At 29.1% G+C, this 72089-nt stretch overlaps 2 protein-coding genes, 1 long non-coding RNA gene and 1 pseudogene across 6 annotated transcripts in view; 3 read left to right on the top strand and 1 right to left on the bottom strand.

The window, feature by feature from the left end:
• Positions 1–811, bottom strand: part of LOC109817920 (uncharacterized) — a 1352-nt gene extending 541 nt beyond the window's left edge. Inside the window, exon 1 of the long non-coding RNA XR_002241396.3 lies at positions 214–811. This is a non-coding gene — a long non-coding RNA (uncharacterized LOC109817920). The remainder of the gene's footprint in view (positions 1–213) is intronic.
• A 14441-nt stretch (positions 812–15252) lies between these two features.
• Positions 15253–28189, top strand: LOC109817909 (very-long-chain aldehyde decarbonylase CER1). Of its 2 annotated transcripts, none has more exons than XM_020383265.3 (10): positions 15253–15412; positions 15820–16043; positions 16582–16814; positions 18883–19102; positions 23721–24096; positions 24188–24295; positions 26311–26511; positions 26714–26812; positions 26980–27153; positions 27703–28189. In XM_020383265.3, the coding sequence occupies exons 1-10, from the start codon at positions 15353–15355 to the stop codon at positions 27883–27885; spliced, it is 1878 nt and encodes a 625-aa protein (XP_020238854.1). In that variant the 5' UTR covers positions 15253–15352; the 3' UTR covers positions 27886–28189. The 2 variants fall into 2 exon arrangements, with proteins under 2 accessions (XP_020238854.1, XP_082926965.1); XM_083070839.1 differs by having other exon boundaries at positions 24188–24299; positions 26315–26511.
• An 8680-nt stretch (positions 28190–36869) lies between these two features.
• Positions 36870–45384, top strand: LOC109817915 (very-long-chain aldehyde decarbonylase CER1). Of its 2 annotated transcripts, XM_020383271.2 has the most exons (9): positions 36870–37001; positions 38821–39044; positions 39147–39379; positions 41957–42176; positions 43242–43617; positions 43965–44273; positions 44371–44466; positions 44685–44858; positions 44981–45384. In XM_020383271.2, exons 1-9 carry the CDS (start codon positions 36942–36944, stop codon positions 45146–45148), a joined length of 1860 nt encoding a protein of 619 aa, XP_020238860.2. In that variant the 5' UTR covers positions 36870–36941; the 3' UTR covers positions 45149–45384. The 2 variants fall into 2 exon arrangements, with proteins under 2 accessions (XP_020238860.2, XP_082926964.1); XM_083070838.1 differs by lacking the exon at positions 44685–44858.
• Positions 45385–54591: 9207 nt separating this feature from the next.
• Positions 54592–63081, top strand: LOC114914948 (very-long-chain aldehyde decarbonylase CER1-like; annotated as a pseudogene). The gene is made up of 6 exons (XR_014432800.1): positions 54592–54846; positions 61211–61577; positions 61923–62217; positions 62323–62418; positions 62622–62796; positions 62915–63081. The product of XR_014432800.1 is annotated as a very-long-chain aldehyde decarbonylase CER1-like (transcript).
• Positions 63082–72089: the final 9008 nt, after the last annotated feature.

Here is a 72089-nt window from a genome sequence, read left to right as displayed (position 1 = left end):
TTCTATCTAATCTTGTTCTGTACGTGGTCATTTTCCCTTTTTTTTGAAATAACATGTATGCAAATCAATATTTAATGACATTGTAAAGCAATTCTTTCCCCCTTTTAAATCAACTGAAACCCTTAGCCAAAGGTTTTCTACCAAGCAAATAAAAACCTAGCCACAATAGGAAAAGTGACGAAAATAAAATAAAAAAGGCCAAGTGAACAGTACTAGGGGAATGTGGCGGTGGTTCCCATGAACCCCATCATGCGTCGCTGTCGGAGGCAATTTTTGGTAGCGGTATTGCTCACTTATTATTTTCCCTTGTACCCTTGTTATGGGTCACTATGACGAGTCACCAAGCCACCGTGAGTGTCGTCATGCACCACCATATGCTACTGTCAGAGGCGATTTTCGGTGATGACAACGTCGACCTTTAGCTTCTTCTGTGGACCCTTACCGTGCGCAGCCATGACGAACCATCATGCATTGTCGTCGAAGGGGATTTCCGGCGACAACTCTCTTCTTTCTTTCATCTCTTTCTTTAACAGGTTTCCTCTCCTATTCTCCACCCGGTTGATCACCTTGGCCACAGCTCCAATCTACCTCCACACACCACTATGCTGTTGACATCCATAGAGGGGGGTGACGCGCAAAACCCTAATAGAGCGCCTCCCCCACTCCTCTCAGATCCCTTTCTTTTCTATTTTTAGGTTTTGGTAAAATGGCTAAGTGCCATCTGATCTCTCTCTTTTCTTTCCATTTTGGGTCAAACATATGGGCTAAGCCCATTTATCAAATAATTATTTTTTTTAAGAAAGTAATTAGACCCTCATATCATATTTACTTTTTCTTGTTTTTTCTTTTCCTTTCTGGTAAGGATATATTTTACTGAAATAATATATTTTATGATTATAATTATAATTATATTTAAAAAAAAAAAGAAGAAGCAAGAGTTAGTATAAGTAATATAAAGTATATATATATATATATATATATATATATATATATATATTAGGTTCTTATGTAATGTTAGTATGTTTAGGTAATAATAATAATAATATGAATAATAATAATAACTATCAGATTCTTCATCAACATTTATATTAATAATATCTATCATTTTAAAAAAAGATTATTTAAATGTGACATTCTCTTGATTCTAGAATTTAAAGAGGCAAGTTATGACAATTTGTTATCTTAAAGTCCTTCTTATTTAAATTCAAAATATAATTAAAAATCAGAAAATATTATCACAATATTCAATATAAATATTTGAAGTCATTATATCGAAGATTTTATTTGAGTAATGATTAATTAGATGTGACATCTTTTTAGCCTTTGAATTTAAGATACAAGTTGTGACAAGTTGATATCTTTAATTTTTTTCTCCAAAATAAAAATATACAACCAAAAAATCTTTTAAGTATATACCATAGTAATAATAATATCGATAACAATAATTATAATCAAAATTAAATATTTTATTGAATTGGCTTTGGTATACACCTCAGTCAATTTTATATTTTAGGGTGAATGAGCTGAGACAGATCCATAATCCTAAATTTAATAAATATTAAAATTAAATTAAAAAAATATCAACACACAAATATTTTCTACAAAAGCTACATGACTCTGATTCTCTATTGCACATGGAGATACGTAGGAGAAGGAAATAAATCTTGTCGAGCCGAAAAAATAAAAAATAATATTATCTTTCTTTTTTATATAACAATAATGATAATTTTAATTTTTAAAAAAACACATTAGTGAAATAAAATACATTTCATCATTATAGTTAATTTTGATTAATTTAAGGTGAGATAAATATTTTATAAGTTATAAATAAATTTTTTAATTAATTAAAGGTAATCGTCTTAGAACGAACGTTATAAGGTGCTAATACCTTCCTTACACGTAATTGACTTTCGAACTCAAAAATCTGATTTTTGTAGACCATTTTCTATTTTGTGATTTTTCTAATGTTTTTCTATAAAAATAAACATTGGTGGCGACTTCATATTTTTATTTTATTTCGGTCGTCCTGTTATGATCTCGATTGCGACATTCATATGTGTATATTTTGAAACTATCACTACTATTTTGTAGTTCGAAGGCTTGATGCTTATATAGCAGCTTTGAGATGATTGTTACAACAACGTTGGATTTAAATGTTCAAATTTCTTCACAAGTTGCTTCATTTGTCTTCCTTGCTAATCCTAGAGATTACTGTTGATGCATTTAATGCAAGCATTAAATGTATTTTAGTTAAGTGTGTATCTCTTAATCTTAATGACTACTTATAATCATTTCCTTCTATTTTGAGCATAGCATAGTAGTTTTAGCATAGAGTAGTATTTTTGCAATACCTTTTTCAGAACATTTGAGATTTTCTCTTTCTTTCCTGACGCAATGATTTGACATTTCCTTTTGAAAGCTTTTGTTATCTTCGAGGAAGCTTTCTCATTTGATATGTTAAGGAATAAAGAGTTAATTCTTCTTAAAGACTATTATTTTATTTTTACGAAAAATAAATGTGGCATTAATCCAGATGATGCACTTTATCTGGTGCATTTTGTCTTACAGACGAAATATGACATTTTCTTCACCTGAAATAGTTTCCTGAGAAAATTTGTTTGTTATCATAAAAACTCATAGGTACTCAATGGATTCAAGATCGTATTTTGATTTTATAGACTTCCTTTTTGATCTTACAATCCCTAATCTCAAGACTCAAGCCATTGAGGAATCTTACTATGGTGGTTTGATCTATCTTCTTTCCTTATTTTTAAGGGTGTAATTGGATTAGGTTGAGCCAGGATTCACTACAAGAAAATTCGCTATTACAGACGGCCAGAATCCGTGGGAAATGCCAAAAATTCGTGGGTAATAGTGCATTTCCGACGGATTATCGACGGACACCAATCCATCGGTAAATTGCCTGTCTGAAATATTTACCGATGGATTTTCCCACGGATTTATCCGTGGGAAATTACGGAAATTATACTCTTTTTTTTAATTTTAATAAATTTATTAATGTAACAACTCTCATATTTGGCCTTTCAAGGGTTCTATTTCACGATATTTCACTGTTTAGCGTGTTTTATCCTTATTTGTGCAATTTCTGGGAAATTTCCCAGAAGGTCACCCATCCTTGTACTACTCCAGGTCAAGCACGCTTAACTGTGAAGTTCTGATGAGTAAGCTACCGAAATGTATATGTATGTTGTCAGTATAACTTGTACAAATTAATTAATTTAAGTCATCCTTAAATATACAATCTCATATTTGTACTATAATAATAATATATAATAATTTTATATTACAAATAATAATAATAATAATATATTTAATTATTATTTATTTATATGTACTTACTTTTATAATTAACATCTACTTATTTCTATTTAAAATTATAATTTAAATTATTTAATTTTATAATTTATAATAATAATATAATTTATAGAATTCTAAATATTTATTTATTACATACTTATAAATTAAATTTTAATATTTTAAATAAATTATTAATTAATTTAATATATTTATTTACCTTAAATCAAACATATAAAATTAAAAAATGTATTTATCCTTGTTTTTTTTCCTTCTAATTATCAACTATTAATAAAATACTAACTTAAAATCTTATCTAATTATATATAATATTCTCATATCAAATTTAAAACCAGATATTAGTTATACAAAAATATTAAGATCATATAGTAAATTGTCAATAAGATTTTAGTTAAATAATTTAAAATAATTAATGTTTCAATTATATTGTTAATTAGCAAATAATTTATTTCAAAACTAATTAATTTTTTATATTAATTATTAGTAAAATTTAATAACTTTTAATTTAACAATTAATTGGATCGATAAAATTCAACACACACCATGAGTTATTGAGCGGAATAACTTTACCAAGAGTTATTTTGTAAGTTATCTTAAATCAGACATATAAAATTCAAAAAAATGTATTTATCCTTGTTTTATTTTTTAATTATCAACCATTAATAAAATACTAACTTAAAATCTTATCTAATAATATCATAATATTTTCATATCAAATTTAAAACCAGTTCTTACATTTTTGACAAATATAAATTTGTCTGAAATATTTCATCAATAATATAGCTTTTCCTACAAAACTTTTCTCATCAAAAATATAAATTTTCTGACAGATTTAATTTTGTTTTATAAGAAATTATCTTCGATTATTATAACATTTTGTATATATGATTTAAGAGTTAAAGATTTTCAATTTAACGGTTGAATTTACAAAATTCACATTTAATATAAAGTTATTGAGAAATTACCCACGAACAAATCCGTGGGAAATTACCCACGGATTAGTCCGTGGAAAATTACCCACGGATAAACTCGTGGGAAATTACCCAGGAATTTATCCGTGGGAAATTACCCACAGACAAATTCGTGGGAAATTACCCGCGGATAAATCCGTGGGAAATCCATGGGAAATTCTGTGAGTATTAATTTTCTTATTTATTTAAGTGGCACATACAACTACTTATATAAGATAATACTATTTATATACTATTAAGAGAAAATAATTTATTAATACTAATATCAATAATTAAATGAGATTTGATATCTTATTTCATTATTTCAACTTTTTTGAAATTTATTTTAAATATCATGCACACTGTGATTTAAAAAATATATTAGATTTAAGTAATAATTTTAAAAATGAATTGAAAAAAATCTTATTTTCAAAATTGAAGATCAATGAAAGTTTTCATGAAAATGACATAGTATTGGATATAATTTAGAAATAAATGATAGATACATATATATGATTTGCAGAACATAATTTAACTTTTTTCCCCCTTATTTAATTAATAACGTTATTTTCAAAGATATAAGTAATTTTTAAAAATTAAAAAAAAAGATATGTTATTCTTAAATTTGGACGTCATGTGTTGGTATTTTTCAAGATAAGTAAAAAAAACACATTTACATTAATTAGTTTATAATTTATAATAACCTAAACATATAATTATATATAGGTAAGCCATACCTCACTCACTCTTATTTATATTTATCTTATTCATTACAATATATTTCTATTTTGAAAACACCCATATAATAATGAAAATATTATATAGTGCATTGTTGTGTGTATCGATGGGATTAGGATTGCTTGCATTTTAAAAATAATTGGCTTATATTTTATTTAATAATTTCAGACGGATTCAAATCCGCCGAAAATTTCAGACGGATTGAAATCCTGGGAAATTCTGTCAGAAATTTCAGACGGATTTAAATCCGTTAGAAATTTCGTCGAAAATTTTAGACGGATTTAAATTCGTCGAAAATTCCATCAGTTAAAATTTTGTTGAAAATTCCGTGGGAAATTTTCGACGGATCTAAATCTGTGGAAAATTTCCGACGGATTTTTGTCCGTGCGAAATTATCCGTCAGAAATTTAACTTTTTCTTGTAGTGATTGGATAGATTCGTTACCCGACCTAATCAAAACTCAAAAGGTTAGATGGTGTCTAAGGGTGAGAATAGCCTAGGTTAGACCAAACTTTGAATATATAGGTCAATCCTATTGTATAAAATTAAAGCCTAAGTCTGATTTATTATTTATTATATGCTTTTTTTATAGGTCTAGCCTGACCTTTTTAAAGTCTGGCATGAACTATTAGCCTATTTAAAAACCTATTTTGTAATTAGTCTATTTAAAAGTCTATTTTGCATTAACAACAATGTGGAGAAAAAATAAACATTAGAAGGGAGGTTGAATAAAGTGTATCAAAAGCCCACTCTTTTCATAGTGAAGTAGTAATACTAGTCAGATAGAATGCAAAGAGAAGTTAGATGGAACATTGAGTATTTTTATATTGGTTCGTCTATACCACTAAGATTATGTGTAGCTCACAATCCAATGAGATTAAGTTCTACTATCTTTCAACAAAAATACAAGTATTCTTTCAATAAGCCACTTTTGACTCAACCCTAATATTCTTTGACTTGTCTTTTCAAGAAACTACCCAAGTATTCTTTTTGAAACAAGCTTCTCCAAACTTAAAAACCAAATATTCTTTTTCAAACAAGTGTCTTCAAGTTCAACCAAGTATTGTTTTTTGAACAAGCCTTTTTAGGCTCAAAGAAGTATTATTTTACAAATAAGTATCTCTAAGTTAAACCTTATAACAATCATTATAAAGGTTACAAAGATGTTGTTTCGTCCCACTTAGATATTATACAACCAATATAGTGTAATATGTTTTGTCTAAGAAAGAATGAAGTTTATACACAAGTATAATTTACAAAGAGTGTTTCTTCATGTATATATCTTCTCTTGTTCTATTATTTCTAAACATCAAATCTTATTATATAGTAGCTTTGGAGAAGATGACCATTGCAACATTTTTAGTCTAGCTTACAAGTTTACCTTGTTTGTCTTCAACATTTTTTCTTGTGATGAGAGGTAACAATTGACTTATTTAGTGCAAGCATTAAATGTATTTCATTAAATGGTACCTCTTATCTGATCTAGAAAGATAGTACTCATCATCTTTCCATATCAAACGGACCTTGCAAAAGCAATGTCAATGCAAAGCATCATCAATAGAGTCTTTATTTGCTTTTCTATATAATTTTAGGTATCTTCGTCTTTGGTTCTGACAGATACTACAAGAAAAATGCAAATTACAGACGAATAATTTCTAATGGATACAAACCCGTCGGAAAATTTATTTTTGACGGATAAAAATTCGTCAAAAAATTTATATTTTCGACAGATATAACCGTTGGTAATTTCTGACAAATATATCCATCGGTATTTTTTGATGGATACAAATCCGTCAGAAAATTTATATTTCTGACGGATATATATCTGTCGATAATTTTCGACGGATACAAATCCGTCAGAAAATTTATATTTCAAATGAATAATTTCTGTCGAAAAACTTATATTTTCGACGGATATATCTATCGGTAATATAAATTAAAAGTTTCCTTCATCGATCCAATTATTAAATTAAAAGTTATTAAATTTTACTAATAATTAATATAGAAAAAATTGATTAGCTTTAGAATAAATTATTTACAAATAATATAGTTGAAAAATTAATTATTTTAAATTATTTAACCAGAATCTTATTGATAATTTACTATATGATCTTGATATTTTTGTATAACTAATATCTAGTTTTAAATTTGATATGCAAATATTATGATATAATTAGATAAGATTTTAAATTAGTATTTTATTAATAGTTGATAATTAGAAAATAAAACAAGAATAAATACATTTTTAAACTTTATATCTTAGATTTAAGATGAATAAATATATTAAGTTAATTAATAATTTATTTAAAATGTTAAAATTTAATTTATAAAAATAATATTTTAAAAGAGAGGGTTACAATAACACCGGTGTAACTTTTACTACGTATTACATCGCTCAATAATTTTATATTAAATGTGAATTTTATAAATTCAACCGTTAGATTGAAAGTTTTTTACTCTTAGATCATATATACAAAATTTTATATTAATTCAAGATGATTTTATACTTCATTCTTGTAATACAAAATTGACGTAATATATATATTTTAAAATATACTAAAATATGAACACTTTGATTACCTTCAAGTTGTTGTTCAATTTTAACAAAATTTGATATAAACATATAAAGTGATATGAACTTTCAATCTAACGGCTGAATTTACAAAATTCACATTTAATATAAAGTTATTGAGCAGTGTAATACTTAATAAAAGTTATACCGGTGTTATTATAACCCTTCTCATTTTAAAATATATAAATTATTATTTAAACTTTTAAATTTATAATAAATAATTTAAATTGTATCATAATATTAATTTTAAATAGAAATAAGTAGATTGTTAATTAGAGAAGTAAGTATATATATAAATAAAGAATAATTAAATATAATATAATTATTATTATTGGTAATATAACTATTATATATATTATATTTTTATAAGGGTTCGGATACACCGAAATGAGAGGGATCCAAAGATAGTATAAGTATGAGATTGTATAGTTGAGGATGACTTAAATAAATTAATTTGTACTACCTATACTGACAACATACATCTGTCTTTCTGTAGCTTATCTCATCAGACTTCCACAGTTAAGCATGCTTAACTTGGAGTAATATAGGGATGGGTGACCTTCTGGGAAGTTTCCCAGAAACTGTGCAGTAAGGGCAAAACACGCTGAAAAGTGAAGTGTTGTGAAATAGAATTAGGGGTGGGTATATGGACCGGTCCGGGCCGTTTAAGGTCCGGTCCGTAAAATAAATGGACTTATTTTTTAAGTCCGTATCCAGTCCGCCAAAATCTGCGGATAACGGACCGGTCCGCAGGCCTAAATAATGGTTCAAAAATATAAATTTTTAAAAAATAAAAATACATAAAATTAGAAGAAAAAAATATTTTTTTATTTATAAGCTAATTTTTATGAGACTAAAAATTATCAATAGTTAAAAGGTTTAAAATACTAAATATTAAAATAAAAATAATTACAAATATTTAAATAATAGTACCAAGCTTTCAATAATAAAAGCATCAAAATGTCATAAAAATAATTCAAATGACAAATACATACCAACTAAGCATAATTTTAAATGTCATAATAATTTAAAAAAATTAAATACACAACCTAATATTAAAATCGTAATATTTAAAAATATTAATTAGTGAAGTCCACAAACTAGCCCGCGAGCCTGCGGATTAAATCCGCCAAGTTCGCGGACTTAATGGGCTGGGCTTAAAAATTAAACATAGTCATAGAGATTTAAAAGAAATGGGTCCGTTATCCGCGAAATCCGTGGGCTTACGGATCGGTCCGCGGACCCGGGTCCATCTACCCACCCCTAAATAGAATCATTGAGAGGCCAAATATGAGGGTTGTTACATTAATAAATTTATTAAAATTAAACAAAAAAAAATTCGACGGATTTATCCGTCAGAATCATATAAAGATTTTCAAACAATTTCCGACGGATATATCCATCGGTAATTATCAATGGATGTATCCATCGGTAATTTTTTATAGAAATTTCTTATGAATGTATTTATCGAAAATTTCTAACGGATTAAATTTTTTCTGATGGATTTTTTTTTCTAACGCCCATTTTTCTGATGAATTTGCATCCGTTGGAAATCCGTCATAAATAGAGAATTTCTAACGAATTTTTGTTCTTTCCGACGGATTATGTTCTTCGAAAATTTTCATTTTTTTTATAGTGAGAAAACATGATCTTGTTCTCTTTAATAGATTTGTGATTTTCAAGATAACTTTCTAGTTCGATCTATTAAGAAATAAAATATTCAAATGTATTTTTTCATTAGTCTTAATAAATGATGAGTATTTAATGTATATGAGACAGACTATATTTTGTTTTATAGATGATATGCAACTTACACTTTGTTTAATAAACATTTTCAAAGACATTTTCTCTTATAAAAACGTTTCTTTTGTTAAAATTAAAATTTCAAATTGAGGGATTCAAGATCTTTTTTTGATTTAACAAATGTTAAATAGGCTAATACATTTAATTCAAGTAATTCAATAATTATATTTTTAAATACACTTACAAGTCTTTGTTTAATTTGCATAATAAGTATTTTTTAATTTGCATGATAAAAAATTGTTTACCTTCTTATTATTAAAATTTACAATTTAAAATTAAAAATAAAGAGCTAATTGAGGACCAGTTCATGCATGTTCATGTACACTAACCTATACTTACGCATAGGTTGTAATCAAGAAGACAATCTTATTAAAACAAACTTTCTAAATATTTCTTATATCACATTTGAAGTATTCTAAATAATCAAGTAATCAACCATGAAGATGAATGAAAAAAGTAGGCTAAGATGTAGCTACTAGAGTTTTTATTTTCGATATCTTAGATTTTGTACAAATTAAGGAATGTAAAACGTTTAAATGTAGTAGAAATGTAAAAAAATATTGATAATTTAAATTTTTGTATTAAAAATTATTTATTTAATTATATCTTTAACAATATTATATATATATATATATTATTTTTTATTTTATCATAGATAAATAGATTAGATTATCAGACCTAATAGACTTTTTTTTATAAGTTTACGCTCATTTTTTTAAATAAATATGTTTGTTTTAAAAGTCTAAGTCTATCTAACCTAACCCTTTTATTAAATAGGTCAAGTTAGGTTAGACTTTTAACAAATTAGGTCATAGGTCCCTATTTAATGTGTGATCTATTCTCATCTCGAGTTGACTTAGGTTTATGCATTTTTACTTTGAAACTCAACTCAATCCAATCCAACTCAATCACGAATGAGTTGGATTGTTTAGGTTAATCGGATCAACATAATTAATTAATTTATTTTTGAATATTTGATAATAAATATAAATTATTTAATATATTATTGCAAATGCAATATTATAACCCATAAAACAAATAGATACAAACTAAATTCTAAAATTTATTTGTTGATTTGTTACATATTGTTATCAGTTCAAACAACCAATATGAATTCAAAATAAAATTTAAAATAAATATGTTTTATTGTTACAATGCTATCTGTAACGACCCGTCATGGTCTCTACACTTAGTGGAATCGCATTACAACTAGTTAACTAAGAGAATATTAAACTGGATAACACATACATACAGACATAAATATAAGGATCAAAATAACTAAGTTTCTGTATACAAAATAAAACATCATATATGTACAGTCATCCCAAAATATTCCCTAGTGCTGGTCAAGCACAGACAAAATCGTTACCCAAAATGGTAACTCTAACACGAGGCTCAAACTCCCCGTCTCGCAGCGGTCACCTCTACTCTAAGCTATCCCTGACCTGCTCCCATACCAAGTATGATCATTGTAGTCCCACCACATGGAAACAGAATGGTAAGTTAGAGTTCAAAAAATCAATCATACAAGTACAAAATAAAATCTATACTACACATGCATCCCAATCAAGTACCAAAGGAACCTTCCATCTCAATCAATCATCCATTCATCAAACATGAAGTCAAACACCATACACTTCATCATCATGACAATCATGCAATACATGCAACTCATGACAGATATCAATGCATATCAATCATCTAATGCGTCGTCACGCATACACCTAGGAGATCTCCCTAACAATAGAGCTGTATAAGTGACATCCCATCCTACCGAAACCACCCCAACCATTTTCACGCCCAATGTGCCCGCTCGATCACAGCTAAACAGGATATAATCCTCACTCGGGTTTACTCGGATGATGTCACTTACACAATCAGAAGTCCAGATCCATCGTCAGGTATAGCACAGTTGGGTACGGGCTTACCACGACCTTGGCATGCATAACCAAGTCAATTGTGGAGTTCGCCCACCGACTATCCGCAAGGATATCCACGCACCTGCTTGAGTACTTGGTTAAGGGAATAACCCTCGACCTCATACCTCGCTCCAACACTAGCTAAGGACTTAGAGGAGACTCACCCAACCCAGTGGCCTACTTGAGCACCACTCCCAAATCTAGTGGCCTACCTGAGCACCACTCTCATATATCAGTGGCCTATCCAAGCACCACTCTCAAGAGACTCTATGTGAGCTCTTCCAGTTCGAAAATATTTTTCCTCTCCTCAAGTCCTAGGCTAGACTCATGCCATAAGGCATCACATGCAATTATGCATCACACATCATACATGGTCTGCCCACCATCATGATCAACAATCATACACATGTCATAAGACATCACATGCAATAATGCATCATACATCATACATGGTCTACCCACCATCATGATCAATAAACATACTCATGCTATAAAGCATCACATGCAATAATGCATCATACATCATACATCATACATACATGATCTAAAACTTCAACTTTAAACATGCATAAGGATCAATTTAAATCAATTATTTATAAACATATTCATGCACAGCGCAGTCAGCTCGCGCCTGGCCTAACAGCAACCCAAGAGCTCTAAGCTCTTCCACGCCCAGCGCGCTCAACCTGCGCCCAGTCTAATCCCAGTCAGAGAGTTTCAAAACTCTCATCCAAATCAACAAATCTAGCCACATGCAAACACAAAACACAATGTATAGGCTCCATACAACTCAAAATAAACTTAAATCTCACATGCATCCTACCTATGCATCAAAATCATCAAAATCCTTTTTTTTCTCAAAACCCCAAAAAATGAGATTTTCTTCAATCCATCTATGGATTCTCAACATTCATGCATCAATTGAGTTTCTAAACTCACATGCAACCTAAACAACAAATATTCTAGCTTCCCTCACCTGAAGATTGCTCAAAATAGCCAATAACTGAAAAGAAGTAGAATTCCCTTCCGAAGCTCAACCTGGAACTTCAATCCTCCCAAAGCAAGCTTTCTAGTCTAAATTTCAAGAAAAGACAGAATACATTAGTGCTCTAGAGGAGAAAAAGAATCATACAGAGAAATTTAGGAGAGAAAAGAGCTCACAGACCCAGAGTCCTTCTCTCTAAAAACTTCTCTCTAAAAACTTCTCTCTAAAAACTTCACTTTCTCCTCAAGTGGCAACCCCTATTTATAGAAGTTTCGAAGTGGCCAGAACGGCCTGTTCCGAATCCGGAACGGTCCGTTCTGCACCCCTTCCTCATGTGCAAAAATCACATGCAGAACGGCCCGTTCTGAAATCAGAACGACCTGTTCTGAGACTCATCTAGAACGGCCCGTTCTCCATCTAGAACGGCCTGTACTCCCTCCAAAACGACCCATTTTGGGGTTTGGAACGGCCCGTTCTCCCTCCAGAACGGCTCGTTCTCAACTACGATTTTCAAGTCAATTTAGTAGTTTGGAACGGCTCGTTCTAGGCTACTAAATCACCCATATTGGGCTTTTGGGCCTTCTGAAACAACTTACTACGTTACACTATCAACTCAAAAATACAAAATTCATTCCTAAATCCTGAACAAGAGTGACACAAAGAATTATCTTGAGCAAGTAATCATCAAAATACTAACTTATTATTATTATTATTATTATTATTATTATAACATTTATTTATTTATTAATTATATGTGACATGGTTAGGTTGGGTCATGTTGGATTAGGTCTGACATGAACACTAAAAGAATTTGATTCGAACTCATTAGATCAGTTTGGATTAGTTCGTGTTATCTGTATCAGCTTACACTTCTACATTATAATTTTATAATATAATTTTTAAAATATATGAAATTGAAATGATTTTGAAAATTTTATTTTCATTAATATCTTAATCTTTTAAAAATAATTATTTAAAAGAAATTCAATGGTAACGTTAACTATATATATATATATATATATATATATATATATATATATATATATATATATATAATTCAAATAAAAAATAATACTCAATTAATACTATAAAGTTTTAAAATATTAAAAAATACTAAAAAATACTACTACAATGATAATATATTAATAATTTTAAATAATATAAAGTGTAAGCTATAAAAAAATAGTAGAAAGTAATATAATATAAATAATAATAATAATAAATTTATACTTAATATACCAAGTATACTTGATAACATATATTTATATATTTATTCTATCTTTTTTTTAATTAAAATTTAATAAATTAAAATAATTTTAGTGATTACTACTTAATTAATATTTTGAAAAATTAAAAGTAAATAATTATTTAAAGAAAGTTCTGCTGCGGAAAAAAAAAATCTTATTTGGATTTAAAAAGAGAAAGAAAAAACATTTGAATAAAAAAGTAAAAATAAAATTTTAAAAATTATTAATAAAGAGTAAGGAGTTAATTGCAACATTAACAAATATATATTTAATGACATATTGAGTGATGTGTCAATTGAATACAAGTGTCTACCTATTATTGGACAATAATGTAGAACACACCAAAATATGTTAAGTAAAACATCTATTAAAGAATAATCATATGTAAAATAGATTTATAATTATCTATATTATATCTATAATAATACTTTTTTATATAAAATTCCATTTTTCTCATCTACAAGACTTACTCGGACCACAACTAATTAATTCCTTTTAACAATGTGTGATACCCAAGTGACCCAACTGCACGAGTGGTTACACTATTTATTTTCTTGCTCAGACCTGCTTCCATAAGTTATTTCCCTATGGAGATGAAATGTAGGTGAACAAAGACCGTTTTAACCATTACTAGAAAAGTGTCATTTTCTTGTAAATTTTTCTACAAAAAAATATTTGCAGAAATTTTTTGTGATTTTTCTTGCAAAAAAATATTTGCAAAATTTTTTTACGAATTTTCTTGCAAAAAAATATTTGCAGAAATTTTTTGCGAATTTATTTGCAAAAAATAATTTACAGATATTTCTTACAAATTTTGCTACAATTTTAATAATCATAGAAATTTTTTTCCATGGTAAAAATTTACAGAAAATATTGTAAGAATTTTATTTTGTTTCTTGCATATTTTCTTGCAAAAATAAATTCACGAGTAATGTTTACTAAATGGTAGAAAAATTTTGCAGGTAACTTTTCCTGCAAATTTTAATCCACAAGAAAAATAATAAAAAAATATTTAAATTTATAAATTTAATATTTTAAAAAAACTTCAAGTCCCACATCAATTGAAAATAAAGCAATTAAAAAGTATATAAGTTGGGGCAACACTTACCTTACAAGTTGATTTGTATGGTTGAGTGTTAGGTTTATAATCTACGATCTTAGAATTTAAAAGATTATGTATCACATGTTGGAGGCATAGAAACAAATGCTTCGGATGAATTCGTTGTGAGCATTTGAAAGTTAAAAAATTATTGATAGTTATTGATAGAATTTATAGTAATTTTTTTTTTAATTTTTTTCGTAAAAAATATTTCTGCAAATTTCTTGCAAAAAAATTTGCAGGAAACTTTCCTGCGAAATTTTTTTTTGCAGGAAACTTTCCTGCAAAATTTTTTTTGCAGGAAACTTTCGTGCGAATTTTTTTCTCAAGAAATTTCGCAGGAAAATTTCCTGCGAATTTTAAAATTCGCAAAAATATATTATCCACGAAGGTATTACTTACAGATAAAATTTCGCAAAAAAATTTACAAGAACAACATTTCCTACGAATTTTTATGAAAAATTCGCAAGAAAAGTCGCATGTAACAAAAGAAATTCTAGTAGTTCACAAGACAAAATTAATCAGACATTTTGATAAAAATGAAATATCTTAATTTGGTATATATACATCTACCCTTTGGCCCAGCTCATCAAAGATCATAAATATACCTTGCACCTTTCTCTGTTCTCTGCCACTATAAATATAGTTACCTTCTCCATTATCCAATACTCAAATCTTCTCTTATCCTAGGTTAGTGAAAGATATGGCGTCCAAACCTGGATTACTGACTAATTGGCCATGGAAGCCTCTTGGGAATTTCAAGGTTACATTCTTATTTTTAACTATATATAGTTTATCAAAGTTTATTCTAACCTGTTTAATGTTTCATCCCTTTGTTGTTTCACTCATCATTTTTTCTTTCACTATTTATGCAATAGCAGCAATGGCAAGTTTTAAATTGTAGCTATTACAGTTGTGGTTTTTGAGGGTTATGAAAGTCTAATATTTTTGAAAAATTATTAGCCAATGTTATATATAAGATGCTGCCACAATTGCATATGATCATGAGATATGGTTGTAAAGTTAACACAATGCAATATTTGCTAATTAATCATCATCATCATCATCTTTTCTAGGATAATCATGTGTTATTTCCTATTAAATAATTCACTGTGGCTGATTTTTTTTCTTCTTTTTTTGTCATATGGTGTATGTATGAAATGGATGAAGTGGGTGATTTTGACACCATGGATAGCACACAGCACTTACTCTTTCATAGTGAATGATCCTAAGGACAAGGACCTTGGTTACTTCCTCATCTTCCCATATATGATGCTGAGGATGCTTCATGACCAAATTTGGATCACTCTTTCTCGCCATCGAACTGCTAAAGGAAAAAGCAGAATCGTTGATAAGACCATTGAGTTCGAACAAGTTGATCGTGAAAGCAATTGGTTAGTGTTTAAAATCTCAATCATTTCACCATACTTTCATGTATTAATTCGAGCCTTCTATATGTAATGAATGTCGAATAGTGTTAATACTCTCATTAACTGAGTTTTAATCACTATTTAATAGTTGTGTAAAATGGTTTTACATTATCAACTATTTATAAACTATGGTTAGTATGATTTTTAAGATATTTATTATAATAATTAACAAATTATCATACACAGTGATAACTATTTTACATGATTAGTATACAGTCTGATTTCTTTTCTTTTCTTTTAATATAATTTTAATTTTCATTTTGAAATTTATTTGAAAAACATGAGAAGTCAAAAAAGAGACTCTTTGGATAAAAGGTGAGACCCACAATTTTTTTTTTATATATAATTTTTTAATAAATTTCAGATAATAATAAGGAGTATATTTAAAAGAATATATTATATATGTTGTCAGAATTTCTCATGAAATTAACTATCAATTTTCAATTTTTATTGCATTGATGATCTTATGTAAGTAATTGATTAAATGGAGGAACATTTGCAGGGATGACCAGATCTTGTTCAATGGGATATTGTTTTATATAGGTCAGATGTTAATTCCAGAGGCCACTCAATTGCCCTTGTGGAGAACAAATGGTGTGATTATCACTGCTCTTTTACATATTGGACCAGTGGAGTTTCTTTATTATTGGTTACACAGAGCACTTCATCATCACTTCCTCTACTCTCGATATCATTCTCACCATCATTCTTCCATTGTCACAGAACCCATTACTTGTATGTTTTCCTTTTTATTGTAATATATATTCACTTGTTTTAGTCACCAACACATTAAGAGTAATGCTACATAAATAACATAATTGTTCAAATATGTGTATAACATCATTTTTATACCTATATATCTCTCTATCACTTATTTATTTATTGTGAAGGGAAATATTTATTAACAATGGAATGTGATAGATATAAAAATGATGTTATACAAGTCGTACAATTTTATTATATATGTATCATTATTCGTACATTAAAAATAGAAGCAAGTTTAATTAAAAAAGAAAATTATTTATTATAAAAAGTACAAAACTTATACTACAAAAAATTATTATACAGTGATACAATACTTGTCATTAAAAATTAATTTTAGCTATATTATATATATAATATATGTTAATATGTTGTTAAAAAGTGTAAATATAAACTATAAAGACATAAATGTATTATTGAATCTTATTTTAAATTAACACTAAAATTGTATGTAAGTATATATTAAATAAATTTATACATATTATATATAGTAGCACATTTTATATATGTAACATTTTTTTAGTGTTATTATCTTTTAAGATAATTTAAAGTATTTAGTAAAAGGTATTTAACTAATGTTTTCACATCACGTCTCTAGAAACACAATAGAAAATGACTTCTGCTAATTTATTTCACGCTGAACAACTAGTCGCATGCATGGTTTTGTTTAGTAGCAGAAATAGTTTAAGAAACCTTTCAAAAAATGTTAATGAGTGTTTTTCTTAGTATTGATTAAGAAATAAATATAAAAAAATTACGAAAAAATATTAGCATTACACTACTGTAATTTTCAACGGATTATATTATGATGTTGAATAAAAAAAATTAATATATCATTAAGACCTTACACTTTTTATAAATTTTTAATTAGATTTCAAAACTAAAAAAAATGAAATTGGATCTTAATTTTTTATATATATTTTTTTTGTAATTGAAATATTTCTAATAGATGATGACTTAGCAACTGCTACAAAATAATATTTTATGATAGTTTTACTAATTCTTGTAACCTAATTAGTAAGATTGTAGAAGATTATAATACTCGATATTATTATTTTTTTTAAGTTAATAGACTTGACTGGTGTATTAGATTAACTAAAAAAAATATTGAATGATTTTTAAACTAATGTCCTCGAAAATTAGTCACTGTTATTAGCAGTGGGATGAACTAAAAAAAAATAATGTCCCCGAGATACGTAGTTGTAACCGAGACTCAATTTTATTTTCTATCATTTATTATCACTAAAGAAAAAATGTAAGTACGTATGGAAATTTAATTGGATATATAAGATATTAGTCCAAAATAACTTGTCATAAACACTTCTAAAAGAATAAAATAAAATAATAAAATAATTTTATCAAAAAATTAAAATTAACTTATGATTCTATGAATAAGGTATTTTCTAGAAACTCTCTTCTATCGATTTTTTCATGATCTTATTTTTAATTCATATTTAAATTAGTTTTAATTTATTGAGAAATTTATTGTAATTTTTCTTTTATAAATATTTTTAAAGAAATTTATTCAAACAGTTTTTTTGTTGTCTAAACGAGAAACGAAATGTTAATAATTTTGTTTTATAATGAGAAAAATAATGGTATAATAAAAGGTTAAGAGTAAAAGATGTACTCAGAGCCATAAAAACAGGTCCATAGACAAACCAATGAAACAAAAGCCTCGATCATATAAGAAACCAGAGTGATTTATCCCTTTCTCATTAAATAATTTCAGCTACTTTTTATACATTCAGGAATAAAATTCATTTCATGTATATCTTAAAAAAAAAAAATTATGCCAGTGAGTGTGTATTTTCTTTTTCCAACATATATACATACTGTCGTAGACATTTTATTAATGACATGGACCACATGATCTTTTTTAAAACATTGCCTATTCAACTGGACATGTGACTTTAATTAGTGAGAGAAAAATTTGGACAAAACTATAGTTATCCCACACCTCAAATTATTACAAATAAAAAAAATGAAAAATGTTTGAACGACCCAATATTGCATTTAATTGAGTTCTTGAATTTTGCAGCTGTGATCCATCCATTTGCAGAACACATAGCCTACTTTGTGCTATTTGCAATTCCACTGTATACAACTGTGATTACCAGAACAGCTTCTATAGCATCCTATGCTGGTTATCTTGCATACATTGATTTCATGAACAATTTGGGTCATTGCAATTTTGAGTGTGTTCCAAAGGCTATCTTCTCCATCTTCCCCTTCCTAAAGTATCTCATGTATACTCCATCGTAAGTTTCTGCTCTTAACTCCTCTTTCACACTTTAACCTAAGTATGTTATCTAACAATAGTTTAAAATAGTTTTACACTGTGATCTAATTATAAATTATTATGTATGGTGAATTTGTTGAATTTTATAATAATTATTTTAAAAATCATACCAACTGTGATATTTTTAATGATTGATAGATTATTCTTTTTTATATTAATTACTATATAGTACATGACCATAAAACTCATAGAATCATTGAGAAAATAAATGATACATTAATTGTGTAAAATAATTTTAAACTGTCATCTAATCATAAACTGTCATCTAGTCATAAATTATTATTTATAATAAATTGATGTTAATTTTTATAATAAATAAGTAAGAAAATAATACTAATAGAGATATCCAATTAATTAACATGTGTAAAGCTATTTTATACGGTTAGTGTGTGATTATCAATCTAAAAAATTGTATAATATTAAAGATTCTAACTTAAGTATGATAGAAAAATTGTATCCTTAATTCCTTGCATATCTTATATAAATGTTGCATCTTATATACATACAGGACGAATGCATGCTTATCAGAGCGGGGCAACTTTACTCTTTTGTATATATATATATATATATATATATATATATATATATATATATATATATATATATATATATATATATATATATATATATATATATATATATATATATAAATTATATTTTAATTTATTATAAAAAAATTGTTAAATAATGATACAAATTTTATAGAGATATAATACTTGTCACTAAAAACTATTTTTATATATATTATAGATATAATATATGTTAATATATTATTAAAATATGTAAATATAAATTATAATAACACTTTTTGTATGTGATTATATGTAATATTTTTTGTAATGATTGTTTTTTATATATCTAATATGTTAAAATATATTAATATTTATTTATTTTATTCTATTGTGTAATTTCTTTCATTTTATGATAAAATTATCTTAATTTTTTATTCTTATAATATACTTTATTTTTTGACTGATAAATTTATTATTTCTTTATTTATTAAAGATGTCATAATTTAATTTACAAATATATGTTGTTTTCCAATTTTTATTTTAGTTTATAACCATTTTGATCTTGTATATGTACATTATGGTAAGAGAGGATCCAAATTAAGAGGAATAATAGTAATTGTCACACAAAATTTTTATTTATTTTTACTTGAACATATTTAATAAAAAAATTACTCTTATAAAAAAAATAAGCATTGTTCTCATAAAATATTATTGTTTTGATTGAACATAGAAATTTAGAAGAAATACAAGAGAAAACAAATAGTAATTATATTATCTTTATCTTAATAACTTATTCTATTTTTTTTCTAAAATTAAACAAATCACTAAAAAATTATAACATCACATTTAAATATAATATTAAATAGAAAAGAAAAAGAAGAATTTATCATTCTATTTATGAGAATATTTTAATTTATAAAAAAATAAATATATTAAATTTTTTATCATAAAAATATACTTTTTTAAAAAATTATTATATTTATAATAAAAATTATTATAAAATATTTTATTACCTCTACTTAACAATTTTTTTTTAAAATCCGTCACTGTATACATATACTTAAATTATATGGACGAGCCAGTACTAACATTAATATATTGTGCTAATTAAAACATGTCATATTTCATAACATTTTGTATATATTCAAAGTTAACTAGTAAGACCATTTAATATTGGTTGTAAGAATTAGTATCTTAAACTGAAGGTCATCAAGATCTTAAGATTAACGTGGGGAAAACTGTGCCATGCACCTATTATTAGTATAATATATTTACTTGCAAAATTTAATGCGTGAAATGTATATTGATAAAGTAGTTGAGCACTAAGTATATAGCAAATATCCATTCAAAGCCCAACAGTTTAATGTATAACTGAAAAGTTTAGGTGGGTGTTGCTTTCAAATTTACATTTATAGATGATGTGCTGTCGATTACAAATACTCCTACTTTATACTGTATATCATTATTGTTGACACTTGACACCTTAATCATTAATTCAAACTTTGGTATCTTTTTTTTTTAAAATTACTTTTAGAAAGAAAAAGCCTGAGAAAAAAATTAGATTAGTTTTTATATAAGATAAAACTAATTTATATATAAGTTTAATTATATAAATTTTTAAATAAATTCTATGAATTTTTTTTACGGTTTAACTTATACATAAATTAATTTTAATTTATAAAAAAGTATATATCATTTTTATGTATATATTTTTTTTTTCATAAGAGTTTTTTGGGAAAATTTATTCAAACAAATCTTAATACTACTATCCTATTTTATTGAGTTGTTGATAAAATATTAAGTTGTATGTATTTTTTAGTGAATGAAGCGATATTTTAGATTATTTCAATAAACTTTACTATAAATACTTTTTAGAAGAGAAAGTAGAAAAAAAAATGAAATAATTTTTTATAAATTAAAATTAGTTTAAACATAAATTAATTTTATCGATATTATCTTTATTTTTTTTTAAATTATATTTTTAACTTTACAATTTTTTTAAAAGTGTTTATAGAAAAATTTAACTAACATAAAGTATATTTAACATTCTGTGACAGGTGGCTCCAAAGTGTTGGCAACACATTAATGGATGATTAGTCTAATTTTTATTTTTTTTTATGATATGATGATTAGTCTAATGATTGCATATAACTAAGCATATGGACAAACGATATTAATTAGGTTGAAAATTATGGAACTAATTTAATGCAATCCTTGTACTACTAACTAACCGATTTCAAAATGTTGTCACCTAATGACTAAACCATCTTCTCCAATATTGATATCTTTTTCAAACCTTTTCCTTTGAGAGTAAAGTATTTTTAATAATTATTTTAAAATAAATACCGTAGGCTGTTAATATATATTTTCTCATGCAAAGTTGATTTTTGAACTTACAATCAAAGATTATTTTTTTTAAAAATATTTTTTTTTATGTTTTCACAAATAAAATTTGTTAATTAACGATTTTTATTTGTTTTTTAAAATTCATATTTCGATTTTTATTTTTGTTTCGGTGGCTACACTGTATATATGTCCTTTATATGTGCATCATTTGTTTATTACATGAGCTTTAAATTAGATTGGTACAAATTGCATTACAATATTTCTGCTACCTGCAACCTAATATTTCTATTAATTATTTCATTAATGTGTTACCAATGCATTGAAGCCACATATGCAAGAGACTGAGACAACCCACTATGCACTGTCACAGTTTCATGTGATGTCACCATCTCTTAATTAAAACTTATTATTGCATATCGCATATTTTGATTTGTGCAGTTGTGGACCTTTTACGAAAGAAATGGACTAATATCTTTCTTTCTAATATTAGATATTTTCAAGATCAATAGTTGAAAATGAAATATATGCGGCTTTTATGATAAATTAAAGAAGAAAACAGTTCTTCGTTAACTGTTACTTAAAAGCATTAATTTAATGAGTATCAAAATTAAAACGTGAATATTAAAATAATTTATGTTAACAGTGTATTAAAATTAAAGCTTTTATTTATACGTCGTACTTTTTTCAATGTATATACTTTTAAACTTTATTTACATCTACAACGTCAACTTTTTAATAATATGATCAATTATCCATTTCTTTCAAACAGTTTAGAAAAGGTTTAATTATATTTTTACCCTTAGAATTATATAAATTTTACTTTTAGTTTTTACTGTTAAAATATTTTATTTTATACGAATTAAAAGACAGAGTTCATAAAGCTATAGAGATTAAAAGAACATAATATCAAAACCATACTTCAAAAAAAAATTATTCGACTTTGTCCACCGATATCTCTTATCAGAGATCACACATTAATTACTATAATTAATAGGTGTCAACTCTTACTTTATAATATTCTTTTACAACATTTAGAAATATATCTCTTATACCGGTAATGATTTTCTTGACCACCATCATTAATTAAGTCATAAATTATTGAATTGAAAACTACATTCTATAACAAAATGTTTAAACTTTTTATTTTTCAATTGACTTTCATCATTTTTAAAAATTGTATCCAACTGATCACAAAAGGAAATTAATTAAAATGTGTTATAGTGTAATTTCTTTTTACATTATTGTTAGTTAATTATAACTTATATATATATATATATATATATATATAAATGATTTTTTCTTCTTCTAATAATTATTTCAAAATAATCCCATCTAAAACATATTACGTAACTTATTTTTTCTAAATTATCATTCCTTTGAATTTGATATTAAAAGTAAAAAAAACATTGAAATATAATATCTCAATTAAATGAAGAAATATTTTAGAGACGATAATATTAAATAGAATAAAATTAATTAAAATTTATTTATATTTTAAACCAATAAATATGAGATTTTTTTTACTTATATTTAAAATTAGAGGAAATATTTTTTATTATTAAACACATGTTAACAGATGAAAAATGAAATTGTTAAAGATTTCAATTCAACTAATACTATAACTTAATAATGTATACAAGTCCAAAACGATCTTGTTTCATAATCCACCATTATTTTAAGACAAACAAAGGATATTTAACTAAATTTGGTTTGTGACAGGTTCCATTCCCTGCATCATACCCAATTTCGGACAAATTACTCACTCTTCATGCCCATTTATGATTACATTTATGGTACTATGGACAAAACTACAGACACCACATATAATATATCATTGAAAAGAGAAGAAACTTCACCAGATGTGGTACATCTAACACACCTTACAACCCCAGAGTCTATCTATCATCTAAGGTTGGGGTTTGCTTCCTTGGCCTCCAAACCCCAATCTTCTGAATGGTACCTCTATTTGATGTGGCCTTTCACTCTTTGGTCTGTTCTTGTGACTTGGTTTTATGGCCAAACGTTTGTCTTAGAGAGGAATGCTTTCAAAACACTCAATTTGCAATCATGGGTTATACCAAGGTTCCATGTACAAGTAAGACTTGGGTATATAATATAATTTTTCATTTCTAAGGAGGAAAATATTTCTTATAAATAATATTTGTTTTTGTTTCACAATTTTACAGTATCTTTTCAAATGGCAAAGGGAAACATTGAACAAACTTATAGAAGAAGCAATACTTCAGGCTGAGTTGAGCAAAGTTAAGGTTTTAAGTCTAGGTCTTTCAAATCAGGCAAGTCCTTTTTATTTATTTATTTATTTTTTATTTTTATTATTATTATTATTATTATTATTATTATTAGTATTATTATTATTATTATTATTATTATTTACATTATATCATCTCTTTCTTTTTGATACTGAAAAATAATATACGTTATATTATTTTTTTTATTCAATCAGATTTAGGTCTTAAGATGCTAAATAAATTATTTGCATCTCATATCACTAGATCAATTTTAATGATTTTATATTCGGTATATATATACCGATGTAAGTTATTGTTAGAAAACTAAAAAATACTAAGATCTATTATTAAAGAAAGTATAAGGAAGATAAAATATATAACATATTAAAATTTTTCATTGATGCCTCATAAGCTAAAAGGAATACATATTTATAATCTATTAGTATACTAAGATGACCCTACATATATCATCATATATTAGGAAATTAAAAACAATAATAATTTAAATTCGTCCTATAAAATCTTCAAGTCACTTAATTTTCTTTCATGGGTCTCTCTAAGCCCATCCTATATGCATACTTTTATATTCTTAATTAACTTTAATAATTTTTATTGGCTAGTTTCCACTAGTTTGATTGAAGTTCTTATCCTATAAATGATACTTCCAAAAATTTAACCAAAATTATTTGTAATCCTATTCATATAAATCAAATGCTGAAACATGCATGTGTGCGTTAGACGAAAATTTTGATAGTTAATTCTATCCGTAATCTGTATTTCAATATTTCGTTGATTCAATTTCTTTTGTTTGAATTTTATTATTCGAATAGGCTCAATTTTTTTTTTTTCTGTTGGACATCCATGTATATAAACCACATATGTTTAGCTAGAAATGATAAGCTCTATTTTGCTCTAATCATAATATAGTATATATCAATACACAATTCTTTCATTCCATAACTTTTCTCCCCCTTTCACCCTTTTTCCATTTTTCCAGATAAGTACAAATTTATTAGAAGATGGAGTACAAGGGAAACCTCGCCCATTACTTCATAAATCATAATGTTTTTTTTTTTTTTTAAATAAAAAGACATAGACAAAAGAAGGTTTGACCATCACTCATAGAAAGACAATCTTGTTTTCAGTTCTATCTTTGATCCTTAGTTAATTCCTAATCTTGACCATTTCTACTACCTCTTTTTATTCATCCGAGAAAAAATAAATTTGATTTCTATATATGTATCCATATAGACCAAATAATGCGAAAACCAAATGAGCTTTCAGATTTCCTTATATATGTTCCTTCTTGTTTAGCATCCCTATATTTTGACCAAAATGTGTGTGGTATAACAAAACATTGTAGAGGTGTATTTGTACTTAACTAAGAGTAACATGATTATCATAACAAATATGATACCTTAAATGAGAAAAATAAGGGGAACAACCATAAAGAAATGGACTACCACATATACTTCAACACAAAGTACAATTCACTTGCTTCTTGTTTTGGTACATCCATGGGCCTATATGTAAAACGAATCCATCAAAAATATGGAAGTATGAACATCCTAAACCCTAAACCCTAAATTCTAAACCCTAAACATATTATTCTCATCTTACCTTTGGGCATGTAGGCTTTTTGGGCTATTAAGTCAAAACTCTCTCTTTGTAAATATGGGTGACACCCCTAGTGCCCAAATATTAATATATTTTATTTGTTGTTTCAAAAAAAAAAAAACTTGCTTCTTGTCTCTTCTTCAACATAATTACTTGACATCCTTTCGAAACTCCTTTTCAATTCCATTTAATCTGTTATTTCCCAAGATATATATGTTTAGGGAGATGCTTGATGAGAACAGATGTTAATGCTATTAATATTTAAATAGTTGGTTAATTCAGTTTATTTAGTTTTATCATTCAATTAGGTTGAATCTATTTATTTAGGGTTCGTCATGTAAACCATGCATGCTCATTTAAAAATATGTTCAATTTTGCTTTGCTCATAATAGTATGCTTAAAACAATTTTTTTTTTTAAGAAAGCATTGTTCAATGATTGCAGGGAGATTCACTCAATAAATATGGTGAACTTTACTTGAAAAGATACCCCGAACTTAAAATAAAGATCGTGGACGGCAGTAGCTTAGTTGTGGCCATTGTTCTTAACAATATTCCCAAAGAAGCAAGCCAAGTGCTTCTTTGTGGCAAACCTAATAAGATTTCATATGCCATTGTGAGTGCTTTATGTGAAAGGGGTACAAAGGTATGTTACTTTTATTTAGGGAATTTGTTTCAATAAAAAAATGAATGTGCAATGCCATGTTTTTATTCACTAAGACTAATCTTTTAAAAAAAATTAATTTAAAAATATTCATGAAATAGATGAAATTTCAATAGTATGACTCTATGAGAATGCGAGATTTACTTGCTACATTTGTGTCCTTGGTAAATGTTTCAATTTTTAGGTTACAACTATGTATAAGGATCAATATGACAATCTTCAATTAAGGCTCTCCACTAAGTCCAAAAAGAATTTGGTTTTCCCAGGATCCTATACTGCAAAGGTAAATCCCTCTAACCATTTAATAATACACCTCTTCATTCCATTTAAAAATTTCAATTTGAATTTCAATAATAATAATAATGATAATAATAACAATAATATGCTTTTTGGAGTAAAAACTGAAAAGAAAACATCACCGAAATCATGTGGGTTCATTTGAATTTGCAGATATGGCTAGTGGGAGACCAATGTAACGAGGCTGAACAAAAGAAAGCACCAAAAGGATCACTGTTCATACCCATTTCCCAATTCCCTCCAAAGAAACTTCGCAAAGACTGCTTCTACCACAGCACACCAGCAATGATAGCTCCCCCTTCTTTAATGAATGTGGACTCTTGTGAGGTAAGCAAACACACTTTCATTTATCTTTTTTTTTTTTTCCTCTATCAATAAAAAATGATAGATAGGAGATGATACATACAAGAGTACCAGGTAAGAAATCAATGATATACTAAGAATTCTTAGATTAAACACTATTACTCACTTAGTAATTAATTGAAACTTAGTAGTATCTAATTTGACTTCGAATTTTATTTATCGAAGTAAAAGTTAGAAAAACCCCTTCATCTCTAGAACCAAGATATTTCTTTGAGTAAGTACTATACCCATCAAAGTAGAATTTTAATGATATCAGGGAGTCTCAAACCTGCATCACGAGAAACACAAACTATCATATCTTATATAATTTGTGGTAATTTAGAATGGTCACTTTCATTTATCTTAGTATAATGGATAATAAATTTGAATTTAACATCTTATACAAATTAACTACTCAACTTCCACCGTTAGGCTGATTTTAGTATGTTAAATACACATTCATTTAATTGTTTTCGTTTCATGCATTTTGGTGCCAAAATTATTTCATTAATAATGAATTTCAATATGCAACAGAACTGGCTTCCAAGAAGAGTGATGAGTGCATGGAGAGTCGCTGGAATATTGCATGCCTTAGAAGGTTGGAACGTTAATGAGTGCGGAAATGTCATGTTTAGCGTTGAGAAAATATGGCAAGCAAGTCTTCAGCATGGGTTTAGGCCACTCAAGATTAATCCCCTTTCTTCAATTCTAAATTAATTAGCATTATATAATTCTATATCAGTGTGTGTTTATATATACATATGTCAACGGTTGATCAACTACCTTATGATATTTCCAAATGAAATATGAATTCTATCAAACTATATAGCTTATGTAACATTATGACATACCATATAGCTTATGTAATATTATAGCATACCTCTACATTGTGTCTCATGGTACATGTTGTGTAATAGAAAGTATGTTTAAATGGTGTAGAAATGGTCCTTTCGAAAATGGATTACTTTTAGGAGTGGAGGGGAATATATATTTGCTAATATATTTTCTCTTGTTCGTTTCATTTTTTTTCCCAAAGAATACATTAGCTAATTTAGATTTGTTAAATTTGATACATAAAACAAGCTTTTTAATTTGCACTTTAAAAGTTCATAAATACAGGCATAAATTGGTCTTTACAAAGCTCAAGATAAACAAAATATGATAAAAAAAATTGTAAGTTCAAATCATAAAAAAATAACATAATATTCTCTAGTTTTAATGTCACATTATTAGAGCAAGACCCATAAACCAAACCGAAACATTAAAGCTTCTTCTCTCTCATGCTCAGCCTCATACACTTGATAAGCTCTTGCATGACATTTAGTTCAAATAAGAAAACCAACAAAAGCAAATACAAGAGGAGAGAACATATCTCACACATGTATAACACTTATAAAGCTTATGGATAACATAGCAAACACATCACACAACAACAACTCATATCAATAATAATCATCCAATCCTCAATAACTATAACACTTCATATCAACACGTGAAACTAAAATATTGTTGAATCCTACCTAAATATGCTAAATAAGGACAAATTCTTAGTTTCAAATTTGAGAAAATAAGAGTTACCATTTGTTTGCTAATAAGTTTGTTCAATTTTTTTCGCAAAATTAAGATCGATCAAAAGGCTTGTCAGAACCCGAAAAAATTCCAACGCGGTCTCTCGACCAACAGATGGTTTGAACCTTCGTTTGAAAAATCTCATCAGTTTCAGATTGCCCGAAGACCGGACTAATCTTCCAACTAATGGTTTTGAAAATGGTTAGAAGGAGTCACCACCAATATTTTACACAAAACATCAGAAAAAGAAATTTTTTTCGCAAATTCAACTTTGGCTTTCACAGCCAAAGTCAGGTTTAGGGGTCAATTACGCGTGAGGAAGGTGTTAACCACCCTACAATGCTGAATTCAATATCCTATGACAATTCCAACATTAAAACAATATAATTGAACTTTTACCCTTTTTATTTATTAAACATACGTGGCTATTTATTCCTGCATTATTCCTATTTTACTATGTTTTGCCTTAACGTCTACATGATGACTATCATAAGCATACAATTAAAGTAGTAAGTAAGGAAAAAAGAATGGAACCTCCAAAGCAATCTTTTAATATTATCTTCTCGAAAAAAAGTTAGGGGCACTTTTTGACAACCTCCTTACTCTACAAGAACCTCTCAATCGCTTAAGAAAGACTCTTAAACTATAGAAACTCCAAAATCTCTGCCAAAGGGACCAAAGATCTCTTAATCAGGCTCTTAATGAGTTTATTTTACTCAGAGTGCTCTAAAGGGAGTCAAGGAGGGATCTAGAATTGTAGACATCCAATTTCTTCAGGGGTACCCAAACCAAGGACAAAGGTCTAATAAAGTGAGACAAACAACCCTTGAGGTCCCAACGTGTTGGGAAACCTTTTTGTTATGATAATATTTCTCGTTACAGACCTAATTTTGACGATCCAACCATTGAGTTTAGAGATCAATGTATTGAGAATATATCATCGAAATTGCATCATGATCCAACGGTTAAAGAATTCTCTAGAGTTCTTACATTGCAGCTGGAAAAAGTAGTACGTACGGTCCCTAAGGGCCCAATAGAGTACCTAAACAGACCAAGATAGCTTCAGAAGGCCCATAAAACTCAAAAAAATAGACCTAGGGCATGGAACTGCTGTTCCCAAATTAGAACAGGTCGTTCCCAATGTTGGAACAACCCGTTTAAAAAATGGAACGTCCTGTTCCCCTTTCTAGAAAATTTTGCACTAGGCAGCATTTTTGTTCTGATAATACCTATTGCTAAAGACCTAATTTTGTTGATCCGACCGTTGAAGTTAAAGATCAATGTATTAAGAAAATATTATCAAATTTTCAACATGATCCAATGGTTAATCAATTCTCTAGACGCCTGTCCTATATGTCTCAATTATCCCTCCTTTCCAAGTGTAATGGCTTGAAAATGGATTAGCTTCACCAAGGCTTAACAACCATCATGAGAATGTGGAGTCCAATAAAATAAAAAATAAAAATTCACAATTAGAAGAGGCTAAACTCAAGCAAGAATTATTGTAACAAACTCAAAGAGAGCCAAGAAAGACACAAAGCAACAATTAAAGGCTAATTTCAACACTAGCACTCAAAGGAATAATCCTAGGAATGGCTCTAGAGTTGATTACAAAATCAAAACAAAATTTGTGCTATTATTGTGAGTAATTAGAGATGTTTTCCCAACCACTGGACAACAAGTAAACCTCAAGAAAAATAACACAAAAATTTCAAGGCCAAGTGCTCTTAATACTTCTTTATTTTTCACTTTTTTTTTCTAGCTTTTGCTTTTTTTTTTTTTTTTTTTTTTCCTTTTGTTGTTTTCTTGACTCTTTTTTTAATACTGAATATGAGTACTTAATGAAGTTAGCATAAAAACACAAAGAAGGGGGGGTTGAATGTCTGTGTGTGAGAACGAAGGAATTTTAAAATCGTTTTCACAAAGAGACTCTTTTCTGTCTAAAAACAATATTATCTAGAACACTTGAAAACTGTGCAAGGTTGGCTCAATAATATATTTTTTGTCTGAAGGTTTATCGTCTGCATAAGAAAATTGTTTCTTGAAATGGAAAATGTTCTTTAAGGTATTAAGTTGCACAAGTATATTTTTTGTCTGAAGATAGTTGTAGGCAAAAATAATTAGTGGACGAAATTTTTAGTATGATATAACAGCTAAATAAAATTGTTCTAAAAATAAGTAAAGAGTGCAAAGAGTTTTATACTGGTTCGTTCGACCTGAGCTACATCCAGTTTCCTTCAACTGAAGGGTTTCACTAATCACAACGGATTACAAGTATTATCAATCACTTCTGATTCGTGAACTTCACTCGTCGACACTAATATTCTTAAACCACTTCTGGTTCCCCAAGTATTATCAACCACTTCTGGTTCGTCAACTTCACTTGTCGACGCTAGTATTCTTAAACCACTTCTGGTTCACCGAGTATTCTCAACCACTCCTAGTTTTCCAAGTATTCTTTCAAATAGTCTCTCCAGGCTTTACAATAGATGAATGATTTGAGTGTGTATAACTCTCACAGAGAGGATAGGATGATTTCTACACTCACTAAGGTATTCAACCTTAGTTTTACAAAGATGTGTATTTTGAGTGTGTGTGTGTGTGTATTACTCTCACAAAGATGATAGGATAATTTCAACACTCACTAAGATAAACTATCTTTGCTTTGACGTTTATTTTTGCTTATTGCTCGTTGCTTCTCTTCTCTACCCTTCTCTTGTTTTGTCTTATATTTATAGTCTTATGATAAATTTGCCCGTTGTTTGAATTTGAAAGTGTTCGTTGGAGTGGAGCTTCCCGTTGGTGCAGATAGCAGTTCGTTCATGGCTATGTGGATCTTTTCATTTAATGCATTTGATCTTGCATTAAATGTTTGCTTGCCGAATCTGTGTTATGTGAAGTCTTTTGCGTAATTTGTTGACTTTTATGTCTGACTTCAATCATAACCTAGGTATATATGTTCTCTTTCCGTCATTGTATTTGCTCTTTTTTTTTTGTAAAGTAGGTGTACTTGATCTAACACACGCAACTGTGACTTGTGGATTCGCGCTTGCCAATTTTTCTTCTTTCTTTTGGCAATATTGATGACTTTGTGTGCTCTTCTTATGAGTGTAGATGATATATGATATCTCTTGTTGTGAATAGTTAACTTCAGATGCTTTTCAATATTCTTCGTCTGCATCTAGAATTTAAGTCTTCATCTGAGAGGTAGACTTTGACTTTTCCTTTCATCTGTTTTGACTCTTCCTTTCGTCTGGTCAGTTGTGAGGATGGAATACTTTAATTCCTTCTGGAATGTTTCTCCGTCTTGTGTTATCCATCGTTTGATACTTTTTTTGACCTTTGATTAGTAGTGCATTAAGGTTCATCTGACGTCTGTACGGACTTCATCCGGTTCTTGACCAACTTTTATCTTGTTCTTGACTTAGCCTTGTTTGATACTTGGTTTGGCCTTTCGTTTGATACTTCAAGACTTCAACTGCTAGTACGCTTCGTCTTGTATCTGGCTTTTGATTAGGTTTTAGTCTTGATGTCTGATTAACCATCGTCTGATGTTTTGTGCAGCTCAACTAGGCATGGTATGTGCAATAACGCGGACTCTATTTTTTAGTTTGTTCTTATATTTATCTGAAACACTAACACATATGTTAGAAATAACAATATGCATTATATTTGTCATGTTCAAAACCTTGTTGGGGATTTCTTCGTCCGACTTAACACTTAAAAAAAAAGGCCAAACAATTATAAAAGAGGTTTCCAAGTGGTGGAGAAAAGAAGAGTAAGAAGTGTAAGTGTACAAGTCAAAATTCAATCACAAGAGTTACTAGTTTTTCTATTACTTTAAAGAATTTAAAGATTTTTGAGATATGAAATTTCAATTGCAGTACCAACTCTGATATTTATTCTTGTAATTGAAATTGACTAAAAAGAAGGTAATATAAAATCAACCTTGGTTACAAGTGATTGTTTCACTGTATTAACATTGATATTCTGATACATTGGTAATAAATCTTGTAATCTACTGTTCTTTGTTAAAACAAATTGAGTAAAGGCTGAATTTTAGATATCTTGATAGGTCTTTATCAAGAATTTCAGGAAAAGAGAGTCATCTTAGGATAGAATCTATTCAACTCGCCCTTCTAGATTCTTGTAAACTGGGACCAATGAAAACTAGATGACGCTGAATTCAAATTAAAAGAAAACAACAAATCAACAATGGATGCCACAACATTTGGAACTTTCAACTCATCCAACATATAGAGTCCCCCTTGTTTACGGCATGTACCAATTAGACTCCCAGATTGTGGATCTTGTGCATAACATTTAGTGGAAGAGAACAAAATTGAATAACCAAAATCACATAATTGACCAACAGAAACAAGATTCAAAGTGAGACTAGGATTGTAATAAACATTTGAAAGTATCAAATTAGGTGTGGACACAGATCCAGTGCCTGCTAATGGCATTGGTGTGCCATCAGTAGTCATGACGGGTATAGATTACATAGTATTTAAAGACACAAAACACTTAGGATCATATGATAGGTGGTGAGATGCTCCAGAATCAAGAATCCATATTGGTGAAGACATGTTTGATGAACTAGAGGAATACAAACCTTTTACAAAGGAGGCAGACAAGACATGTGATTGAGTAGTAAGAAATTTTTGGAACTGTTCTGCAAGATCAACAACTTGAGAAGTGATTTCAGTAGCGGAAGTAGGTGGAGCATTAGTAACAACATATGACGATGGAGCTTTAAAGTTTCTTTGGTTTGACTGATAAGAAGGAGGATGCCATTGAGTTTGTTGTTGAGGCTTCAATAATTTTGGACATGCCGCAACCCAAAATTTTTCGATCTTGCGACCTATGGTTTGGACATCCAATTGAAAATCTCATCAATTAAGGAACGCCCGGATACTAGACTAATCCTTAACTAATGATTTTTGAAAATGAGTTCATGGAGTTGCCACCAATGTTTTACTCAAAACATTGGAAAAAGAAAAGGTTTTAAAAATCAATAATGGTCTTGACAACTAAAATTGGGTTTGGGAGTTGGCTACGTGTAAAGGTATTAAGCACCCCTACAACGCCCTTAATCAGTACTGTTAGAAAAGAATGACTCAATCCAAGAGGGGGGGTGAATTGGATTCTATGACACTTTAAATTTTTTTAGAGTATTTAGGATCTTTATTTCAATTAAACGTTTTCTAAAAATGAATTTTTAATGAAGTTTCTTAAAGACTTGTTATAGAAGAATGAAACCTATATGTTTTCTTGATTACCCAATAATGAGGTTCAAAGTTAACACCAATATGTAATGCTTTAATTCAGTTTAAACCAACATTATTCATGCATACATGTTAATCAAGAACAATCTTCTTTAATGCACAATCAAGATATTACACAAAGTAAAAGATAAGGGTAAGAGAAGATTGCACAAGTCTTTTATCCTGGTTCAGCCACTCCACATATGACCTACATCCAGTCCTCAATCACAACCTGATCAAGATTTGTTCCACTATCTTAATGAAGAAGGTTTACAAGCATACCACACATGCATATGCTCCTACATTCAAGATAACCACTTTCTTGACCCCAAGAAAGCACCCCTTGTAGAAACCCACTACAAGAATTCTTTACCACTTGAGAAACCCTCTCAAGATTTACAAGTATTCACAAATATTAATCTTTTCCCTTTCAAGAATGTGATGATGATGATGATCCTTTCAAAGTTTTTCACAAATATTTTTCTTCTTAGATTCACAAAGAAAACTCTCTAAGATTGTCACAAAGACTTCACAAAAACGTTTTTCTAATTTTGATTCTCAATTCTAACTCTGTTCTGAAGTTTCAAAAAGTTCAAACTATTTATAAAAGTTTCAGAACCAGATAATCGATTATTTTAAAGAATAATCGATTATTTTGTTCTTCATGATTTCTGGAAATCAACCAAGAACACTTTAATCGATTATTTTGCTGGATAATCGATTATTCCAGAGAGTCATTTCTAGGATAATCGATTATTTCACAAATAATCGATTATTGCACCAAGGCATCCCATTTTGCCTGTTACTGGAATAATCGATTATATTTAATGATAATCGATTATTTTGAGTTAGTTTTCAAAATTTTGTTTTAAGTCTCAAAATAACTTCTTAACCTTTAAACTCATCATCATACACTCCCTAATCAGATTAGATATAGATTTAGCTTATGCACACAACACACACAAAAGATAAACTCAATCAAAACAATTTTATAAACTATTTCCTATTACATAGCACTTTCTTTTGACTTTGTTTTTGACTTCTAAGTTGTTGTTGTCCTCAGCACATATTTGTTATCATCAAAACTCTTCAAACGTCAGAGGTGATCTCATCAAGCTCAGGCTCCCCCAATCTCAACAAGTACCCTATGATGAAGTTAGCATTATGAAAAATAATAATATAAATATTGAATCCCCTTTTATTGATGACTATTTACATGCTTAATTTTAAATTATCCTATTGACCCAAAAATGTTTACATGATTGCTTTTATTATAACAATGTCTATTAAGGATGAGAAATAAAAGAAATAAAAGAAGATTGATTGAAATACCTCATAGCAAGCTTTGCTAGATCTTCAAATATGAAAATTATAGGTGCTTTGTTGCAACCTTTCACTCTACAACTGCCTCACAGAATCTCAAGAAATACCCTAAGAGGAAGAGAGAGAATTTTCAAGCTATAAGGAGTTTTGAATGAAATTTTCTAGCCTTGAGAACTGTGCCTAAGTTTTCTATTTATAGACATCAGAAGTTACTAGAACAGGTCGTTCCAGATTTGGAACGGTCCATTTTGGATCTATACGTTATGTGTTAATTTTTCATCTTGGAACAGTCCGTTCTGAAACCAGAATGGCCCGTTCTACATTTGAGTTTTAACACATAACTGCCATGTTGGAATAGCCTTTTCTAAACTAGGGTTTTAGGTCTTTTTAGTAACTTTGAACGACCGTTCCAGTTTAGGAACAACTTGTTCCGAGATGGGAACGCCCCGTTCCGATTTTGGAACAGCCCCTTCTAGGCTACTAAAACCAGCTTGTTTGGGCTTTAAGCTTCCTTGTTGTCATATGGTGTTGCCTCCATACTTTGGGAGCTCCAAATTTAATAGTAGACGTCCATTTCATTGCTTTTATTGGTCCGAACGAAATTGGGTGTCTATAGGACATTGTGCTTTCCAGTGACCTTTCTTCTTACAATAGCTACATTCATCATAACCAACCTTTCCCTGAGACTTACTTTTATTAAATGGAGCAGCAAATACTGATAGGGGAGTAGAGAGAATTCCTTTGTCAGAACAAGAGTTTGACTTCAATCGTATTTCTTTTGCCAACAACTCCTTAACCACCGCATCAACACTAGGAAGGGGAGAACGATGTTAAATTGTTCCATGAAGTCCCTCAAAATCATCATGTAGTGCCATCAAAAATTGAACCAAACATTTTTTTTTTTCGAAAGTTGGTATATACTTGAAGTCCTTGCAAATCAAAACCGTAGTGCCGAAACAGAGGTAATATAAAGAACCACAATAAAACTTTGTTGCGAATGCAAAAGAGAGGCAAAACCCTAAACTTCACGAATTGGATCGCATCACAAATGCAAAATGCTTCAGGTATTTCCATTCACGAACTCTTGATACTATGATAACAATCATTCAAACACGCACACATGCACAAAAAAGAACAAACATAGAGTAGAAGAAAGGAGAGTAGGATTTTATTGAGAACAATAATATTATCTCACAAATCATATAATAGACAAAAGTACAAAAATAAAATGTATAGATAAAAACATAAAGACTAAAATACCCTCCACTAATATATAATAATAATATCTGAGAATACTCGTGGTCATCTCTTCCAAATCAAAGTTTAGTGGGGCCACTATGAAAAGAAAAAAAATGTGTAAATTGTTATATATTCATTAATTGTTGGATCACATTTTCTTTGTAACGTATCTAAATTGAATTAAGTAAGTAAACTCATAATAAACGTGGTTGTTTGGTGGTCAGGTACGTTTATGTTGGTTGGGAATTAAATGCATCATTAAGGGATCCAATGTGGAAGTGAGGTCTATAAATAAATTTACACAAACAATTCTTCCAAGCAGAGAGACACTTTCCATCGTAGCAAAAGACATTTTCTCAAATATAGATTGTGTTTATGGCTTCCACACCGGGAATCCTCACGGACTGGCCATGGAAGCCTTTCGGAAACTTTAAGGTTATTTGCCTATCCTCCCTTTCTTATTACATCTAATCTTTATATCTCTCTTAATTCTTAATAAGCATCTTAACATTCCAAGACCTACTAATCATTTGCACATCCTAAATAAGATTAAAAAAATGTAACCAAGAAATTAATGATAAACTCGACCAAAATTCACGAAACATTAACAAAACTTAAACAAAGGCAATTAAGATTAATTGCGAAAGAAGTTTGTCGTATCTCTCTCTATTAACAATATTTGTTGCTTTTGATTTAAGTAAACTACTATTTTGATAAGAGTGTAATGTATATATCAACATGTCATTAGTTTGATTAGTACTAATACTTATTCTCTTAAGAAAAGTTGTGTTTAAATTTTGTCAATGAAAAAATTCTAAGTAAGAAAAGAGATTCTATTAAAAATAACTAATCAAATAATCCAATAAAAGTTAATTATCAACAAAATTGGTAAATGTTTAAAACTAATAATTAACACAAAATATAAATAAAAAAGTATGATACACTGTTTTTCGCTCATTCTTCCTATCAAATCATATAATATATTATACTAATATTTTTATATTATCTTTTTTCATTGGAATTGAATAGGTTGTTTTGGTTGTTCAAAAATCATTTTTGGCAAAATAATATGTGCATGCATGATGCATGAAAAAGTCTTCCCGTGGTTTTAGGCACGTGCAAAACGTTTTATGTATACCTTTGATTTATTTTAAACAAATCGTGATGATAACTCATTAAAAACAAGGATAAATTGTGCATTTTATTAGAGCGAAATATGTCTCTTCAAAGGAATTTTTGCATTTCGAGAATCTTGACACTTAGCATATACGCCCAAGTAAGAATTTTATTAATATACGCCCAAGTAAGAATTTTATTAATTAGAGATAATCACTTATACACTGTTAGTGTAAAGTTTTTTTATACTGATAACTAATTATGTCTCTTAATTGTGCCATGTCACTGTAAATACATTTACTTTTAACAGTGACATGATACAATTAAGAGATATAATTAGTTATCAATGTACAAAAAACTTTACACTGACAGTATATAGGTGATTAACTCTATTAATTAATAGATCTAATTGCACCAATCAACGACACAGTTCCAATGACAAAGATATAGTAATTAAGTGATTGCTTAATGTAGAGAGTAAAATAAATAATTTTTAAAGTTGACGATAAAATTAAAAGTTAATTAATATTACATGCATATAAATATATTTAACTTTTATATTATTATTAATACTACTTACTTTTACTCTTACTCATTTTAAATGAGTTAAATCTAAAACTAGCCATGCATATTAGAAACATATCCTTTGTAAATTGAAATAAATAAATTTATAATTGTGACAAAATATATTGGTTTAGATTTTTTTAAAAAGAGAATAAGTCAAGTCAAGTCAAACATACTTTAATTTTAATTTACTCCTATATATATTTTAAGAAGACGTTTGATATGTAGAATATTTTTACAATTTTAAAAATCATGATTCGCAAGATTTGTAATCGATAGAAATCATGATTGCCGGATATTAAAAAGTTTTTTCCTTACCAAACACTTGCTAAAATAATCGTATATAGACTTTTATTATTTCTCTCTTTTAACACTTTATAAAATAAGTTATAAACAAAAAAATAAATGCATTTAATATCTTATAAATATTTTTTTTAACAGGTAGAAAGATTTATAGGAAAACACACAGAAAAGATGTTGTGATAGTAGTATTTGAAATTATTCTTAAGTACTTATTATATTATTTTTTTTTGTTTTGTTGGCTAACATATTAATGGTGTGATTAATTTTGTAGTACGTGGTAGTTGCTCCTTTTGTTATTCATAGCTGGTACGCAATGTTGGTGAAGGATGAGAGTGAAAGGGACATAACCAACTTTCTCATACTACCATTTTTGTTGTGGCGTATGCTTCACAATCAAATATGGATCTCTGTCTCTCGCTACCGAACAGCCAAAGGCAATGCTAGAATTGTTGACAAAGGAATTGAGTTTGATCAAGTTGACAGAGAAAGAAATTGGTTAGTATCTATGCTTAAAATGACAACTCAAATTAACTCTCAAACTTACCCTTTTCCCATTTAGTTGAGTTGTTTGTTTTACTTTTTGTTTCGATCTTCCAGGGATGACCAAATATTATTCCATGGGTTATTACACTACATGGCAAACTATATATTTCCAGGGGCATCACGTTTTCCATTATGGAGAACAGATGGAGTGATTATGACAATACTACTTCATATGGGACCAGTGGAATTTCTGTATTACTGGTTACATAGGGCACTTCATCACCACTTCCTATACTCTCGATATCATTCTCATCACCATTCTTCAATTGTCACAGAACCCATTACTTGTAAGTATTGTCATATTAATTATCGCCCTTTGAATTTGTATCACATTTCAACAAAATCATCTTTAGGTGATATTTAATTTTTTTTTTAATAATAATAAAAATGGTCACTAAACATTTTACTTACATATATTATACATTAGCTATTGTATATATGCACGGGAAAAATATATGATTTTTTGTAATATTTTTTTAATTAAAATTTAATATTTGTTTTACCTTTGTAACTAAAAATTTAAGAAAAGATTTCTAACTGATAATATACTTTTTAATTATTTTATCTCTAGTTGATGTGAGACTTGTAAGGTTATACTCTTAAATTGTCTTACTTTTAGTCGGTGTAGGACTTAAGTTTTTGTCAATACTCCCCCTCAAGTCTAGTATTATTGAGCTTGACACATGAGTAAATGATAAGTAATATGATACTATCTTAGAATAGTGAATTATATAAGTATAACTCAACTCTACAAAACTAGTTTATAAGGTGAGGATCGTCTTTATTTATATACTTTTTAATTATTTTATCTCTAGTCAATGCATGTGAGATTAAACTTTTTCTATTAAAATGAATTAAAAGTACTCTTACTTTTTTACCGATCATTTTCAATAATTATTCTTATAAATATATATTTAGTGACTATTATTATTAGGCAATAATATTTTTATTAGATAATAAAATAGAGACAATTAATTTATTATTATTAAATAATTATCATTAATAATAAATTTTTGCGTAGCATAAATATATTTTTAGTAACTATTATTATACTATTAATATTTTCATTAGATAATAAAATAGAGGTAATAATTAGTTTATTGTAATCTAATAATTATTGTTAATAGTAACTTTTTTCAAAATACAAGAATTAAAAAATTAATTTTAAATTTGAGAGATGAAAAACAACTTTAGCTCTTATTTAAGGGACTAAAAACATTGGGGAAAACATCATCATTATGTTTTGGGAGTACATGTTGCCGACACTTTTGCCCCTAAAAGTAAGAAAATTATGAATAGTCATTGAAAGTTTTTTTCATTTCATTTAAATCCATAAAATCAACTTATTGTCACTACAACACAAATAGCTTTTAGCAACATTTGAAAATTGTTACTTAATGATGTATAAATGTTACTAATTTGTTTTAGCAACATATTATCAAATGTTGTATATAGTCTATGTTGCTAAAGACTTTTAATAACATTTTTATATAATTAGATAACAATTTTTAAATGTTAGCAAAGTAGTATTTTTGTAACATTTTAATGATGTTACTAATATTTTGTTAATTTATAAAATAATAATTAATTTAATTTAGATATATTACTATCAATTATTATATTTTTTATGTCTGTTAAACTCTTAGGAATTCTTAGTTACCTTTTAGGAGAAGACATTCTTAATTAATTACCACTAATTATATATAAAATATCAAATTTCATTTATCTTAAGTATAACTATATGGTTATATATACTCTTTATGAGTCATTAATCTATTCGATGTGGGACTTTAATTATGGATAATAATTAGAGATAAGAAAAATATATTTTTTTCTACTTGATGTGGGGCTTTGATTTTAGAAACAATTATAGTAACATTTTTCAAAAAAAATGTTGCCAAATAACTTATGTAAAATATTTTTACTCTATATGAGACCTTGATTTTGAAAATAATTAGAAAGAATAATATTAAAATAAAAATGTTACTCTATCTATAATGACATTTTTTAAAAAAGTGTTGCAAAATAACCTATTTATTTAATATTTAGTAACATTTTAACAAATGTAAATAAGAAAATGTTGCTAAAAAATTAAAATATAGTAGTGTGTCAATTTAATCCCTAAATATACTTTAATATTACTATTTTAGTCACATATTTTTGTTTTTAAATTTTGGACTGAAGTGAATAACGTTATAAACATTCAAGGTTTTTTTTTTAAGTTTTATATTTTTAATGAGTGTCATCGATATATATTTTTAAATAAGGACTCAAACAAAATTTTACCAAAAAAGATATTTAAACCATAATTTATTTATACATATAAAAGTGATATATTTTTAGTACATCAAATATTAAAATAAGGTATCATATTATTAGTGTTGACTCACAATCTCTATATAAATCAATTAATTTCATTAGAAAAATAATTTTTATCTTAATATTTAAAATTTTTGTATACCAAGAATTATATATCTGAAAACAATTACATTTTTTAGTACATCAAATATTAAAATAGGGTATCATTTTATTAGTGTTGACTCAAGATCTCTATATAAATCATTTAATTTTATTAGAAAAATAATTTTTATCTTAATATTTAAAATTTTTGTATACCAAGAATTATATATCTGAAAACAAGTACATTTTTCAAAATAAATATTTATTTTAAAATATAAAAGAATATTTTTCTAAATAGATTAACCAAAATTGGTGGATAAAATAGAGTTGAGGAGTGCCATGTGAATAATTTTCAAAACTTTGTTAGTTTTATATTTTTTATGTCCAAAACAAAATTTTAATTCTCATGTCATTTATTACCATCTAAATTCTAAGATTTTAACACTTTGTTTTTCTTGGTGCAGCTGTCACCCATCCATTTGCTGAGCACATATTATATTTTCTTCTTTTTGCAATTGCTTTGTTAATCCCTGTCTTTACAAAAACGACCTCTATGTTGGCCGTGTTTGGATATGTGACATACATTGATTTTATGAACAATATGGGTCATTGCAATTTTGAGATTGTTCCAACGTGGCTCTTTCGCATATTTCCTCCTCTCAAGTACCTCATGTACACCCCATCGTAAGTATTTACTCTCTCTCTAAGAAACATACCATGTCAAACACAATAGCACAAAAGAAGTGAATTTCAATTATATAATAAAAAATGAGAGATAAGATTAACATTATTTAAAGCAATCATAATAATTCATATGTTATGATTAATATTTAGGTCACTTTTAGAATAATTTATTAACAATTTATTTATAATTATTTTATGGAATTAGCACTTGTTTACATGTTTAAAATAACTTATGATATGTTTATGAATTATTTTTATCTTATTTCAATAAGTTTTACATAAAGACTTATGATAAATAACTTACGACTTATATTAAAATAGATTTAACATATTTTCACTTTAACTATAATAAACAACATATACATAAGTGCTTACATAATAAATAATTATTTAAAATAATTACTTAAAAAGAAATAATTATTAATTACTTAAAAAAGACATGTGACATTTTTTAAAAATTCACATGACTCGTTTATTTAATTTTGTCTATTCATTATTTTATCTAATTAATCTCTCACAATAAAGGCTCTCTCATAGATACTCCATGCTACACATTTAAAGGACATTTTTAATTAAAAAAATGAAAACTTTCTATGGTAACTCTTGGATAACAATTAAAAAAAAATTGTGATATAAATTTAAACATAATTATAAACACTACTTTTTATAAGATTATTAATGTTATTAGTATTGTTGTCATCTCTATTTTAGTTATCATTGTCATCACCACAATGTCACATGGATAGTAGTGGAGGATGATGATGGTGACTATAGAGGCGACAACAAATAATAGTTTCACAAGATGTATATAACTGAATTTTAATTTCAACACAATTTTTTTAAGTGTAATCCAATGCATGATTATCTTATTTTGAAAATTCATTTATTTTCATTATTTTTTTAATTAAGTGTTACTCTCACACATATTAGGTGTGGATTTATTTTGTTTTTGTGATAAATAAGAACATTTAATTACAACTATTACATTAAAATTGATTGTTTAAATTGCATATTTAATTACCAAAGATAACAAAATATACTTAATTATTTTCATATATTTCACAGGTTTCACTCTTTACATCATACCCAATTCAGGACAAATTACTCTTTGTTTATGCCATTTTATGACTACATTTATGGCACCACAGACAAGACCTCAGATCAATTACATTATTCAACAAGAAAACGACAAGAAGAAATGCCAGATGTTGTGCATCTAACACACTTAACTACTCCTAAATCCATATATCATCTCAGATTTGGATTTGCTTACCTAGCCTCGAAGCCATACACACCAAAATGGTACCTTTGTTTGATGTGGCCAGTGACAGCTTGGTCTATGATTCTTACATGGGCTTATGGCCGTACATTCATTGTGGAGCGAAATAATTTTGACAAACTCAAGTTACAAACTTGGGCAATACCCAAATATAAATTCCAAGTAAATATTAAAAATTTCTTTCTTTGTAATTAAATATGAATTTACTTTGCCAATTTCATAAATAGACATTTATTCAAAACCATTTAGTATTTAAAATTAAATGGAAACATTACTTTTTTGTTTGTTTGAAAATGTCTTCATAAAATCCTAAAGAATATTGTATGAAGTTGACATGCCTATATATAACTAACAAGTTGTTTGACTGTTCTTATATTTTATTTTGTATCATCATTTGAGTGATTGTTTATTTTAGTAAAGTTTTAATATAGTTATATGTGATCAATGATATATTATACTTATATGGTGGTGTAAAATAATAATTTATATAACTATGCAATATTTTGTAGTACATTTCGCAATCGCAAAAAATGACCATCAACAAAATGATAGAGGAAGCAATACTAGATGCAGATAGAAAAGGCATAAAAGTGTTGAGCCTAGGCCTCATGAATCAAGGAGAGGAGCTTAACATCTATGGAGGGCTATATGTTAATAGGCATCCTAAGCTAAAAGTTAAGGTTGTTGATGGAAGCAGCCTTGCCGTTGGTATTGTTCTTAACAACATTCCTAAAGGAACAACTCAAGTATTACTTAGGGGAAAACTCACTAAGGTTACTTATGCTCTTGCCTACACATTGTGTCAACAAGGCATTAAGGTCGGTTTTACACACATATAAATAAATAGACAGATAGATAGAAATTTAGGCTTATTAAATGCCTCTAATTTTGATATCATAATTAACTATATTTCAGGTTGCTACAATGCACAAGGATGATTATGGGAGACTTCAAAGTTCATCCAATAATTTTGAAACTAATTTGATCATTGCAAAAAGCTACACCCAAATGGTAATATAACAAAATTTTCCTATAGTATTTTTTATAGCATACTTTACTAAAAACAACTTCAAGTTAATCATAAACATTTATGTAAAAAAAATGAAAAATAATTCTTATAATAATTTCACCTTGATTTTCTTACAACATTGTCAATAATGACAAACAAGGTTTTCATTCCTTCGATTTTTGATCTTAGTTTTTTTTTTATATTATATATATATATATAGACTTGGTTAGTTGGAGATGAACTAACCGAAGAGGAACAATTGAAGGCACCCAAAGGAACATTATTTATTCCATACTCACAATTTCAACCAAAGAAATATCGGAAAGATTGTTCCTATCATTGGACTCCAGCAATGTTAATTCCCAAATCTATTGAAAATGTTCATTCTTGTGAGGTTTGTTTAGATCATTGTTTAATTGATTCAATCATTCTATTCAATTGTGCATTATGGACAATTGCATTATGTTTTTTACTATTCCAAGTGGAAAAACTTTAAACATTATACATATATTGCAGAATTGGTTGCCAAGGAGGGTAATGAGTGCATCACGCATAGCTGGAATATTGCATTCTTTAGAAAGTTGGAATGAACATGAATGCAACTACACAATGCATAGCATAGAAAAAGTTTGGGATTCAGCTCTTCAACATGGATTCCGACCTCTTACTATGTCAATCCAATAGTTAATTCATTGTTAATAAACAATGGACAAATTAAATAATTAATTTCTTTTCCTGCCTTATTGTAGCTCTTCGAAAGGTATTAACATTTCCTTACGAAGATTATCATATATGTTAAAATAAGTTTTAGTATTTTATTCAGACTTACTATATATATTTCCATTAAAAAATAATGAGACATGTATAAGCAATCATGGTTCCTAAGAATAATTAATCTTGGAAATCATTATTTTCAAGAATGATTAAATCTATTTGATTGGTCATAAGTATTTTTAGAAATGTTTATAACTGTTACTTGATAACAAATATTTAACTACATTAATTAAGAAAATCATGTTAATGAAATATTTTTATCAAAGTAAAACATTCTTTTTAAACTCAGAAATGTTAGATTCTCATTTATCCCATGAGAATAATTTGGTGAAAAACTTGTATAAAAAACATTTTCGGGAGACTATGTTTCATAAGAATATTATTTTTTAAGAATGTTATTTTTTAGATGATAAACTAAACATGGAAAACTAACCTATTCTCATATTCGGATTCTTAGAAAAATAAAAACATTTCAAATACCAAACAATTTAAAAAAAAAAAACACCGTCCATCAGTATTAATAAAACTAATTTGAAATACAATATTGGAAGGTTAAGGTTATAGAATTTAATTAAAATGTAACAAAAAAAAAATACTACAATTTTTTTTTCTTTTACCAACATTTTTTTCTTAAAAGTTAAAAAATGTCGCTATAAGTACATTGTACAACGATTTAAAATTGATGAAAAAAAAATTATGTAAGATTTTTTTTTTTTACCAATATTGAATAAGTGTTTTCTTATGTCTAAATGGGACAATTTTTAATTGTTATTACGAGGGCGTTAATTTGTTTCAAGTTATAATATTGTGTTTCTAGGAATACATTCGCAAAAATATTATAACTAAGAAGGCTATTTATGTCAACATTTAAAAATATATATATATTTTTTCTTTTAACATTTCTAAACATATTTTTAAAATTTTGAAATGATAAATTAAAAGTAATAGTTAAAATGGAATTTATAATAAGGTTAAAATAACTTTCACATTCCCATAAAACTTTTTTCCCCTCATGGTGACAATAGAAATGAAGCAAGGTGTAAATATTACTTTCCAGGTAATGATGAATACCCAAGAATATCATTTTAACACTCATAATAAACATGAAAATACTAATTTCCAAATCTACGTTCCCTTAAAATATAGTAATTGTTCTCATATATATATATATATATATATATATATATATTAAGGAACAATTTATAGTTTTAGCATTATTTTTAATTTTTTCACAAGAGATTACTTTTTTTATATTTATATTGTTGTCATGATTTTTAAAATATTATTTTTATTATAATTTTTCTGATTCAAATTGAACAACATAATATTTCTGACACTACTCTTTTGTTACTCTTCCTTCTAAAATGAAATACGATATTTAATATTACTAATTTTAAACTAATAAGTGAAAAACTGATGAAACCATATTTATTAAGATATAAGCAAAAAAGAGAAACCCTTAGCAACATCAATGTTCAACAATTATATCACATTCTCCACAACCTGATCTCATGAACTTCATAGCTCGTTGATGCAAGCCAGAATCTGTCAAAATCCAAACGACAACAAAATTCAAAAGTAAAGATTGTGTATGGAAAAAGAGACATTATAAGGGGAGGGGTTAATAGTATCACTAATTTTTTCACCTCTCAAACTTTAAGCAGACCATACGAACCGATGATTGTTATCCATATAGTAAAACAAACTGAGATAGGGAGATAAGAAAGATCAACGTAAGAGTTTTTACATTGATTTGTCCCTATCACTAAGATTACTTCAAGTTCTTGATCAAACAAATCAAGTTCCAATGTAAACAACTCTACTTGTAAACAAGTATTCTTTTAATAAGTTGCTATTGGCTCAACTAAGAAAAATCTCAAGTATTATTTAACACAAAGGCACTTGTAACACCCTTTATTCCAAATACTCGCTTAATCAAATAATATAAAGAAGATAGGAAAAGGAGTTCAAAATTAATTATTTTTTTTTTGAATAAACAAGGTTTGCAATTACCACTACAAGAAAACGATGAATAAGCGGCAAAAAATAAGCGTTGGTTAATAGCTGACGCAAATAGTGTCGGAAAAGCTGACGCTATTTTAAGATGTAGCATCGACTTTGTCGACACTAAATTTAAATTAAGTTTAGTGTCGGAAAAGTTGACGCTATTCTTTATATGAGCTCTATTTTATTTATGAGACATGATACATAATGATAATTTTGATTAGAGATATATAAGTAACTCTTATGAAATGTATTTTATTAATAATATGTTTGTATTATTTTAATATTTTAATATTTTTAATATTATTATTTATGAGAAGGGAAGGAAGGACGTGTTAGTCTTTTGATTATTATTTATTATTATTATTATTATTTATTTTATCAAAATAAGTTATCAGAAGTTATTAGTTTTTTATTTAATCACTTCACGCTCTCACTTCTCATTCCTTGTTACGTTCTCTCTTCTCTGTGCTCTAAAAAACAAGAAGAACCAGACTCTACTCATGCTTCGTTTTCTACTCATCAAGGTAAGGGAGAGTGAGAAACCTCACTCAGGAGTGTGGGAATAACTGTTGGGTGGCAGGATTGGCCCCCAACCCCTTACCTGATGTATGCCTATAGGAACAGACACTTTATGAAAGTTTTCTTTTTTGCTTTCTGATTGTTTTGTTGCGTTCCTTGTTTGATTCTGAGTGTAAATGTGCGTTCAATTTTGAGAATAAATAATTTTTTTATATGAATTAAAGTGCTTTATGGGTTCCTACGAGAAATCTTATGAGAAATAGACAAATTTTGAATGTTTTCTGTTTTAGCTTTTGAGTTTTCTATTGTGTTCCTTGATGATTACTGAGTATGAATGTATGCTTAATTTTTATTTGAAATACGTTTTGATATGAATTAAAGTGCTCCATGGATTCCTATGGGAAACCCTATGAGAAACAAACAAATTTTGAATGTTTTATTTTTTGGCTTCTGAGTTTTCTGTTGTATTCCCTGATGATTACTAAGCATGAATGTATATTTAATTTTTAGTTTGAATATGTTTTGATAGGGATAAAAGTGCTCTATGGGTTCCTACGGGAAACCCTACGAGAAACAGGTAAATATGAACATTTTCTATTTTGATGTTTGAGTTTTCTGTTGTATTTCTTGATATTTGCTAAGTGTGAATATGTGTTTAATTTTAAAAACAGATAAACTTTAAGCCATGTTTGAAGGTGCTAATGGTGTGAGAACTGCCTTATTATTGTGTTAATGCAAGTGATGTGTTTCTATGAACATGATGCGAATGAGAATCTCTTATATGTGACCTTGTGACTATGAGTATGAGAAATGTGAAATGTGAACAAATGACATGAGACATGATGTGATATTATAAGTGAAATGTTAAGTCCATGAGTTTGTGAATGTGTGACATTCATCATATGCATTTATGTGTGGGGGTACAATATGGTGTACACCGTTAGGGAAGGCCTTCTAAATGTGAAACATCTCTGATACCACTTGATGGAGTAGTTCCTTCCATGGATGATGATAGTGGTTGAAAGGAGACTCCTTGCCCTTGATCTAGGTTCACCAAGGGGTAGACAAAGGAAGGTTTTTGTGGGACAAAAGGGAGATGGGTGTGAAAGGAGGTGTTGGGCGGAAGTGTTTGGTGAAATGGTGTTTGGTGCTCACAAGGTTGGCTCACTCCAAGTGTAGGTGGAGGCCACTCTAGGGTTTCACTCTCCAAGGGTGGAGAATGAAGGGGGCTAGCCGAAACTAACCTAGGGACTAAGGATAGATTTTGAGGCACAAAAGGCTCACTCAATATCATATAATCCAAAGTATTTACATGATGCATAGCCTAGGGTATTTATAGGAGGGGAGGCATCTAGGGTTACATCTGGAGTAGGAAAATGCATTCCAAATGAAATGCAAATGAACCCTAGATGCAACTTGGTGGCCAAGGATGGAATCTTTGGGTTTAGATTGGCTATATCTAGGTGCATGATAAGACTATGCAACCTTTGCCCTCCACTTGGGCCTAAGCCTTTCTAACACCAAAAATAGGTCCAATGGTCACCAAATATGCGTCACCCTTTTAATGTACACCCTAGCCCAAAATTAAAACCCTAATCATCTAAAGCACCCCATAATACAAGGGTAAAATGGGAAATACAAGAGAAAATAAATCCTATGACTAAGATACCCCAAAATACAAGGGTAAAATTGGAAATACAAGTAAAATAAATTCTATGACTAAAATACCCCAAAATACAAGGGTAAAATAGGAAATTAAAGACAAGGGCAAAATAGGAATAAAGAAATAAATGCTATAAAACTTAGGAGCTAAGGTCCAAAAATGGCCTTACTATCCCATTCCTCTTGCCTCCTTTAGTATATCTCCTCTTGGTCTTCTCGGCCTTAGTGTTATTCCATCAGCCCAGTTCTTCCCGTTTGTGTGCATGAGATGTATCTTGTGCGGCTTCGTTATCCCGACGAGACCCTAGCAGTACATCTTTCTAGTTGAGAGTGCGCGGTTGAGCTGACATGTACTCCTAGACTACTCCAGGTATGTTGCTTCGGTAGCATACCATGTGATATGTGATTATAAGACACGTGACTGGCCCCACATGCATGCATTTATGAGTTTAGTCCATGACATCATTACATGATAAATGAATGTGTATGTGATATTGGTTGTGTATGTGTATTGTTTATATGTGATTTGCATGTGCTTGTGACTTGTATTATGTTTGTTGTGTGTGATGTCTAACAATTGTTTTTGCACCTGAACCCGAGTGAGATGTTTCTTACTCCCCTGTTTGTTTGTGTATGTTTAAAATTGTATTGTAGTTGATCATCAGCAGGGACGTTAGTGATGAAGCTTAGGCTTCTGTATTGGGCGTACTCTAATTAGGACATGTGACACTAAGGGATAAAATAGGATGTCCTTTTTTTTTTTTTTTTTTACTTTGTAAATTGGATTAGTTGTATGTTATTTCGTTCATTAATTACAATTAAGTTTTCTATTGACTTAAGTGATTTTGATTATTGAATTACTTCATTATGAAAGTGTTTTAAGATGTGAATGTGAGGCTTTTACCCATATGCTAGTTGAGATGTTGTTCTAATTACAAAGGTTTCTATTTACTCTTATTATTTGATATAATTGTATATTTATGTGTGGGGTAGAGGGTGTCACATAGGAGATACCAAGATTGTGCTTAAGGAAGCATGCTCGTCCATGGCCAAAATTGAGGGAACCAAGACTGTGCTTAATAAAGCACACCCATGCTTATTCTTGTGCATGCCTATGCATCATTTTAAAATTCAAATCAGCTTTTAATATCTTCATAAGAATTGTAGCCTTGGATGATATATTTCTAATGACACTAGAATCACCATAGAAAAAGGTTTAGAACTCAAGTTATGATGAAATTAGTGAGCAAAGGTTAAACTGTCAAAATTAGGCTAAAATATTATAGTTTTGTAATTTTTAAAAATAGTATATGGCAAAATTAACTTTTGAGATCAACATAAAAGTTGTATATAATTAATTATCTTAGCTTTCTAATAAAATTAATATCAACTTATTATAATAGTTATAACTCTAGATATAACATTTATACCACACGATGTCATAAAAACTCAAAATAAGAAGTGATAGTTTAAGAGTTGTAGTGATGAATTTTTCTTCATGTACCTATATTTCATATGAGTAATGCTAATGGTGGTGTGTAATGATGTTTGAGGTTCGATGATGATGATGATGTTTTGATTGAGTTGTCATGATAATGATGTTGTAATGATGAATGTTATAATATGTGATGAATGAGTGATGAAAATGTACAATAATGTGCATATGAGATAGAATTAATGTATGAAAATTATATTGATGCATAATATGTTGAGTTACTACGAGTAATGAGATGAGATGTTGAAATGTGATGATATATATATATATATATATATATATATATATATATATATATATATATATATATATCATGATGAGTACCATGATTAGATGAGATGAATAAGTTTAGTGTTGTGACTAGCACTTAAGGAGATGACTTATGCATATTTTGTTGTTGTGATGTGTGTATTGAGTCCATGCATGCATTTTTTGCTCGTCAGATAGTGTAAGTCTATGTAGTTGAGATATTATAGATCATCTACCTATGTCTTGGGGGTGTTATGGTGGGAAACCTCTAAAGAGAATGGGAGGCTACCATGGTCAACTATAACACTTCGACATGACCCTAATAGACATGACCAAGTTGAGGTGGTTTGGGGGGATCACTATTGATAGATGGTCCCTACATTGTTCAATATGGTGGTCCTATTCCATGACTCCTAGGCTATTGTGTATTCTCGATGATGATGAGAAGATTGGTATCACATGCATATAGGGTTAGGATCATTCATTGCACGAGTCTTAATTTATGATTGAGTCAAATTATATGACTTTCTAGTTATGGATAATGAATGAATGTATAGAAATGGTTATTATGGATGTATGGAAGGATGCTTACATGTATGTGATATGTTATTGATGTTGTATATGTGTGCGTCTATCCTTATGCTTTATATATATATATGTAGTGAATGTATGAGGAGTATTCTCACCCCCTATGTTTATGTTGCTTATGTCTAGGTTGATCACCATTTGTAGGAATGGATCAGGAATAAGAAAATGCATTTAATGGAAGAGAAGTTTAGAGCTTCATTACAAGAAAAATGCAAATTACCGATGGATAAATTCTGATGGATACAAATCTGTCAGAAAATTTATATTTTCGATGGATAATTTCTGACGGATAAAAATCCATCAGAAAATTTATATTTCCGATGGATATATCCGTTAACAATTTCCCATAGATACAAATCTGTCGACAAATTTATATTTCCAACGGATACAAATCTGTCGACAAATTTATATTTTCGACGGATACAAATCTGTCAAAAAATTTATATTTTCGACGGATATATCCGTCGATAATTTCCGACGGATACAAATCTGTCAGAAAATTTATATTTTTGACGGATACAAATACGTCAAAAAATTTATATTCCCAATAGATATATCCGTCGGTAATATAAATTAAAAGTTATTAAATTTCATCGATCCAATTATTAAATTAAAAGTTATTAAATTTTACTAATAATTAATATAGAAAAAATTGATTAGCTTTGGAATAAATTGTTTGCAAACAATATAATTGAAAAATTAATTATTTTAAATTATTTGACTAGAATCTTATTGATAATTTACTATATGATCTTGATATTTTTGTATAACTAATATCTTGTTTTTAATTTGATATGAAAATATTATGATATAATTAGATAAGATTTTAATTTAGTATTTTATTAATGGTTGATAATTAGAAAATAAAACAAGGATAAATACATTTTTTTAAATTTTATATCTTAGATTTCAGATGAATAAATCTATTATAAGTTAATTAATAATTTATTGAAAATGTTAAAATTTAATTTATAAAAATAATATTTTAAATGAGAAGGGTTATAATAACACTTGTGTAACTTTTACTAAGTATTACATTGCTCAATAACTTTATATTAAATGTGAACTTTATAAATTCAACCGTTACATTGAAAGTTTTTCTCTTAGATCATATATACAAAATTTTATATTAATTCAAGATGATTTGATACTTCATTCTTGTAAAACAAAATTGACGTAATATATACATTTCAAAATATACTAAAATATAAACACTTTGATTACCTTCAAGTTATTGTTTAATTTTAACAAAATTTGATATAAACATATCAAGTGATATGAACTTTCAATCTAACGGTTGGATTTACAAAATTCACATTTAATATAAAGTTATTGAGTGGTGTAATCTCATTTTAAAATATATAAATTATTATTTAAACTTTTAAATTTATAATAAATAATTTAAATTATATCATAATATTAATTTTAAATACAAATAAGTAGATTGTTAATTATAAAAGTAAATAAATATATATATATATATATATATATATATAAATAAAGAATAATTAAATATAATATAATAATTATTATTAGTAATATAATTATTATATATATATTATTATATTTTTATAACAGTACGGATACATCGAAATAAGAGAAAATATAAATTAAGGTATAATTTACAATATATATCTTAAAATAAATATAATATTATGTAACAAAAAGTATTACTAAAATTTTAATATTAATGCACAATAATTTAAAAATATTTATAATTTATGAGAATATTAATGTCAAATCAGATTCAATAATCTGAAACATAATTCAAATTTATCCTAATAAAATTATATTGATTACAATTTCAAAACTCGAGCCTTTCTAAATCAATCTTCAACTGAATTAACGGGTTGGGAGAAGTCATGTTTACCTGAATTTTAATGTCATTATTTGTGATTTATTGATTTCATGATATTTATTTACATAACATAGTTTGACTTAATAATTTAAGCTTTTGAAATAATTAATCTGAGTAACTCTTGCACAAGGAGTGTTAAATTCATTTATTTGTCTTAATTAAAATTATAAAAGGTTTCCTTGCTAAGGGAACCGCTCGTAAGAATTCAGGTAAAAATTAGTTCAAATATTTATATGAGTATATAACTCGTTTTATTTCACTTATATAACGTTTTTTTATCACATCAATTTAGGACTTGTAAGATGAGGATTGTTCTCTACTTATATATTTTTTAATTTTCTTATTTTTTTAATTATTTTATTTCTTAAGAGATGTGAGACTTGCAAGGTGAGAGTTGTTCTATACTTACATACTCTATAATTTTTATATTAATAGTCGATGTAAGACTTAGTTTTTTCCAATAGACTCCCTCAATTTTAGTACTATTAAGCTTGATAATGATGAGTAATCTGATACCAACTTAGAATAATTAGTTGTGGATTTAACTCAATTCTACAAAACCAATTTGTCAAATAAAAATTATCATTCACTTATATACTCTTTAATTATCTTATCTCTAATCGATATGAGGCTTAAAGTTTTATTAATAAATAATTGTCGCTAATATTAAATTTTAGTGTAATGTAAATATATTTTTAGTAGTTATTATATATTAGTCATTAATATTTTTATTAGATATTAAATAGAGATAATTAATTAATTTCTATTAAATAATTGTAATTAATAATAAATTTTGTTGTAATGAAAATAGGTAGATAAAATACTAAAACACAAAGTTGAGATGTAGCATGTGATCGAATAATTTTCAAAATTCGTTAGTTTTATATTTTTTTACGTCAAAAACAACATTTCCTGAAATTTTAATTCTCATGTCATTTATTACCATCTAAATTCTAAGCTTTTAATACTTGTCTATAAGTTTATGTAACACCTTGTTCTTCTTGGTGCAGCTGTCACCCATCCATTTGCTGAGCACATATTATATTTTCTTCTTTTTGCAATTGCTTTGTTAATCCCTGTCTTTACAAAAACGACCTCTATGTTGGCCGTGTTTGGATATGTGACATACATTGATTTTATGAACAATATGGGTCATTGCAATTTTGAGATTGTTCCAACGTGGCTCTTTCGCATATTTCCTCCTCTCAAGTACCTCATGTACACCCCATCGTAAGTATTTACTCTCTCTCTAAGAAACATACCATGTCAAACACAATAGCACAAAAGAAGTGAATTTCAATTATATAATAAAAAACGAGAGATAAGATTAACATTATTTAAAGCAATCATAATAATTCATATGTTATGATTAATATTTAGGTCACTTTTAGAATAATTTATTAACAATTTATTTATAATTATTTTATGGAATTAGCACTTGTTTACATGTTTAAAATAACTTATGATATGTTTATGAATTATTTTTATCTTATTTCAATAAGTTTTACATAAAGACTTATGATAAATAACTTACGACTTATATTAAAATAGATTTAACATATTTTCACTTTAACTATAATAAACAACATATACATAAGTGCTTACATAATAAATAATTATTTAAAATAATTACTTAAAAAAGAAATAATTATTAATTACTTAAAAAAAGACATGTGACATTTTTTAAAAATTCACATGACTCGTTTATTTAATTTTGTCTATTCATTATTTTATCTAATGAATCTCTCATTGTGAGACCCTCTTCTTTCTTTTTCCTTCCTCTGCTCTCAACTCTCTTTCATTTTCCTACTCACTCAAATTCTCATGCTGATTTTGGAATTCCTTTTCTTTTCTTCAAGCTGAAGCCGTGAGTGATCTAGGAGGTGCAATTTCTCCAACTTGAAAGCCATTCGGAGCCAGTCGTGTGCGGGTTCTCTTTCTCTTCTCCGTTCTTCTTCCCGGAGCTCGGATTTCTCTTCACCGAGGTAAGGGAAGCTAGTTTTTTTTTATAGATTGTTGGCTGAAGATGAGTTCTAGAACCTCATTGTTGTTTGATGATGGATGATTTTGGATGAGATTGATGAAAAATGGATTTTTCGTGGGTTTCGAGGTTTGGGTGAAAAATTTGGGATTTCATTGATTTGAGGTTGCATGTTGTAAATGAGGTGCTTTTATTGCTTTTTGACGGAAATGTAAACTTTTGGATGGTTTGCATGTTGGTTTTATGGTGTTTTTCGCAGGTTTTGAAGAAATTTTCAAAAGTTTGAGGGTTCCTATTGAATTTGCGCCGGGCGAAATTCTTTGCGCCGGGCGCTATTTGAAATGGGAATCCCTGGGTGAATCGCGCCGGGCTTGGGAAGAACCACGCCGGGCTCAATAGACCTATGAAGGTCTCTGGTTGAGAATTGAGCCGAGCGAGATTTTAATGCGCCGGGCGTGCATTTAATTTTCAGAATTTGACTTTACAGTCTTCATGAAAGTTGTAGCCTTGGACGTTAGCTTTCCAATGGCGCTGGAATTACTTAAAAAAGAGTTTTAGAACTCTAGATATGGCTGTTTTAGTGAAGAGGGGTCGAGCTACTAGCTTTATTTATAGCTGTTGCGGTTTTTATCATTTTTAATATGGTAGATGAAGGAGTTAGGACTTAGTTTCTTCATGAGAGTTGTAGGAAATCTTCTTATCTTTCATATGAGATAAGGATGAGTATGGTAGGAGTAGTATAACTCTTGATGCGCTATTTTTTGTGAAGGTTGCCATTTCACATTTAGTGATTTGGTTAAGTTGAAAGTTGTTTTAAGTGCTTAGGTTGATTGGTGTTGCTTGGGTGGGTAATTTGACAAGGTAGATGAGTTGTAAACAAGGTGGATGAGTCGTATTATGTGTAGAATATGCTGTATGTTGAATTAAAATATTGTTGTACTATAGATTGTTGAGCTGAGTTGTGAGTAGTAAGCTGTGTTGTAGACTACCTAGCTGTGCTGGATGCTGATATTGATGTGCTGCGCTGAGCGCGGCCCTTGTTGCGCTGGGCGTGAGACTCCTTGGGAGTCTCTGCCTTGTGGGCGCTGGGCGCAATTGGTATTGCGCCACGCGCGTGTGAGCCTTGGGCTCTCTGGCTGAGTCCCGCCGGGTGCGAGCATGCTTGCGCTGGGCGCGCTGGCCCCCTGGTGCTCTCGGGTTGCACTGCGCTGGGCGCAACTACGAGTGCACCGGGCGCGGAGATGAGAAATGAGTATGTACTGATTTATGTTGTTTTATGCTGAGTTGAGTTGAAATGGATGAATATAATGTGATGACTAGTAGATGATGATGGTTGATTGATGTTGAGTTGTGTTGCAAGTTGATGTTTAGTTGTATAGTTGTGTTGTGTTGCAAGTTGATGTTGAGTTGTACAGTTGTGTTGTGTTGCAAGTTGATATGTTGAGTTGTAAAAGTTGTGTTGTGTTGAATGTTGATATAAATTGTTGTAGGCCATAATGGCTGAGTTGCTGTAGGTCGTAATGGCTGAGTTGCTGTAGGCCGAAATGGCTGAGTTGTTGTAGGCCGTAATGGCTGAGTTGTTGTAGGCCGTAATGGCTGAGTTGTTGTAGGCCGTAAGGCTGAGTTGTTGATCACTAAGACTAGAGGAGTTGTTTTCGAAATTTACCTCATCCCATTGTGTGGATGCAGCGATTGTGGTGCTTTGCGAGCCCAATTTGTTGAAAACCCTCCCTGGAAAGCTGACCCTTGGAGTGGTAACTTGCTGTTCTCCTCTAAGTCTTAGTGGTCCCGTGTGTGGGCAAGGTCGAGGCACACGTGTACAAAGCGACCACGGTATAGGGGCCAGGTCGAGCTATACCGATTACAAGCGACCAATACTAACTAATATGCGTGAGGACGCATTGTGTGTTATTGCTGTTTACTGCTGATATTGCTGAATGATGTGAGATGTGTGCTGTGATACATTATAGGTTGACGTTGTTAAGCTGGTTGATGTGTTGATAGCTGTTTATCATTCATATTTTATGTATGTATGTTGTTTCTTTTCACTAGCTTACCATTTGTTGTTTCCATGTGGTTTGGACTGCGATGATCATACTATGTATGGGAGCAGAGCAGGGATAGGTTGGTGGCTAGTGGTGAGTCTGCAGCTGGTAGGCGGAGTTGATCCTTGTTGATGTTTTGTTGTTTCAGTTACTTGGTGTAGTAACTTTGGATGTATTTTGTACATTTTGAATCTAGTCAGACTTGGACCATGTATATATGTATATTCTAGACACTATATGTATACACTTGTTCCTTTCTGTCCGGTTTTCAGGTGTACTGTGTAGGGTGTAGTGACCAGTCGGGTCGTTACACTCATAATAAAAGTTCTCTCATTAAATAGTCCATGCTAGTGCTATACATATAAAAGACATTTTTAATTAAAAAAAATGAAAACTTTCAATGACAACTCTTGAAAAACAATTAAAAAAATAATTGTGATATAAATTCACTAAAAAAATATGCAATTTAGTGACCACCAAAATCGGTTGCTAAATTGTAAAATTCGGTCGCTATTTACCTTAGCGACCAAATTAGGGACCGAATTTAATCAGTCGCTAAGCTATTTAGCGACGGAAAAATTTTCGGTCGCTATTTAGCGATCGAAAATTTCGGTCACTAAATGGTTGCAATGATTTTGGTCGCTGAAGTGTATAGGACCAAATTAATGACCGAATAAATCGGTCGCTAAATATTTATTTTTTATTTTATTAAATTTTATAGACGTCTCAAATTTGGTCGCTACGAACCACTCATATTTGGCCTCTTAAGGATTTTATTTCACAATACTTAACTTTTTAGCATGTTTTGTCCTTAATTACACAATTTTTGGAAACTTCCCAGAAGGTCACCTATCCATATATTACTCCAAGTCAAGCACGCTTAATTTTGAAGTTCTTATGAGATAACCTACTGAAAAGCAGATACATGTTATTAGTATAAGTAATACAAATTAATTCATTTAAGTCATCCTCAACTATCCAATCTCATACTTATATTATCTTTGGATCCTTATTATTTTGGTGTATCCGGACCGTTATAAATATATAATAATATATAATAATTATATTACTAATAATAATAATTATATTATATTTAATTAATCTTTATTTATATATATACTTACTTTTATAATTAACAATCTACTTATTTCTATTTAAAATTAATTTTATGATACAATTTAAATTATTTATTATAAATTTAAAAGTTTAAGTAATAATTTATATATTTTAAAATGAGAAGGGTTATAATAACACTGGTATAACTTTTACTAAGTATTACTTCGCTCAATAACTTTATATTAAATGTGAATTTTATAAATTCAACAGTTAGATTGAAAGTTTTTTACTCTTAGATCATATATACAAAATCTTATATGAATTCAAGATGAATTGATACTTCATTCTTGTAAAACAAAATTGACGTAATATATACATTTCAATAAAATATGAGCACTTTGATTACTTTTAAGTTGTCGTTCAATTTTAAGAAAAATTGATATAAACATATAAAGTGATATGAACTTTCAATCTAACGGTTAGATTTACAAAATTCACATTTAATATAAAGTTATTGACGATGTAATACATAGTAAAAGTTACACCGATGTTATTATAACCCTTCTCTTTTAAAATATTATTTTTTTAAATTAAATTTTAACATTTTAAATAAATTATTAATTAACTTAATATATTTATTCATCTTAAATCTAAGATATAAAATTCAAAAAATGTATTTATCTTTGTTTTATTTTCTAATTATCAACCATTAATAAAATACTAATTTAAAATCTTATCTAGTTATATCATAATATTTTCATATCAAGTTTAAAATCAGATATTAGTTATACAAAAATATTAAAATCATATAGTAAATTATTAATACGATTCTAGTTAAATAATTTAAAATAATTTAAAATAATCAATTTTATCTTACCACAATAAAGAAATAATAATAGTTAAGAAAATACATTTGTACTCTTCCTATTAGAAAAAGAGAGGATGTTATAATTCTTTTTTTCTTTAAGATATCACATCTCTTCTATCAATAAAATTTAAATATAAAAATTTATTTAAAAATAAAGTTATCATAAGTTAGAAATATATATTATAAATATTGATCAAAATAAATAAAAAATTTTAAATTTCATATACTCTAATTAAAAAATTGCCTAAAAATCCAATCATAAAAAAAAAACCTCAAAATATTTTTTCACATAAATAACTATTGGTATGTAGGAGTGCATATAAATATTTTTTTATTATAAATTAATGTCTTGCTCTTACAAAAAATAAAATGGGATTGATACTCCACAACAATATTATCATCACTTTTAAGCAATTTATAATTTTTTTAAGTTTTACTTAGTGACCGAATAGAAGTCCGTTGCTAATTTTAACTAATATCTAGCGACCGAATAGAATTACATCGCTAATTGTAACAAATATTTAGCAATCGAATTTAATTCCGTCGCTAAATCAAAATTTCTAATTTAGAGACCGAATTTAATTCTATCGCTAAAAAAATCAAAATTTTTGATTTAGAGACCGAATTCAATTCCATCGTAAAAAATCATAATTTTTAATTAGCGACCGAATTGATATCGGTCGCTAATTTTAACTAATACTTAGCGACCGAATTCAATTTCGTCGCTAATTTTAACTAATATTTAGCGACCAAATTTAATTTCGTCGTTAAAAATATCAAAATTTCTTATTTAGCGACCGGATTCAATTCCGTCGCTAAATTTAACTACTATTTAGTGACCGAATTCAATTCTGTCGCTAATTTAACTAATATTTAGCGATCGAATTCAATTCTGTCGCTAAATTTAACTGCTATTTAGCGACCGAATTCAATTTCGTCGCTAAGTTTAACTAATATTTAGCGATCGAATTCAATTTCGTCGCTAAAAAAAATCAAAATCTATAATTTAGCGACTGAAATAGCAACCGAATTTAATTCGGTCGCTAAAAAAATTAAAATTTCTTATTTAACGACCGGAATAGTGACTGATTTTCTAGCGACGACTTATTTTGGTCGCTAAATCGGTCGCTATTTTGATTATTCATAATCGGTCGCTAAATCAGTCGCTAAATAGCTACTGATAAATTTCGGTCGCTATTTTGTAATTTTCTAGTAGTGATTTAAACACAAATTATAGACACCTTTTATAAGATTATTCATGTCATTAGTATTGTTGTCATCTCTATTTCAATTATCATTATTGTCACCACAATGTTATATGGATAGTAATTGATTATGATGATAGTGAATGGAGGCGACAACTAATAATATTCTCACAAGATGTATTTATAATTGACTTTTAATTTCAAGCACAATTTTTTAAGTGTAATCCAATGCATGACTATCTTAATTTGAAAGTTCATTTATTTTTATCGTTCTCTAATCAAGTATTACTCTCACACACATATTAGGTGAGGATATTTTGCTTTTGCGATAAATAAGAACATTTAATCACAACTATTACATTAAAATTAATGGTTTAAATTTCATATTTAATTACAAAAGACAACAAAGTATACTTAATTATTTTCATATATTTCACAGGTTTCACTCTTTACATCATACCCAATTCAGGACAAATTACTCTTTGTTTATGCCATTTTATGACTACATTTATGGCACCACGGACAAGACCTCAGACCAATTACATTATTCAGCAAGAATACGACAAGAAGAAATGCCAGATGTTGTGCATCTCACGCACTTAACTACTCCTAAATCCATATATCATCTCAGATTTGGATTTGCTTACCTAGCCTCCAAGCCATACACACCAAAATTTTACCTTTGTTTGATGTGGCCTGTGACAACTTGGTCTATGATTCTTACATGGGCCTATGGTCGTACATTCATTGTGGAGCCAAATAATTTTGACAAACTCAAGTTACAAACTTGGGCAATACCCGAATATAAATTTCAAGTAAATATTAAAAATTTCTTTCTTTTTAATTAAATATGAATGTACTTTGCCAATTTCATAGACATTTATTCAAAACCATTTATTATTTAATATTAAATGGAAACATTACTTTTTTTTTTAAAAAAATGTCTTCATAATATCCTAAAGAATATTGTATATATGAAGTTGACATGTCTATATGTAACTAACAAGTTGTTTGACTACTTTTTTTATATTTTATTTTGTATCATCATTTAAGTGATTGTTTATTTTAGTAAAGATTTAATATAATTATATGTGACCAATGATATATTATATTTATATGGTGGTGTAAAATAATAATTTATATAACTATGAAATATTTTGTATATTTCACAATCACAACAAATGACCATCAACAAAATGATAGAGGAAGCAATACTAGATGCAGACAAAAAGGGCATAAAAGTGTTGAGCCTAGGCCTAATGAATCAAGGAGAGGAGCTTAACATCTATGGATAAGCTAAAAGTTAAGGTTGTAGATGGAAGCAGCCTTGTTGTTGCTATTGTTCTTAACAACATTCCTAAAGGAACAACTCAAGTATTACTTAGGGGAAAACTCACTAAGGTTACTAATGCTTTTGCCTACACATTGTGTCAACAAGGCGTTAAGGTGAGTTTTACACACATATAAATAGATAAATAGATACATAAGAAATTTATGCTTATTTAATTTTGAAATCCTCTAATTTTGATATCATAATTAACTATATTTCAGGTTTCAACAATGCACAAGGATGATTACGAGAGACCTCAAAATTCATCCATTAACTTTGAAACTAATTTGATCATTGCAAAAAGCTACACCCAAATGGTAATATAACACATTTTTACTAGTATTTTTATAGCATACTTTACTAAAAACAACTTAAAATTAATCATAAACATTTATGTAAAAAAATGTATGAAAAATAATTCTTATAATAATTTCACCTTGATTTTCATACAACCTTGTCAACAATGACAAACAGGGTTCTTCGATTTTTTAGCTTAGTTTATATATATATATATATATAGACTTGGTTAGTTGGAGATGAATTGACCGAAGAGGAACAATTGAAGGCACCCAAAGGAACATTATTTATTCCATACTCACAATTTCCACCAAAGAAATATCGTAAAGATTGTTCCTACCATTGGACTCCAGCAATGTTAATTCCCAAATCTGTTGAAACTGTTCATTCTTGTGAGGTTTGTCTAGATCATTGTTTAATTGATTCAATCATTCTATTCAATTGTGTATGGATGATTGCATTATTTTTTTACTATTCCAAGTGGCAAAACTTTGAACATTATACATATATTGCAAAATTGGTTGGCAAGGAGGGTAATGAGTGCATCACGCATAGCTGGGATATTGTACTCTTTAGAAAGTTGGAATGAACATGAATGCAACTACACGATGCATAGCATAGAAAAAGTTTGTGATTCAGCTCTTCAACATGGATTCCGACCTCTTACCATGCCAATCCAATAGTTAATTCATTGTTAATAAACAATGGAAAAATTAAGTAATTAATTTCTTTTTCTAATTTGTTATGGCTCATCGAAAAGTATTAACATTTCCTTGCAAAGATTATCATATATGTTAAAGTAAGCTCTAGTATTTTATTCATACTTATTATATATATTTCCATTAGAAAATAATGAGACATGTATAAACAATCATGGTTCCTAAGAATCATTAATTTTGGGAATCATTATGTTTAAGAATGATAAAATCTATTTGATTGGTCATAAGTACTTTTAAAAATGTTTAAAAATGTTGATAGAAAAGAATGACTCAATTTAAGAAGGGGGTGAATTGGATTTATTGACACTTAAAAATTTATCAGAGTTTAAGAATCTTAATTTCTTTAAAACTTTTCTAAAACCAATTTCCAATGAAGTATATTGAACCTCTTAGTATATGGCAATAACTCCTATATGATTTCTTGATTAATCTTTATTGAATCAATTTAAAAAACAAATTAACATGTAGTGCTTATGTTCAATTTAAACCATTTTAATCACACAACTATATTAATCATAAGCAGCCATTTTAACTTTCAAGTAAAGATTGTTTAATGTAAAAGATAAGGGTGAGAGAATAATGCAAAGTGATTTATCCCGATTTAGCCACTCCACATGTGACCTACATCCACTAGTACAAAAGGGGTAATTTACGTCGGTTATGTAAAGCTTTTTACATCAAAAAAGGGTTCGACGTTAATGTGGGAGACGTAAATTTATGTCGGACATTATCTAGAGCCAACGTAGAAAAGTGTTGTAAAACAAACAAAAACAGTTAACTATTTATGTCGGACTATACCATGTCCCACGTAAATGTATGCATTTTTTTTTTAAATTTGAATTAATTTTTGATACACCCAAAACCTGCATAAATTCCAAAATACAAAACCTAACCCAGGCAGTCCAAAATACAAATTCAAATATAATTTATATTTCAAAATTGAATGACAAAAAGAAAATAATATATAAATCTTAAAAAGTATAAATTAAGACAATATAAATCCTATTATCGTAAAAAAGCTATAGAACATATGTTTGTCAATGCTATCAAACTAGAAACATAATACGCAACTAACTAAACTTAGAAATCTAACTATTGTATACTTTGAAGAAAAAAAGTTGCCCATTGTTCTCTTATCTTGATGATTTCATCTTCGGGCAATGGAGATGGATCTTGAAAGACCTGAAACATTAATTTAAAGTTTCATTAATATGCAATGTTAATCTTCATAAAGATAAATATACTTAAATAAATTTTGATATGAATTACCTGCCCCCAAGAATTAGTAATACCCGCAAAAACTATGATGGAGGACCATCCATGGAGCTTCGTGTAGGACCCATCACTAAGCCAATGGCTAGGAGATTGGAAGAGGATAGGGAAGTCAAAACCCTAGAAGACATGCTTCTCAAGATTAAATACACTAATCACTCTCCTAAACTTTGGTAGCCTATAATTTATTTTTATGCCTATTTTGCCCTTATCTTTGATTTTCTATTTTTACCCTTGTATTTTGGAGTATCTTAGACATAGGATCTATTTTACTTGTATTTCCAATTTTACCCTTGTATTTTGGGGTATTTTAGTAATAGGATTTATTTTCTTTTGTATTTCCGATTTTACCCTTGTATTATGGGGTGCTTTAGATCATAGGTTTTTAATTTTGGGCTAAGGTATTTGATTAGGGTGGGAACAAAAACCTAGACGTATTTTTGTGGCTATTGGACCTATTTTTGGTGTTAGAAAGGCTTAGGCCCAAGTGGAGGGCAAAGGTTGAATGGTCTTATCATGCACCTAGATGTAGCCTAACTAATCCCAAAGATTCCATCCTTGGCCACCAAGTTGCATCTAGGGTTAATTTGCATTTCATTTGGTGTGCATTTGCCTTGTGAATTTCGGCCATGCACTCTCCAAATGCAACCCTAGATGCCTCCCACTCCTATAAATACCCTAGGCTATGCATCATGTAAATACTTTGGAAATTGAATATAAAGAGAGCGTTTTGCCTTTATATCATCCTTAGTCACCTTGGCTATTTTTGGCCACCTCCCGTCCTATCTCCACCTTGAGAGCTAAATCCTAGAAGTGACCTTCATCTACCTTGAAGTGAGCCAAACCCTAGAGTGCCCTCTCAAATCTTTCATCAAACACTGCACCCAAACTCTCCATTTTCGTCCATTCTACCATATTCCTCCTCTAAACGAAACGCCTCCCTTGAAGGACTTGATCCAAGGAGTCAAGGTGTCCTCACATTGATTAACCAAACCATCAATGCTAGCAAGGATGCCATCAAGTGGTATCTAGAGCCAAAGGTTCTTCAAGGGTAACGTTTTTGGTCTCTCATAAATTCGGTCATGTCTAATGTGTCTTCTTGTTTGTCTTAAAATTTGTGCTTGATATACACATTCTCTTGGTCTATATGTCTTGTGTTGATCATTGATTCATGCTCTAAATTTTCTTATGAATCATCCTTGTGCCTAGGATTCCTTATGTAGGATTCACCCATGTTTGGTTTAAGTGTGGGTGGCTGGAAAATTTTGGTGCATGCTAAAAAAAATGACGATCATATGATTTTCTTTTTTTAATCTATTAAGTTTTGTCATAAGAGTATGATTTGCCCTAATTTTTCTTTAAAGAAAATTCCAAGTTCACATGTGTAGACACTTTCATGATCAAAATATGATATGCATGCCTTGTGTTTGTTGAAATGGTCGTGGGGTTTAGAGTGCTTTAGAGAGTCAATCATGAATGCTAATTAGTTCTAGCATGTTCTACATCACTTAGAATATCATGTGTGATTAATTTCTTTACACATATTTGCTTCAAATTTTCGGCCAATTTTGTGTATTCCTTGGTGAACTTGTATGCCTACATGATGTTTGATAATTTGAGTGTGAAATTGATTTCTTTATGCCTATTTTGCTACTGGACATGGGCTATTAAAAACCTAAGAAAAACACTCAATTTTTGTCTCATTGAGCTAGTGTAAGTTGCTAAAAGAATACTCCAAAAAGTTGCTAACAAAGCCACTAAAAACAAGTGTAAAACCCAAGCAAAGGAATAGTATAAAATTAAAAAAAAAAGAAGATAAAATGTGGCTGGACTTGGAACATTGAAACCGAGACTTGGACAAGCCCAAAAAGAACAAAGAAACCAAAAACAAGAAAAAGGGAACCCTTTGCTAGACTTGTGGAGTTTTGGACCAACTTTCATACCATAGCACTTGGAGTAAATTCTTGAACCATTGGACAATACTTAATGGCCGAATGAGACAATAAATCAAACATGTTAAGTGCATCATTTCTCTTTTAAACCTACTTGCCATTCTATTCTAGTACCGTTGTAGGCATTACTCTTTTGTGTGCTTGCCTTTTATTAATGTGCCTTAATTTCAGTTTTTGAGTCTTCTTTCTACTCTTAAGTTTGTCTCATAAATTCCATTTGAGTTTAGCCTTTTCTTAATTGTGCCTTTTTAGTTTTTTCTTTCTTGGCCTCTTGTACTCTTAGGTTGTGTTTTCTTCTTGACCTAGGTGGGGAAAACTTCTAAAACACTACACATTTTCTTGGTGGATTGAGTGGAGGGGTTGTCCAATTGGAGTTCAAGGAACTTTGGAGGATCATACCAATTCAAAGAGAGCAAACACCATTTAAAGGCTAAAATTGGGTGTTCATTGTGAAGGGGTGGAGAATCGAAGACTTGGAGGCTTCCTTTTCTACTTATTTCTTGTTACATTTTCGGCCTCTTGTGTTTTGGCCTTGGTTTCATTCATTTTTTGGTTTGTAATTGGCCATTTTAAACTTCTTTAATTTGGTGGTAATTTCGTGTAGTTTGAAGGTGATTTGAAAACCTTCACCTAGGAATTCGACTAGTATATGTTTTAAGTTGTTTTCCTTTGCATATTTTAAAGCTTTTGGTAGCATAATTGCTTAGGACTTTATTTTTGTCTCAATTTCCGTTTAGAAGGCTTGCTTTTGCCTACTAGGGGGAACGTGCACACACACACTTTATTCTTGTGCCAAATTGTTTTGTGAGAAAAGTGTGAAAAGGCTAGTGATTTTTACTTGATAAGGCTTGGTTATTAAGTGATTCCTAGTAGTCCACCTCCCTTTGATGGTTCACTTTGTACACTTAGGGTTTTTCCTACCTATCTTGCACCTTGAAAACTGTAACAGCCCAAAATCACTGGGCCAGAGGCCCAATTGATTGCCCGGAACGGGCCGTTTCAAAAGTGAAACGGGCCGTTCCGGAATAAGAAAAATACCCAAAATTGGAGAAGTAGAACGGGCCGTTTTGGTGGGAGAATGGGCCGTTCTGCTGGGATTGAGAACGGGCCGTTCTGGTTTTGAAACGGGCCGTTCCAGTTGAGAATTTTGCGTAGTTTCGAAGGGTCCAGAACGACCGTTCCACTTTTGGAACGGGCCATTACGGTGGGTGAGCCTGAAATCCTATAAATAGCGCCCCTCACCTCTCATTTTCACACATCTCTCATTCTCTCTTCCTATTATCTTCTGTTCACTCTTCTTTTCCTCTTCTTCTCTCTGAAGACCAAGGGGCATTTAGAGGAGGAGACCAAGAGATTCCTGTTTTAATTCAACTGCTGTTTATCCAGGTACGGGAGAAAAGGGAATTATTTATATGTAGAGTTACATGAAGGAATTGAGTAGAGGAAGAATCCCTTAGGATTATGAGTAATTTTATAATTATTTCTGTTTGAAGAATTATTGGTCTTATTTGATTTGTATGTATTTAGGAATATGGATATATGATTAATTTGTAAAAATGATGCTCTGGGAGAGAGAACGAAATTATAGAAAAGTGTCTGTAAGTTAGGTTGTGAAAAATTGGATGATTTCTGTTTGAGGAATTGATGATCCCATTAGATTCTGTATGTGATGAGGATTATAAATATGCTAATAATTTGTAAGAATGATGATCTGGGAGAGAGAACGAAATTGTAGAAAAGTGCTTGAGAGCTAGGTTTTGGAACAATTGGGGGTTTTACTGTTTATGTTGAAATTATATTAAATTGGTAATTTCGTGGTGTATTATATTAATTTATGAATGTTATTGCTAAAAATTGGTGATTTAGATGTGAATTGCTTGAGGTGTATGAAACGCATTATTTTGGACTTATCTGATGTGTGTATGGAATTGAACTATGAGGTGTTGTGTGGAATGTGAATGAGATGTGATTGTGGTTCTTCACACCTATGACCAGGGGTGAGCACGGCCCGAGATTGTGACGTGGGTATCGTGACCTTGGTTAACATGTCAGGGGTGAGCAGGGCCCTGGGTTAGGGGTAACGTGACCTTGGCATAGTGTTATATCAGGGGTGAGCACGGCCGGAGATTGTTACATAGGTATCGTGACCTTGGTTAACATGTCAGGGGTGAGCACGACCCTGGATTAGGGGTAACATGACCTTGGCACAATGTTATATCAGGGGTGAGCACGACCTTGGATTGTTACGTGAGTATCGTGACCTTGAATAACATGTCGGGGGTGAGCACGACCCTGGGCTAGATATGCTACAGGGGAATCGTGACCTTGGCACAGTTTTATATCAGGGGTGAGCATGGCCTTAGATTGTTAAATGGATAGCGTGACCTTAGCATAGTGTGAAGTGCAAGATTTGTGATGATTGGTGTGATTGAGAATTATGACGTGTTGACGTTGCATGATTGATTGAAATACGATATGTTGAAATATTTATGAATATTAAGCTATAATGAGATAATATGTTATGTTTTCTTATGTGCTATATATATAGATGTTTTCTTTTCTCACCGTATAACTTGTGGATGTTTTAGGTGAGGAAGATCCGGGCTATGAGTAACATCTAGAATGTCAACAGTTGATTTATGGGTATGCTCTGATATTGTGACATCGAGGCAGAGGATTTCTAGGACATGAAATTGTAATTGTATATGGAGTTGAACCTATTATTTTGAAAACATTTTGTAACCTCTTATGTTTTATTTTCCAAGTTTCATTTTCAGACTATTTTGGATACTGAAGAATGTTTCTAAAGGTTTTTATGTGACCCTTTTACCTATGTTGAAAATTTTATTTCCTTAATTTATTTATATTATTACAATATATGTGTTGGGGTAGTAAGGGTGTCACATTTAGTGGTATCAGGGCAGGTCGATCCAATCGGCCGTGAGTTGTGAGTCTACTATTCCTGTTTGTTAGATTAATAATGTGATGAGTTGATTGTTGAACTTATTGATATGCTAATGTGATGATTGATTATGTTGTTGTTTATTTATTTGTGTGCATTGTGTTATCAGGATTTGTCTGATAGACATGAAATAACTTGATGATGCTATTTTTGATTGCTCTTTGTTATTCTCATGATTGCTTAATTGTTTTGGTACTTCTTGCTTATGTAAGAAGTAGTGGTTGGGTGGCATCGCTTGTGTTGCAAGCATAGGTGCAAGTAGTGGTAGAAGACAAGTTATCTTGCTAACCAACTAGAACTAGTGAAACCTTGGATGTGGGTGAGAAATTGACTTATCGAATGTATTAAGAGTTTACGATTGGTGGCATTTCTGAAAGCTATAGTTGTAGTGATTGAATTCAAGAGGTTATGTGTCTAGCATTAGAGCTTTGAGTGTTCTTGATGAAAGGTCAAAGTGTTGCTGATTTCCTTAAGTTTTGGTGCTTGCATATTAATCTTGTTAAGGGTTAGGTTGCATGAGAATTTTATTTCAGCTCTAAGTCTTTTGTGGAATAGGTGAGTTATTTTCGTTTAGGGATTGTAGTTGGAAGTTTGGATATGAGTTTAAGGTAGAAAGAAGTAAGTTTGGGAGGGTTGAGGTATTTTGTGGGATGTTAGTGCACTATTGTTGTCTAGTGTAAGAGATGTTTTCGCTGTAGTTTTGTTATGCTAGTAGGAGTATCGTATTGATAGATTTAGATTTTGTGGTCTTCATGAAAGTTGTAGTCTTGGGAGTGATCTTTTCAATGGAACTGGAATCAGGTAAAATGAAGGTTTAGAACTCTAGTTATAGTTATTTTGGTAATCAGAGGCTAGTTGTAAGCGTTAAATATATCTGTTGTGATTTTTGAATTGTTAGCTAAGAAGAGGATCTATTCAGAATCTCATGTCTTCATAAGAGTTATAGCTTATTCTTTTATCTTTCTTTTGAGATAGGATTGAGATCATTTTCCTTGACAGTTATTGATGGGATATGTATGCTATCATGATGTTTTTGAGTTACTAAGCAATGCAAGGATAAAAATGATTTTGTTATGATGTTCTGAGGTGTTGTCATGTGGATTGTAAGGTTGTTCAAGGTTGTATGATGCTATGTGGTAAAGTTAAGTTCATGCACATGTTATATGGTGTAAAATAGTGATAGATTCATATATATGATTGGGAAGGATATACATGGAGGTTTAAATAGGTATTCTAATATGATTTGATATACATGTATGTGCATATGAGGATAGATGACCTTATGAATTAATTAGTGAATGGTTGTGTGTTTAGTGAGATTGACCTTAAGATGTGATATCATCATATTAGAGTTAATTCTGAAGATATATCCAAGATAGATTTAGGCTAAATTATCTAAGTATGATTTTTGATTGTATGAGGTGAGTGTTCTAGGCCTTGTAATTTCTTGCGCGGATATAACGTAAATCTACCTATGGTAGAAGTTGTGCTTAAGTGAGAGATACCAAAAGTCAAATAGTGAGATTAGGAGTTTTATTGAGATAGTTTATACGAAATTTATTGAGTAAATTTTTAAGATAGCGGTTCACGGTTTAGGCTGCTCTCGTTTCTCTCGTCGCTACTATGAGGATCGTTATTCCTTGCTTTTCCTCTGGTTATTAAGATGTTTCAGTTCACCAGGTTGTCTCTTGCCTACCCATGGATTCAGCAGTAGTGCAAAAGGTTAATCTATATTGGGCATTCCTGGACCTATGCTTATTTTTTAACTTCCCAAAGCATTTCGTCACTTACTTCACTGGGTCGCTTACTATTACCTTTGACTGGATTGACTAGGAAAGAGTTGCCTTTGTATGGGATAACAAATGTGAGAGTAGTTTTCAAACTCTTAAGGAAAGATTGATTAGTGTTAATACTACCACATTTTAGTAAGTATTATGTGGTATATAGTGATGCTTCTAAGATGGGTTGGTTGGAGTATGGATGCAAGAAGGAAGGGTAGTAGCTTATGTGTCTAGGTAATTGAAAATTCATGAGAGGAATTACCTTACCTATGATTTTAAGTTAGCAGTTGTAATATTTATAGACACTTAGAGACACTGCCTATATGATTCTAAGCTTGAGGTATTTATTGATCGTTAGAGCCTTAATTATCTGTTGACTGAAGGAGTTAATTATGTGACAAAAGAGATAGTTTAATTTCTGGAGGACTAATATTTCAAACTTAGTTGTTAATTGAGTAAAGCCATTGTGGTGACCGATGTTTTGTGTAGGAAACCTTTATATTTATCTTTCCTTATGATCAGAGACATGAATCTTTTTGGCTCAAATTAGAGACTTAAGTTGGGCTTATAAGGTTACCTTTAGTAGTGTGAGACTAAGTATGACTTGAGTAACGAATGGATTGTTGAAGGAAATTAGAGAAGCATAATTAGTTGATTTATTTTGGTGACAAGATATAAGGCTATAGGATAAGGTGATGGATAAGAGTTTGACTTGGGTGTAGATGGAGTGGTGAAATTAGAGATCTGATATGAATACCGAGTGTACTTACGCTTAGGTGCTTGATCTTTAGAAATGATCATAGAAGTAAAACCAATATTGTGGAAGATGCATTGATTATGATGACCTCTGATATATCATTTTTGATGATTTAAGGGTTGGATTTGATTGAAGAATTTAAAGACTTATGCTTGGTGTGTGAGATTATCCTTAGGAGCATTGAATTGATTATGTTGAAAGTGACTAGTGAATTAATGGATGAGATTAGAGAAGCCTAGGAGTCAGAT

This window comes from Cajanus cajan, chromosome 3 (assembly GCF_000230855.2).
Source record: "Cajanus cajan strain Asha chromosome 3, NIPB_CcT2T_4, whole genome shotgun sequence".
Lineage (NCBI taxonomy): Eukaryota > Viridiplantae > Streptophyta > Magnoliopsida > Fabales > Fabaceae > Cajanus > Cajanus cajan.
Note: the sequence above shows the minus strand (reverse complement) of the source record. Positions and strands in the feature narration are given on the sequence as shown.

Coding starts and splice junctions, on each gene's coding strand:
- LOC109817909 (XM_020383265.3), top strand. CDS start 15,353: ATGGCGTCCAAACCTGGATTACTGACTAATTGGCCATGGAAGCCTCTT. Junction 15,413..15,819: donor AGCCTCTTGGGAATTTCAAG/GTTACATTCTTA, acceptor AAATGGATGAAG/TGGGTGATTTTGACACCATG. Junction 24,296..26,310: donor GTCTAGGTCTTTCAAATCAG/GCAAGTCCTTTT, acceptor CAATGATTGCAG/GGAGATTCACTCAATAAATA.
- LOC109817915 (XM_020383271.2), top strand. CDS start 36,942: ATGGCTTCCACACCGGGAATCCTCACGGACTGGCCATGGAAGCCTTTC. Junction 37,002..38,820: donor AGCCTTTCGGAAACTTTAAG/GTTATTTGCCTA, acceptor TTAATTTTGTAG/TACGTGGTAGTTGCTCCTTT. Junction 39,045..39,146: donor GTTGACAGAGAAAGAAATTG/GTTAGTATCTAT, acceptor TCGATCTTCCAG/GGATGACCAAATATTATTCC.